This window comes from Triticum aestivum, chromosome 2A, assembly GCF_018294505.1.
Source record: "Triticum aestivum cultivar Chinese Spring chromosome 2A, IWGSC CS RefSeq v2.1, whole genome shotgun sequence".
Classification (NCBI taxonomy): Eukaryota; Viridiplantae; Streptophyta; class Magnoliopsida; order Poales; family Poaceae; genus Triticum; species Triticum aestivum.
The window spans coordinates 525,790,244-525,862,332 of NC_057797.1; the positions used below are offsets into that span (position 1 = coordinate 525,790,244).

Sequence of the window (72,089 nt, forward strand, 5' to 3'; positions counted from 1 at the left end):
TGACTATCCATTCTTGCGCACTCGAGCTCCAGCGCCCAAGTCCGCACTCAAACCTCAACCTTCTCCAGCCATGTCCGGAGCAGGAGGCAAGTGGATGGTCTCCTCTGTCATGGAGGGACATATCAAAAAGCTGAGGAAGGCTGGATACCTATCTAACGACATCGCGTATCGGCTTCCCAAAAAGGGGCAGCTCATCCCCACCCCTAGGCCCCATAAGAGGGTGGTGTTCCTCCCCCATTTCCTTTGCGGACTGGGCTTCCCTCTCCACCCATTTGTCCGGGGGCTCATGTTCTACTACGGCCTGGATTTCCACGATCTGGCCCCGAACTTCGTCCTCAACATCTCAGCATTTATCGTCGTGTGCGAGGCCTTCCTCCACATCCGCCCCATTTCGGGCTCTGGCTCAAGACTTTCAATGTCAAGCCGAAGGTGGTGCGCGGAAGCCAGGCGGAGTGCGGAGGCGCCATGGTGGGCAAGATGGCCAACGTCCTCTGGCTCGAGGGCTCCTTTGTGGAGACCCTGAAGGGGTGGCAATCGGGGTGGTTTTACATCACCGAGCCGCGCGACACCGAATGGGTCGCACCCCCTGAGTTCCGGTCCGGACCCCCAACGCATCTCACGTCCTGGAAAGAGACGGGCCTATAGTGGGGTAAAAAAGGAGAGCTAACCGGACTCCAAACATGCGTCAAAACCCTGGTGGAAAAGAAGCTCAAACTTGTCAACGTAGTCCAGGTTATGCTCATCCGCTTGATCCTCCCGTGCCAACAACGGGCTTTCAACCTGTGGGAGTTCGACCCGGCGCGGCACCAAACTCTGAGCAGGCTCTTCGACACGACATACGAAGATGCCTGGAAGGTGCTTTTCAAGGGCGCCGAGGCTCCCGCATCCGCTACTGAGGATCGCGGATTCAGTGCGCAGCGTCATGCTCTCGCGGTAAGCTGTTTTTTTTCCTTTTACAGGGTATCAGTTTTTCATAGTTTGACTCCATGCGGGATCTAAACTCCCTTTACCTTTGACAGGATTGGCAGGTGACCTCCGGATAGATCAACTGTCCGGCTCCTTTGCCCGAAGGCCCAGCGGATGCTCGCTTGGTGAAGCTGCTGGTTCCGGCACCCTATGTGGTGCCGGAGAAGAAGGTCAAGAAGAAGGCCACGGGGACTCAAAAGAGTGCCTCATGCCCGGAGGTGTCGGATTCATCATCCGACGAATCCAAGACGCACTCCTCCCGCGAAGACGAGGAGGAGGAAGAAGAGACCCCTCCCCCTCCAGCGGGGGAAGGGAAGAAAAGGAAGGCCGCCCCAACTGGGGAGGCCGAAGCGTCCAAGAAGGGGAAAACCCTTCCTCCGGACTACTCCACCGACGCCGACGACGGCGGAGAGGAGTGGGCGCCTAGGGCCAAGCCCCTGGCCAAATCGTAAGTATCCGGATACCAGAGTAATTCGTAGTATTCGTTTATTGCACAGCTTTTCCATCATGTCGAATATGTTTATGCAGCCCACCCAAAGACCGGCTCGACGCGTCGTCGAGCGGCTCACTGGACTCGTCGGATGTGAACTCGCTTCTGACAGCTTCCTCCCCCCGCCCTACGAACGACACCGAAGTGTTGTCCCAACAGGTTCCAAGCCGGGAGGAGGTGGTCCTGGAGGCGCCGCAAGGCGACCTCCTGGACTCCAGGAGCAAAGGGGATGAAACCCCCCAGGGCTCCAAGTCTGGCTCTAGGCCGGACACCGCTCCGGAACCTTCAGAGGTTCCAGAGTCCGACGGTGGACCTCCTTCCAAGAGGAGTAAGTCCGCTGTGCCGGTGGCCCCCGTCCAACCGGAGGTGCCGGACAATATGTTGGAGACGCTCCAAGGCGCCTCCATCGACGAGGAGCACCGTGCTATTATGAGTGCAGTGGTCCAGAAGGTTCAGTCCGCCAAGAGCGGGCTGACTGAAGCTTGTACTAGCCTTTTGACAGGCTTTGAGGTAAGTAAAGAATGTGAAAATAGTTATTACCGCATAGATAGTAGCCCCTGATGCTCTGTTGGGCATTCGCGAAGAAAAGCCGAATAGAGGATCAAAAATTCACAGGAGTCTAACAAAGGAGTCAATATGCGTATGCAGGCTTCTCTTCTGGCGTCCGCCGCACTGACTGTGGAAGTGGACATGCTGAAGCAGAGCCTCGAGAAGTCCGAGCAAGAGCTCGGGCGTGCCAAGAAGCGGCTCGAGGAGAAGGAAGGCAAGAAATACCTTGTTTGAATATGTATGAAAAGGGTGCAATTGCAAAAAATAACAGGATCAACATGGCTATTGTAGGGGCCACCTGAGGTGGCGACCCTTAAGCAAGCGCTGCTCGAGGCCGAGAAGAGTGCGGCTGCGGAGCGCACCGAGCGGGAGAAGTATGAGACCGAGGTTGGCAAGGTGCGGCAAGAGCTCCAGGTTCTCATGAAGAAACATGAGAGTTTGGAGCTTGACTCGAAGACGCGAGCGTCCGAGCTCGCGGTGGCTATTGAAAATGCCAAGTCTGCCAAGACCGAATCCCAGAAGACCCTCCGGGAGTTGGATGAGGTGAAGAAGATAGCGGCGGGTAAGGCATTCTTTATGCAAAGCAAACATATAAACTTGAGTTACTTGTTACTTACCCGAATCTGGAGTTCTCCAGGAGCGTTCGCAGATCTTCCCCGGAGTGTGTCCGATGCCGCCGCATTCTATCGAGCCGAGGAGGGCAGCTCGACGGAGAAGGTGTTCTGGTCTCAGTATGCTGAGGCCGGACATCCTGTCCCCCTGAGTGACCAGCTGAAGCAACTGGTCGAGCTCCACAAGGCGGCCGAACAGGCCATGAAGGTCCTCCTAGTTCAGCTGTGGCCTGGGGAGGCCCTGCCTGGGAGCTATTTCGGGCTGGTGCGGCGGCTGGTGGAGGCCTGTCCAAGGCTCGAAGTCATCAAGCGCTCCGTCTGCATTGAAGGTGCCCGTAGGGCCCTTGCCCGTGCTAAGGTGCACTAGGGCAAGCTGGATGCTGAGAAGCTTGTGAAGGACGGGCCACCACCGGGGAAAGAGCATTGCAAGCCCGAAAATTATTACAAGGATGTTCTGAAGGGTGCCCGCCTTGTGGCGGATGAATGTTCTAGGGATGTAATTTTTGAGTAAAACTCGCTCGTTTTTGTCCTGTGCATTGAAACTTGTTCATATGCGCTGAGCAATGCTGTTGGAATTTAAAATATTACCTTCTATGCGGCTGTTTATCAATTCTGAGAGATGGCGAGTCATCGGCTTCTGCCCCCGTGCCGCTAGTGCTGGGGTGTTTGGGGATAAACCTGAGCGCTCTTTTTCCCATGTTTGGGTCCTTCGAGGGAGGCGCTCAGCCCAACGAACAAGGCAATCGGACTATAACGCATGAACACTCTCACTTAGCCATAGAATTCTATAATTTTAAATTTCGGCGAAGCCCCTAGTATTTGGAAGACCGAGTTCGGGGCGCTATCCACGCCTTGGCCGGACAGAGCCGACTCCTCGCCCTAAGCGGCATAAGTCTTTAGGGACTCGAAAAAACCTCTCGAACAGCGACCAGCTCTCGCTTCATCATAACAGTCAGTTTTAGCTTTCTCCACTGAGGTGCTCGACCCAGCTCAACTGGGGCACAATCGCAGTGGTTCTCCTAGTGCTACCTTAGCCGATATAGCAGAACGTAAGGCACCAAAACATAGGAGCTGGGCAAACCCAACTATTGACCCAAGACATGATTCGGAGCTGATGCATATAATGCTATAAGTTCGGGGTGCCGCACTTGTGAAAGTGTTCGGACTTCTCACACCATATTGAGGGGTACTGAAGCCCCTGGCGTATTTTGGCCGTACCAAATTGTACGGGTGCAACATGTCGTTAAGGAACATATATTTATAAAATGATAATGAAAAAATAGACAAAAGCTATGCATTGTTTATTAAAAATAGCTGCGATCACAGCAGAACGATACAAATAATGCGACAAAAAGTTGGACTATGTAACATGTCTGATCCAGGGGCAAGCTGCGGAATAGTATGCGAAACAGGTATACTGCTTGTGATAGAGACCACCTGTGAGTTCCGTAATGTGGCATGGCTTGTCTGCCTCCCTGGTTCTTGCATCGTTTATGCAGTAATTCAACTGCCGAACGGGCCTTCCAAAGGATGAAGTCCTGAAAGTAAGAGAAAACTAAAAAATCGGCAGCCCCTGGTATGGTTTAAGCCATGTTTTGGGCGTGCCGTGATGGTGCCCCTCCCCCTGTGCCCATGGTATCTCTAGAGCGTAGTTATGTACGCGAAGTACTGGCGTCGCCTTGTTGCGAGGGTTGGGGTTGGGGCCGCATTGCTACGCCTGCTCGGATCGTGCCAGGCGGTCTTGTTGTAGGTTACTCCGGGCGCGCTTGACGGTGTCCGGTTGTTTAGTGGCCGGACTGGAGAACTGCCTGGAGAGGCTGCTTTGGACTTCCGCTGCAAGGGTCGCCGTGTGCTCCTCCATTCGGAGGGAGCATTCGGTGTTTCCATTGACCATAATTACTCCTCGAGGGCCTAGCATCTTGAGCTTAAGGTATGCGTAGTGCGGTACCGCGTTGAACTTAGCGAATGTGGTTCGCCCGAGCAGTGCGTGATAGCCACTGCGAAACGGGACTATGTCGAAGATTAACTCCTCGCTTCGGAAATTATCCGGAGATCCGAAGACCACTTCAAGTGTGACTGAGCCTGTGCAGTTGGCCTCTACACCTGGTATTACGCCTTTAAAGGTCGTTTTGGTGGGCTTAATCCTCGAGGGATCTATGCCCATTTTCCGCACTGTATCCTGGTAAAGCAGGTTCAGGCTGCTACCGCCGTCCATAAGGACTCTAGTAAGATGAAATCCGTCAATAATTGGGTCTAGAACCAATACAACGAATCCGCCATGACGGATGCTAGTGGGATGGTCCCTTCGGTCAAAGGTGATTGGGCAGGAGGACCATGGGTTGAACTTTGGGGCGACTGGCTCTACCGCGTATACGTCCCTTAATGCGCGCTTCCGCTCCCTTTTGGGGACGTGGGTTGCGTATATCATGTTCACCGTCCGCACTTGTGGGGGAAAACCCTTATGTCCACTGTTATTCGGCGGCCGGGGCTCCTCGTCGTCATTGCTATGTAGCCGCTTGTCTTCATTTTCAGCATTTAACTTGCCTGCCTGCTTGAACACCCAACAATCCCTGTTGGTGTGATTGGCCGGCTTTTCGGGGGTGCCATGTATCTGGCACAAGCAGTCGAGTATTCGGTCCAAACTGGACGGGCCCCTAGGATTCCTTTTGAATGGCTTTTTTCGTTGACCGGTTTTAGAGCCTCTGAATCCGACATTAACTGCCGTATCCTCAGCATTGTCGCCGTTAATGTGGCGTTTCTACTTGTTGCGACGCGACCTGCCACTACTGTCCCTGGTATCCGAATTACCCGGGTTCTTGGCCATATTGTTGCTACGAGCAAGCCATCTGTCTTCTCCCGCGCAAAAGTGGGTCATGAGTGTCGTGAGTGCTGCCATAGATTTCGGCTTTTCCTGTCCTAGGTGCCGGGCAAGCCACTCGTCACGGATATTGTGCTTGAAGGCTGCTAGGGCCTCTGCGTCCGAACAGTCGATTATTTGATTTTTCTTTGTTAGGAACCGTGTCCAGAATTACCTGGCCGATTCGCCTGGCTGCTGAATTATGTGGCTTAGGTCATCGGCGTCTGGGGGTCGCACATAAGTGCCCTGGAAATTGTCGAGGAATGCGGCTTCCAGGTCCTCCCAACAACTGATTGACCCTGTTGGCAGACTGTTAAGCCACTGCCGAGCTGGTCCTTTAAGTTTGAGTGGGAGGTATTTGATGGCGTGGAAATCATCACCGCGGGCCATGTGGATATGAAGGAGATAATCCTCGATCCATACCGCGGGATCTGTTGTGCGATCATATGATTCGATGTTTACGGGTTTGAAGCCCTCAGGGATTTTATGATCCATTATTTCGTCTGTGAAGCATAGTGGGTGTGCGGCGCCTCTGTACTGGGCTATATCACGACGTAGCTCCAATGAGCTTTGTCTACTATGTTCGGCCCTGCCGAATTTGTGGCGGGCGTGACGGTTATCATCTCGAGCCGTGGGGTGCCCGCATGATCCGTAGATCGATCTTGTTTGCCTTGCCTTGCCCTCCAACATATCTCGTAAGTCCGGCGCATATTCCCGTGCCTTGGTACGGAGTGCGGCTTGAGTGGAGGGCCGAGAGGCCTCTCTGTCACGGCCATGAGGTGGTCGGTCGGCCGCGTCAAGTGCTTCCTCCTCTAATCGAGGTAGCAACCTGTGCTTTGGGTAGCTCTTGGAGGGGCGTTCGAGTTTGTGCTCTTCGGCCGCAAGGACTTCAGTCCATCTGTCGACTAGCAAATCTTGATCAGCTTTAAGCTGTTGCTGTTTTTTCTTGAGGCTTCTTGCCTTGGCCATAAGCCTGCGTTGAAAACGCTCTTGTTCGACGGGATCCTCTGGCCCGACGAATTCGTCGTCGTCGAGGCTTGCCTCATCTTCGTAGGGAGGCATATAATTATCGTCCTCGACCTCTCTGTCAGCCGCTCTCTCATGAGGGATGGTTTCCTCATCCTCCCGTGCTAAATCTTGCTCGAGGGGATTTTCTTCGGCGCTTTCCGGAGTATTATTATCTCCCGTGCTGGAATCGCCGTGTTTGTTTTGGCAGGATTTTGAGCGGCGCCGCTGACGCCGGCGCTTAGGCTGTTTCTTGGAGGGGTCATCCTCCGTTGTTCCATCGCCATCTCCCTCTTTTGGGGTGTCCACCATGTATATGTCATATGACGAGGTGGCTTTCCAGGGCCTAGTGGGCGCTAGTTCTTCATCATCTCCTTCATCGGCATCCATACCGTCGATATCTTCGAAGTCGAAGTCGAGCATGTAGGTTAAGTCGTCGACAGTGGCTACAAAGTGGATGGTGGGTGGGCCTTGAATTTCTTCATCGTCTGTACCCCAACCTTGCTGACCGTAGTCCGGCCAGGGCTCTCCTGATAAAGAGAGAGACTTCAGTGACTTCAGGATATCGCCAAAAGGCGAGTGCTGAAAGATGTCCGCGGCAGTGAACTCCATGATCGGCGCCCAATCGGATTCGATCGGTAGGGGCGCGGGGGGCTCGGAGTCCGGAGAGGAGTCCGGCTCCTTGGAGTCACGGGTCTCGCAGAGTACGGGGCTGGTGCTTGGCTCAATCGCCGTTGGGGTTGCAGCCCCCGAGGTGGCGTCCAACCGCCCATCCTCGATCGGCGCAGTTGGCTCCGAATTAAGGGTCGGAGCCGATGTGGATGCGGCCTCCAGGGCACCTTTCGGCGGCAGAGCTAGATCATGCTCGTCGTGACAGTGCAGTGCGCTCAGCAGTGGCTCGAATCCGTCGAAGATCAAGTCCCCGCGGATGTCAGCCGTGTAGTTTAAATTTCCGAATCTGACCTGATGGCCAGGGGCATAGCTTTCGATCTGCTCCAGACGGCCAAGCGAATTGGCCCGCAGTGCGAAGCCGCCGAAGACGAAGATCTGTCCGGGGAGGAAAGTCTCACCCTGGACTGCATCGCTATCGATGATCGTAGGAGCCATCGAGCCTGACAGCGACGACATAGAGGAACTCTCAATGAAAGCACCAATGTCGATGTCAAAACCGGCGGATCTCGGGTAGGGGGTCCCGAACTGTGCGTCTAGGCCGGATGGTAACAGGAGACAAGGGACACGAAGTTTTACCCAGGTTCGGGCCCTCTCGATGGAGGTAAAACCCTACGTCCTGCTTGATTAATATTGATGATATGGGTAGTACAAGAGTAGATCTACCACGAGATCAGGAGGCTAAACCCTAGAAGCTAGTCTATGGTATGATTGTTGATGTGTATGTTGTCCTACGGACTAAAACCCTTCGGTTTATATAGACACCGGGTAGGGTTAGGGTTACATAGAGTCGGTTACAACGGTAGGAGATCTGCATATCCGTATCGCCAAGCTTGCCTTCCACGCCAAGGAAAGTCCCTTCCGGACGCGGGACGGAGTCGTCAATCTTGTATCTTCATAGTCCAGGAGTCCGGCTGAAGGTATAGTCCGGCCATCCGGACACCCCCTAATCCAGGACTCCCTCAGTGCCCAAACACCCAAGAGTAATAAGCTTCTCAAACTTTACTTCCACGTATCACCGTGGAGAACTCAAACCGATGCACCAAATGCAATGGCAAGGGCACACGAAGTGCCCAAGTCCTTCTCTCTCAAATCCCACCGAAGCAACTAATGCTAGGGAGGAAAATGAGAGGAAGAACAAGAAGGAGAACACCAAGAACTCCAAGATCTAGATACAAGGAGCTCCCCTCACCTAGAGGAGAAAGTGATTGGTGGAAACGTGGATCTAGATCTCCTCTCTCTTTTCCCTCAAAAACTAGCAAGAATCCATGGAGGGATTGAGAGTTAGCAAGCTCGAAGAAGGTCAACAATGGGGGAAGAACACGAGCTCAAAGGATAAGGTTCATTGGGGAAGAAGACCCCCTTTTATAGGTGGGGAAAAATCCAACCGTTATGCTCACAGCCCGCACAGAGCGATACTACCGCTCCAAGGAGCGGTACTACCGCTAGGGCGGAAGTACCCCTTTGAAAAACAACAGCGAGGAGGCAAAAGGCCAGAAGAACCGCCGTAGCGGTACTACTGCTCGTCCTCACGGTACTACCGCTCGACCTCACGGTACTACCGCAAATGGTAGCGGTACTATTGCTTGCGAGCGGTACTACTAAAAAAAATACATCCGGGCCTACCACCGCAAGACTTGGGACGAGTTTTTGGTCCGGAGCGGTACTACCGCTGTAGGAGCCGCGGTAGTACTGCTCTGGAGCGGTAGTAAAAAATTACATCCGCTCCAATTCGCGGTAGTACCTCTGCAGCCTTTTCAGAACACCAAAACTGCCACAACTTTTGCAAACGGACTCCGAATTCGATGAAACCAAGTTTGTTGGAAAGCTAGCGACAAGGGCTAACACAATCTTGAAAGAAATATCAATAAGAAGCAAATTAGAAAAGGCCCATAAGAAAATGGTGAGGACCCTTCCTCGGATAAGACCGGTAAAACCTACAACACCGAAAACATAATAGAAGACGCATGCGAACTCCGTTTTCGATGAAACCAAGTTTGTCATCAAGATGACCATAAGCTCTAAGACTCACAAAGAAAACCAAACAAGAACCAAGAAACATGATGCAAGTATGCAATGGTTTGAGCTCTCGACGAATGATACGATCAAGCTACTCACTTGAGAGCCCCCTTGATAGTACGGCTATCGATCCTATAACCCGGTCTCCCAACTACCACCATGAGACCGGTAAAATAGAAAACCTATCAAGGGCAAACATTTGCCTTGCACATGATCCACTTGAGTTAGATGATGACGATCTTGTCCTCCTCAAGATGGACCACCTTTCTTGATTGCGTTGGGTTGATGAAGACTAGATGATTGCTCCCCCATACTCTACTATGGGTGAGCCACTCTTCGGCACATCTTCACAAGTCCATTGACACCAGAATGGATGGCAAGCTTCAAGCACTTGATCTCTTCGTGATTCTCCACTTGAAATTGCACACGGCAATCTTGATGACGATCACCACTTGATGTCATCCTTCCCATGGGTTGTATGATATCATCCTCTTGACGCAAGCCCATGGACACGTACCTAAACCCACATAGACTCTCACATAGACCATGGGTTAGTACATAAAGTGCAATGGACAATGCTTACCATACCATGGGATCACTTGATCCCTCTCGGTACATCTTCTACTCTTTGTGAGTTGATCAACTTGATTCACTCTTGACTTAGTCTTGATCAACCTTGAATCTTTCCCAACTCTCTTCATTTGGATGATGTCTTGAAGGTAAACATGAATGATCACACAATCTTCTTCTTCAAGACATGCTTGCAATAAGCTCAACTCTCAAATGACCAATCTTTGGATAATTCCTTGAATAGCACCTTGGTCGACACAAACTCTCCTTGAAACCAACACATGTACTCCAAGAAAAGCCTTTGGACAAAACCTTCATATATAACTCAAGGAAACCATTAGTCCATAGAGATTGTCATCAATTACCAAAACCAAACATGGGGGCACCGCATGTTCTTTCAATCTCCCCATTTTGGTAATTGAGGACAATCACTTTCTCGAGAGTTTATACAAGGAATTATGCATCACCAAGCAATGCAACAACCAATAATGCATGTGTATGAGATGCAAATGCTTAGGAACAAAACCAAAGCAAGGAGAAAACTCTGAAGACTTCTCCACAAAACTCTCTGAAACCTCTCCCCCATTGGCATCGATTGCCAAAATGGGCGAAAAGCATAGAAGGCCAATATAAATTGTGTTCCTCCATAAATTGTGTATTTCTCAACAAGAGAGTGGAATGGAATACACATATCCAACGGTAATACTTGGAGGAAGACCAACTATATTGAGGCACCAAGATTGCTAAAGGAATGATATGCCACAAGGACATAACAAAGAGAGAAACAAGCAATCAAGCAATCAAAAGATACCAATTGAAGCAAGCTATCAAAAGATACCAATTGAACCAACTAGGCCAAAGATCCTACGAGCTACATGAATAAAGGATATTATGATAAGAACAAAGGAGTGTTCTAAAGAAACTAGAGAAGCTCCCCATGATTTGTGCACACATAAGAATTTTTGTATTTGGATACAAAGTGCACAAAATAGGATCATAGCTCCCCCAAAAGCAATAGAAACTTACAACAAGTGCAAGTGAGCATATAGGAAACTAAGCCTAGTACATGTAACAAACACATGGTTGAGCAATAAGTGAAAAAGGAAACTTAAGAATGGGATCAACCAAAATGATGTGTGTGAGTCAAGGCAATGCACTTGAGAAGACTAATGTACGGATGAGCATTAAGCATCAATAAAGTCTTGAAAAAATGAGGCAACACAGTGCAAGGCCTATTATTCCCACATACAACTAGAAAATGGGTTCACAAGCTAACTAATAAGCATATAAAGAACCTATGCTTGTGACAACCCGTGGCAAAGATAGAAGATGAAAGCCTCATCAAGACAAGGGATACCAATTAAGATGAAAAAAGCCTCGTAGAGATAAGCATGAGGAAAATAATCTTCACCACACAAGAGATGCATCAAGATGCAACGAGATACGATACGCACTCAAGGCAAAAACTTTCACAGAGCCACCAAAGAAATAACATAAGAAAGGCAAGGTGGGCGTGAAAGAAAGGATAACATCTAGAGATGTAATTTCTCTCAAGTGTATAAGGTTCTAGGTAGACAAAATCATGATGATATATATCTACAAAGAAGGATGTACACCCGAAATAGTTACAACATGAAGGAACAAGATATCCAAACAGAAGTCATACATATACCAATAAGATATTTGCTTGAGAGCATAGCACAAGGCTAGATATGGTCTTATTGCATATAAATGAATTCCAACCACACGAACATCAAAGACATCACAACTAGCAACAAGACATCATTGTTGGGATGCTTTGAGAAAGGAAACAAGTATCACAACAGAGAATGGATAACATGCCATGATACAACCTACGAAAGGTTAATGCAAGAAATGTGTGCATGAAGTAGATGATGATACTTGTTACCGAGATACCATTGGATGGATGTAGTAGATGCCAATTAAAGGTAGATAGTAGTTCATTAATCATCCTAGCTTGACTCCAATAAGCACATGGTGACACCACCTTCCTTGTGAGTGAGCCGAGCATCCAATGCATCTCCACTTGTTCCTAGAACAACAACACAAACAAAATGGTACCCAAACTCATTGGGACCAAAGAGTTAGAGAACCAACAACACATAGGACAAACTCCACATAAATATGTGCATATAGATATGAAAATGAATTTCATGCACATCTCATCCAATTTGAGACTTGGTAGAGTTCCCCCTATATATTGGGTCAAAGAAAGAAAACATGCCAAAGAAACTACAAGAAGTAAATATGCATGCTCAAGACTTTCAAGAACCGAGACCAAAAGACAAAGAAATACCAAGCGAAGAAAAGATACGAAATGAATAAATCATCACTTGGAGGATATCCATAAAAGATACATCAAGGAATGAGATATCCATTGATACACTCAAAAAGAAAGATGTCAAACTCCCAAAAGAGATAATGGTTCCAAACAAACCAAGCCCTCTACAGAGTTTCATGATGGCACAAAGCACCAAAAAAGAAACGGCTTGCCTTCCACAAACACACACTTGATAAGGATCACAAGATGAGTGTTTTATAGAGAATAGGATGGCTCCCCCAAGACTAGTGCATTATAGAGAATTTGCATTTGAATACAAAAAGCACAAGATGGGATCACCACTTTCACTATATCTATACAAACACTAGACAAGCTCAAGTAAATAACAAGATCCACAAGTGGTATGGAATACAATGGGAGTTTACACAATCCTAGGCAAGAGATAAAGCAAATAAAAGCAAAGGCCAATGTAAAGATGATCAATAATTTCTACCACACATAAGTGAGTACCAATTGTCAAAAGACAAGAAGTATTTGGAAATAATTCCCGGTGGTAGATAGCAAGGATATCCGACATCATCTTCACACCAAACAAAAAGCAAAATGCAACTTGTAGAGCTAACATGCCACCTAGGAACAAGATAATTTACAGTATCAATTCTAGGTGATAATATCTCAAATGTACACATTTTCTAGGCTAGTAATATACACATAGCATATTACTCCCCCATAATGTGATACCAATTAAAGATAAACAAGAGGCAAAAAAGGATCCAACAAGAGATAATTAATGGATAATTTAGAATTTGAATTTCTCATGAGAAGACATACCACATGGCGACCAGATAATCTTGAAATATCAATACTAGATGGTATTACTCATGTACACACATATATAGGATTGTGAGGTGCACAAAGCACATCACTTCCCCATAATGGGATATTCCATTAATCTCTCACAAGAGCCAACTAAGAAATGAACAAGATGCAAAAGGCTCAACGCATGACACACACGTACATGATGTGCAAACCAACACAAACATACTTGATTTCTCAAGATAATCAAGTTGGAAGCACAACATATACAAACACATGCAAGGAACAAAGCCAAACATGCAAAGGGGCAAGTAACTTTAAATGTAAAAAAATTTAAGCACGAGTTACCGCAAGGAGGAACATTGGATATAAGATAGAAACTTGATAATCCGAATGACTTGGCTTGAGACAATAAGAATGATGAAGTCCCCTTAATTCTTCATAATGTAGCCAAGTCTTCTAATGACCTCCAACATCACCTATTGATCAAGTTTGAGCTTGTTGGTCCCCAACCAAGTTGGGTCCTAAGAGGTTAGTCACAATAGGCTTGGCTACCCAAATGGTTCTTTGCTTCAAACCACTTTGAGTACCAACAAACTTGGAAACCACATTGCCAACCTTATCCTTCCCAAGAGAATAGACATCATCAATAATAATTGGGTTGGATAAGTTACCACTAGTGCATGAAGAAGCGAGGTGACCTTTCTCGCGACATAGGTAGCAACGTCTACTCTTCACTTTCTTCTCACTTGATTTCTCAGCTTGAGAAGCATAAGCTTGAGTCTTCTTGGGAAGAGGCTTTTCTTCAACTTGAGGTTGAGAATGAGAGTGAACTTGTGGCCGCTTCCCTTGTTGCTTGTCACTAATGGGCTTCTTCTTCAGTGGGCAAGATCTAACATGATGCCCTTCTACTTTGCACTTGAAGCAAACAATCTTGGCCGAATTCTTGACTTGTTCTTGGCCCTTCTTTTTGTTCACCTTGGACTTCTTATTCTTGTTGGAGTTGAATCCAAGTCCACCTTTGTCATTGGGGGATTTTTGCACACTCAAGATATTGTTGAATGTGAATTTCCCTTCATGACTCTTTTCCAAGTCTTTCTTCAAAGAAGTGACTTGGGCCTTGAGCTCTTTGATTTCCTCTACATGGTTAGTCTCAACACAAGTACTAGAGGAAGTATAAGCTTCATCGTTAGAGCAACAAGGCAAGGAAAGCAATTCATCACAAGATGTACCAACATTGTGAGTAGATGAATTACTAGGACTAGCACATGGCAACATAGCATTTTGACTAGAAGTAGTGCTAGTATCCACATGAGGCTCGCTAGATGTTACCTTAGCAATCATGGCCTCATGAGCTAACTTTAGCACATTATGGGATACTAGAAGATCATCATAAGAGCTTGTGAGCTTTACATGATTTTCTTCCAACATCCCATAATTTCTAGATAGCAAATCAAGTTGAGCCCTCAGCTCAACATTCTCCTTCAATATGGATGCTTCACAAGAGATAGAGTTAGTAGCACAAGCATCATCATTAACAACAAGAGGAGAAGACAACTTGGCAAGCTCTTTTGAATACGAAGCTTTAAGTTGAGCATGAGACTCGATGAGTTTGATGAGCTCACTCTTAATGACCCTTGAGCCATTTTCGAGGTGCTCAAAGTCCTCAAGGAGTTTAGCATGCACAACTTCAAGCTCCTCATTTTTAGTTTCAAAATCATTGGCCACCTCAAGACTCTATCACGAGATTCCCTCACTCTATATAATTCTAGAGCAAAAGTCTCCTCAAGATATTCCTTGGTGGTTTGTTCAAGTTCAAGAGCTTGAGAGAGGTCCGCAATCTCATTAGCGTAATCACGCTCATGACCTTCCATTTTATCAATGCTGACCTCATGCTCCTCAAGACGAGATTCCAACTCATCAATATATTTCTTGCCTTCAATGGCAATAGACATGATTTCCATGAAGTTGGAACGAGCAAGTTTATTTTTGTGAAGAGCTTTAAAAATCATTTCCCCCTTAGTTTTTAAGGAGGCAACATTATCATTCTCTTCATCATTATCCTCATCATCATTAGCATCAACATCATCATCAAGAGACATATTGGGGTACAAAGTAGGAGATACCTTTGATGCCTTAGCCATAAGGCAAAAAGAAGTAGATGATGATGTAGGATCCCTTGAGGCACCATTAAACACCACATCTTGTTCCATGGAGTGTTGGGTTTCCTCTACATTGTTAGCACAACAATTCGAGGAAATATATGCATTTTTATCATGGCAACAAGACATAGTACAACATATCATCATGAGATTTAGTCAAGCAATTTCTACATGATATGCAAGGACTATCAACACAAGCATGTGAAATATTTGGAGTGCTCGAAGTGTTAAAGCCCAAAGAAGGATCATTGCAATAAGATAGTGATGAAGGATCATCCACAATAAGCATACTATCATCATTGCAATGACCAACACTACTCACCATATCATTACCTTGTGGCAAACCACATGTAGGTGAAGTAGAAGAAGTTGAGAAGACTATACGGCCGGATGTGGAGGGAGAACAATCATCCCCACAAATCTTGGACACACCATATTTATCTTGAAGCTTTGTCCACAACTCATGAGCATCCCGGAACGGCATGAGTTGAAATAAAACTACATTGCTCAAAGCATCGAAAAGCACATTAGAAGCTTGAGCATTGAGATAAGAGTTTTTCTCATCCTCTAAAGATAATCTTAGGGGATCCTTTGGAGGAGAAAAACCCATATCTACAATTCGCTCTAAATTTGGGTCCATGACCCTAAAGAGATTAAGCATGCGAATTACCCAAACATCAAAATTTGTGCCATCGAAACTAAGAGTGTCAGAGAATCCTAATCCCCTAGTCGACATCTTTACTCTCTAGGCGGTAAAGCCTAAAAAGAGAGACGAGGCTCTGATACCAATTGAAAGATCGTGGATGTCGCCTAGAGGGGGGGTGAATAGGCGTTTTAAAATAATTACGGTTTAGGCTTGAACAAATGCGGAATAAACCTAGCGGTTAATTTGTCAAGCACAAAACCTACAACAACTAGGCTCACCTATGTGCACCAACAACTTATGCTAAGCAAGATAAACTACTAGGTGATAGCAAGATATATGATAAGAAACAATATGGCTATCACAAAGTAAAGTGCGTAAGTAAAGAGCTCGGGTAAGAGATAACCGAGGCACGCGGAGACGACGATGTATCTCGAAGTTCACACCCTTTCGGATGCTAATCTCCGTTTGGAGCGGTGTGGAGGCACAATGCTCCCCAAGAAGCCACTAGGGCCACCGTAATCTCCTCACGCCCTCGCACAATGCAAGATGCCGTGATTCCACTAAGGGACCCTTGAGGGCGGTCACCGAACCCGTACAAATGGCAACCCTTGGGGGCGGTCACCGAACCCGTACACTTTGGCAACCCTTGGGGGCGGTCACCGGTACCCGTCAAATTGCTCGGGGCGATCTCCACAACCTAATTGGAGACCCCGATGCTTGCCCGGAGCTTTACACCACAATGATTGAGCTCCGAACACCACCAACCGTCTAGGGCGCCAAGGCACCCAAGAGGAACAAGCTCTAGGGTGCCCAAACACCCAAGAGTAATAAGCTTCTCAAACTTTACTTCCACGTATCACCGTGGAGAACTCAAACCGATGCACCAAATGCAATGGCAAGGGCACACGGAGTGCCCAAGTCCTTCTCTCTCAAATCCCACCGAAGCAACTAATGCTAGGGAGGAAAATGAGAGGAAGAACAAGAAGGAGAACACCAAGAACTCCAAGATCTAGATCCAAGGGGCTCCCCTCACCTAGAGGTGAAAGTGATTGGTGGAAACGTGGATCTAGATCTCCTCTCTCTTTTCCCTCAAAAACTAGCAAGAATCCATGGAGGGATTGAGAGTTAGCAAGCTCGAAGAAGGTCAACAATAGAGGAAGAACACGAGCTCAAAGGATAAGGTTCATTGGGGAAGAAGACCCCCTTTTATAGGTGGGAAAAAATCCAACCGTTATGCTCACAGCCCGCACCGAGCGGTACTACCGCTCCAAGGAGCGGTACTACCGCTAGGGCGGAAGTACCCCTTTGAAAAACAACAGCGAGGAGGCAAAAGGCCAGAAGAACCGCCAGAGCGGTACTACCGCTCGTCCTCACGGTACTACCGCTCGACCTCACGGTACTACCGCAAATGGTAGCGGTACTACTACTTGCGAGCGGTACTACTAAAAAAATACATCCGGGCCTACCACCGCAAGACTTGGGACAAGTTTTTGGTCCGGAGCGGTACTACCGCTGTAGGAGCCGCGGTAGTACTGCTCTGAAGTGATAGTAAAAAATTACATCCGCTCCAATTCGCGGTAGTACCACTGCAGCCTTTTCAGAACACCAAAACTGCCACAACTTTTGCAAACGGACTCCGAATTCGATGAAACCAAGTTTGTTGGGAAGCTAGCGACAAGGGATAACACAATCTTGAAAGAAATATCAATAAGAAGCAAATTAGAAAAGGCCCATAAGAAAATGGTGAGGACCCTTCCTCGGATAAGATCGGTAAAACCTACAACACCGAAAACATCATAGAAGACGCATGCAAACTCCGTTTTCGATGAAACCAAGTTTGTCATCAAGATGATCATAAGCTCTAAGACTCACAAAGAGAACCAAACAAGAACCAAGAAACATGATGCAAGGATGCAATGGCTTGAGCTCTCGACGAACGATACGATCAAGCTACTCACTTGAGAGCCCCCCTTGATAGTACGACTATCGATCCTATAACCCGGTCTCCCAACTACCACCATGAGACCGGTAAAATAGAAAACCTATCAAGGGCAAACCTTTGCCTTGCACATGATCCACTTGAGCTAGATGATGACGATCTTGTCCTCCTCAAGATGGACCACCTTTCTTGATTGCGTTGGGTCGATGAAGACTAGATGATTGCTCCCCCATACTCCACTATGGGTGAGCCACTCTTCGGCACATCTTCACAAGTCCATTGATCACCACAATGGATGGCAAGCTTCAAGCACTTGATCTCTTCGTGATTCTCCACTTGAAACTTGCACACGACAATCTTGATGACGATCACCACTTGATGTCATCCTTCCCATGGGTTGTATGATATCTTCCTCTTGACGCAAGCCCATGGAACACGTACCTAACCCCACATAGACTCTCACATAGACCATGGGTTAGTACACAAAGTGCAATGGACAATGCTTACCATACCATGGGATCACTTGATCCCTCTCGGTACATCTTCTACTCTTTGTGAGTTGATCAACTTGATTCACTCTTGACTTAGTCTTGATCAACCTTGAATCTTTCCAACTCTCTTCGTTTGGATGATGTCTTGAAGGTAAACATGAATGATCACACAATCTTCTTCTTCAAGACATGCTTGCAATAAGCTCAACTCTCAAATGACCAATCTTTGGATAATTCCTTGAATAGCACCTTGGTCGACACAAACTCTCCTTGAAACCAACACATGTACTCCAAGAAAAGCCTATGGACAAAACCTTCAAATATAACTCAAGGAAACCATTAGTCCATAGAGATTGTCATCAATTACCAAAACCAAACATGGGGGCACCATATGTTCTTTCAGAAAGTATTGGGAACTACTTGATCGTTTTCGTTGACAGGAAAAGCATGCCACCCAAAATGTTTTATCTCTATCTTTTTCGCTTTGAGCTCTAGCACCTCTACAACTCCCTACTTCCCTCCGTGAAGGGCCTTTCTATTTACTTTATGCAATTTTTATTTTTACTTGAGTCTCCATCTTCTCTTATAAAGCACCAACTAAGGGGCACTATGATCGTACTTGAGCATTGGGTGTAGCTAATATGCGAGTGTGTTTCATGAATGGATCAGTGATTGAGCATAATGGGCTAGGGATAACTTGCTTTAGTGTTGATATTTTGAAAGACATGGTTGCTTGTTGATATGCTTGGGTATTAAAGTCCTAATGTCAAAACTAGACTATTGCTTTGAACCATATAAAAGTCCAATTGTCCATGCTATAAAAGAAAGAATATGTGATGAACATGTTAGGCAACATTCCACATCAAAAATTCTGTTCTTATCATTTACCTACTCGAGGATGAGCAGGAATTAAGCTTGGGATGCTGATACATCTCCAATGTATCTATAATTTTTGATTGTTCCATCTTGTTATATTATCATTCTTGGATGTTTTACAATCATTCTATATCATTTTTTTGGGACTAAACTATTGACATAGTGTCCAGTGCCAGTTGTTGTTTTTTGCTTGTTTTTTACATCGCAGAAAATCAATATCAAACGAAGTCCAAATGTAGCGAAACTTTTTGTGGAATTTTTATGGACCAGAAGACACCCAATGGGCCAGAGAAGCACCTGGGGGTGCCCCGAGGGGGGCACAACCCACCAGGGTTCGCTTGGGCCCCCAGGCGTGCCCAGGTGGGTTTTGCCCACCTCGATGGCCTCCCACACCGCCTTTTTGCTCTATAAATACCTCAATATTCCAGAAACCCTAGGGGAGTCGACGAAAATCAATTCCAGCCGCCGCAAGTTCCAGAAACCACAGATCCAATCTAAACACCATCACAGAGGGGTTCATCATCCTCATTGGTGCCTCTTCGATGATGCGTGATTAGTATTTTGTAGACCTTCGGGTCCGTAGTTAGTAGCTAGATGGCTTCCTCTCTCTCTCTCTCTCTCTCTCTCTCTTGATTCTCAATACAATGGTCTCTTGGAGATCTATTTGATGTAACTCTTTTTGCGGTGTGTTTGTTGGGATCCGATGAACTTTGAGTTTATGATCAGATCTATGTTTTTATCCATGAAAGTTATTTGAGTCTTTTGATCTCTTATATGCATGATTACTTATAGCCTCATATTTCTTCTTTGAATATTTGGTTAGGTTAGGCCAACTAGATCAATGTTTCTTGCCATGAGAAGAGGTGCTTTGTGATGGGTTCGATCTTACGGTGCTTGATCCCAGTGACAGAAGGGGAACCGACACATATGTATCATTGCTATTAAGGATAACAAGATGGGGTCTATTTCTACATAAATAGATCTTGTATATATCATGTCATCGTTCTTATTGCATTACTCTGTTTCTCCTGAACTTAATACACTAGATGCATGATGGATAGCAGTCGATGTGGTGGAGTAATAGTAGTAGATGCAGGCAGGAGTCAGTCTACTAATCTTAGATGTGATGCCTATATAATGATCATTTCCTGGATATCGTCATGATTACTTGAAGTTCTATCAATTGCCCAACAGTAATTTGTTCACCCACCGTTGCTATTTTTCTCGAGAGAAGCCACTAGTGAAATCTATGGCCCCCGGGTCTCTTCTTTATTATATTTGCCTTCGTGGTCTATTTTTATTTGCTTTTATTTTTACATCTATTAATCCAAAAATACATAAATACCTTGCTGCAATTTTTATTTATTTTATCTCGCGTTCCCACGAGATCTATTTATCCAATCTACTACAATTTTACCTATCTTTTTACCCGTGAGGATTGACAACCCCTCTCTTACGTTGGGTTGCAAGTATTTGTTCTTTATGTGCAGGAGTTGTTTACGTGGTATTGCGTGGTTCTCCTACTGATTCGATAACCTTGGTCTCATCACTGAGAGAAATACCTACTGTAGCTATGCTGCATCATCCCTTCCTCTTTGGGGAAATACCGAGTAGTTCAAACCGCATCATTCCCCCTCTGGCCGAGTACCGAAAAAGGCCTCCAGATGGGATCTCGCAAGAACAGAGGCTTGCAGCATCGGAACAAGTATTTTGGGTGGCTCTTTGTTGGTTTCCCGATTTTATAGAATTTATAGAGTTGGAATTAGGTCAAATGGAGGAACGAGGGGGCCACAAGGCACATGGGCGCACCTACCCCCTAGGCGTGCCCATGTGGCTTGTGGCCTACTCCTTCGTCTTCTGACCTCCCCCCGAAGCTTCTAGGGTCTCTTATGTCTAGGAAAAAATCGTCAAAAAGTTTCGTGGCATTTGGACTTCGTTTGGAACCGATTTTCTGGAAAACCAAAAACAGGCAAAAAAACAACAACTGGCACTTGGCACTAAGTTAATAGGTTAGTCCCAAAAATTATATAGTATTGCATATAATTGCATATAAAGCATCCAAGATTGATACTATAATAGCATGGAACGATAAAAAGTTATAGATACGTTGGAGACGTATCATAATGCATGAAGTATGATGACATAATGTAGACAGAATAAAACCGAGCAATATGATTAAACCCCGTTGTTTTATCCTTCGTAGAAACAATACAATACGTGCCTCGCGACCCCTTCTGTCACGAGGTGAGGACACCACAAGTTTGAACCCACTACAAAGCACCTCACCTACCGAAGATAAATCAATCTAGTTGGACAAACCAAACGGGTAGACTGGAGAGAAATACAAAGCTATAATATCATGCATAATAAAGTTAAGAAAAGTCTCAGTTACTTTGAATGAATAATCTAATCATAAACCCACAATTCATCGGATCCCAACAGACACAACGCAAAAGAAGATTACATCGATATAACTCCGAGGAGAACATTGTATTGAAGATCAAAGAGAGAAAAGAAGCCATCTAGCTCATCACTATGGACCTGTAGATCTGTGGTAAACTACTCCCACATCATCGGAGGTGCAACAAGGTTAATGTAGAGGCCCTCCGTGATCGATTCCCCTTCGACCGAGGAAGTGAAAAGAAGATATGTGGTGAGTGGTGGGATCCAGTTAATGATATTTTCGGTAGTCAAACCAACCTGCACTGGTTGTAAGGGCACTCACAGTGCTTGTATCTTAGCATAATTTCATGATAAAAAATCTATTGTAGCGCCACATTTGACGAGGAAAGAGGGAAAAATCATATATTAATCTAGAATTCTATATATAGGTCCTAGCAATAAAACTAAGACATATCATAACTTTTTCTGCCACAAAAACACATTAATCATAGTTGTTTTAGATACAACATTAGGATATAATGCATTGGAATTGCTATATCTAAACATCCATTTAATGTCATTAGATACAACTTACGATATAGTGCATTGGGACTTCCCTAACACACCCCACATAATTCCCCTACAATAGGTAGTAAAAAAAAGATCCAGAAAAGGAGAAAAAGATAAACCATACATAGTATTATTTATGTATGTACGTATATGTAGATGTAGATGTGTATTTATTCCATGTGCGATAGGGTGGAGAAGAGGGTTCACCCAAACCCTTCATGGATCTAAGGGCAACTCCAAAGCGGATGACCAACACAAATACACCAAATGTCCATGAATATTTCCGAATCTTTTCGTGGAAATGGATAGGGGAACCAGCCATCCAACCAAAGTCACCAAATGTCCGCCCCTTGACCTAAAAATGGAATAAAACTAAATGTCCTCCTATGGTCACTTTGACAAATGCATCAAGATCAATAGCAATTCAACCATACATTTAAGTCCAAAACTACGAGATGTTCAATAAGTTTCTAAAATTCATCGAACCACAGAAGAACTGGTTGTCCAAACCAAAGACCACGATTTTTGAACCCCTTGAAGGCGACCTTCATCCGACGGTTCCTCTTCTTGAGTTTGAACTTCTTCATAGGCACATGTTGTTGATCCAATTTCTATGCCCATTGAGCTTCAACCAGCAATGCGTCAATGTGAATGGCTTTCCCTCATTCATGTGGTAAACCTCACATTCTGGGCTAGACAATGATGTGATCAATGAGTTTCAACATTGAGAAAATTTAATGAAAATAACCAAGACATAGAGCAACAAGGAGCAAAACTTACGAGCTCTTCGAGTGACGTGCCCCTTTGCCAACTTATATGCAGTTGTGCATATGCACCACAACATGTTGATGGTCTTTTGTGGTGTGTCATCAATAGAGTAGCGACTTTGCATTGTGAACATGGATCACTTCCATGTTGCAGGGCGCGTAGTGCTTGTGCTCATGGAATCAAACATGCACACATTGCCAAAACGACCCGACATTTACTTCATACCTTGAAACTCCACACTTATGTCCAACCACACCCCACACAACAATTCATTGTCCTTCACTGAGTACATTGTCATTGTGTTTGCTTCAAAGTAAATAACAAGAACATCAAATTTTATGACAATGGCATTGGGACGAATACTTGTCGAGCATGGTGTCCACCATATATGGTGTTTGTAGTGAGTGAAGGATACATGGGCTGCAACAGGATCCGGGGTGGAATTGTGGCGTAGTCCAAGGAGAGTAGGAGCATGGGTGGGACGCCGGTGGTCCAGCAAGACATGGGCTACGGTGGGGGTAGTAAAATAGCGGCGTTCGGTCTCCGAGGGTGTGGATACAAAGCATAGCGAGAGGGAGAGTGAGTAAAAGGGCTTCTAGTAGGGGCATTTTGATGGGCCGAGGGTGTTGGAGTTCGACGTGATAGACGTCTGAACGCCCCAATACTTCCCTGGTCCGGTTTCGATTTGGGTTGGATGAAAAAAAACTTCCACATCATTTGATTCAAACATTTAGAGGCAATATTCATGATCCACGTCGGAGTTGTCCTACTCCCTATAACTGAACATAGCTTCATGTCGATACAAGCATGGTGTAAGAGTATCTACAATCGGACGGCCCATATCCGCCCAAAGGCCCGGGCAGCCTGCCCGAACACTGCCCAGACAGAAACAAGCCACCCAACCGACTGCCCCAAACGCAGCCCAAGCATTCAAGCTGACATGCAAACCCAATACCCATCCCATACGTGGGCGGATATGGGACACCCAGACGCGTCTGCCATGTCAGATCCGGCCCACTATGGTCCACCCGACCCCACATATATTCATCCTTATCTGCACTATGGACCAAACCCTAGCCACTCCACTCCCTCCATTAGCAAACTTTTCTCCTTTAAACTCCGGCCTGCTCGGGCATGATGGGCAGCGCATCCGACTACGAGATCTCCTGATCCGTTGACTGAGAACTTGCCCCACGCGGGGGTGAGGAAGAGATGGTTGTGTGCATTGCTCTGCGCCGCTCCCGAGAGGAGTGCGCCCAACTGCGGTCAGACTCGACCTGGTGGGAATCCATTGTGTCTGCTCAAATGGCACTTGGATTCATTGGGGCTAGTGGCTTGAGGCGCGTAATTGTGGCCTCGCCGGAAGCGGTTACCACCGTTTGGCGGTGCAACCCCTTTGTTGGCGCATCGTCCCCAGGCCGCCGGGCTCTGAGTCAAAGGTCAATGCCGACATGCCTCACAAACTATCCACGTCTATCATGAGGCATGCCCTCCGCGTGAGGCACGGGGCACGGAAGGCCATGGAGGCGGAGTCGAACGCCGCCGCCGCCTAGCGCCGTAACCTTAGGGTGGCGGCGTCGGGCTCAGACCATGAGGTTGGCCCGTCCACGTCTATCATGGACCTCACCTCCACCGACGATGTCCAAGCCGTGGGTTTCGATGAGGAAGAGTATGACATGCTAGACGGCGGCGCCTCATGTCCAATGTGGGATAGTCCATGTCCTTTGTCCTACTATATCTCGCCGGCGATCGGACCTTCACTTCGCGGTCTCACGGCCGCCGGATAGGAACACGAACACGGCCAAAGATTTAGACTAGGTTTTACGTTACTTGTAATTGTATGAATTTGAGGATTTACAATGAGAGATAGTACCTGGTTGTGGCATCCAATATTTAAGATGTGATCTGTCACCATCCATGGACACAGATCGTGTTGGGTGCTGGATTTAGGGACTGTTTGGTTTCCAGCCTAAGGTTGCCATGCCTAACCTTAGTCATGCCACAACACCTTAGGCATGTGTTTGGTTTATTGCCACACTTGTGGCTTGCCACACTTTTCTAGTTATACGGCCCACATGTCATAGGCTCAATTTTTTGCCAAATCTTGCCACACTTGTGGTGGCCATTTTGTTAGCCACACTTTTTGTGGCAGCCACACTTTGCCTAAGATTAATTGTGGCAAAGTTAGTTATGAACCAAACAGGCCCTTAGCCCGCCAGCGTACTCTGCACCCGTGTTGAAATCCAAGTACTTGTACGCCGCACCCACGGGACGCGCCCATGTGCCCACCGCCGCAAGGCCCCCAGCCTCCGTTCCGCTCGCCGATCCGCCATCGGTAGGTTCACTGATGATTTCGCAGTTCCACCCACCCGCGGGACGTACAAGCCATCCCGGCCCCATGACGCCGATGGTCAGACGGTAGAAGAAGACGGATACATCGCACGTGCCGCAGATCCTTTTCTTGAAAGAAAGAGAAAATCATTCTCTTCCCCTTCCACATCATCATCATCATAATCAGCGATGAAAGTTTTCAGTCCGAGAGAAGGGAAACGTGAAGAATGACGTCCGTTTTCCACAGTCCGAGCACGTTGTTTCCGCCTGTTGCTGCTTGCTACCGCCGAGTGAGCAATTCATTTCAGTAACAGTTGGGTATTGTGTTCCGCGTGACAACCAGATCTTGCCTGTCTGCCTGTAGGGCCAGTGCTTTGACTCTCGTCAGTTACTACTTACTCTCCTCGTAAAATAGACAGATTTAATTTACTTATTTTGCGGGTAGTAGTTTATTATTTGACCGCAACCGTTTCTAGTGCTTCAAAAGCAAGCAGGGCTCCCTTCAAAATCAAAAAATAAAAGAGCAAGCAAGGCACAACGGGAGCCAGACTGTACTCGGTTCAGTAACCGCCAAATCAAGCAACACGGCGAGAAAGGAAGCTCCCAATGCACACAAGGACCTCACCGTCAATCATAACAAACCAAAGGTCCAAACGACAATTAGCTCCCGGCGAAAACAAATCATGAGCACGCCATATCATGGCACATCATCATCATAATCTAATCACCAAATAAAACTAGTACTACTCCTCGGAGCAGCAGCACTGCAGCAGTGGTATTAATTAATCGAACCCACCCCAGCGGGGAAGAAGAAGAAGAAGAAGAAGCCTCTCCTTCTCCTTTAAGCTTCGAATCATCCTTCCTTCCCCCTCCCCCCTCCCTCCCTCCCACTTCATCTCGCCGCGACGAAGCTTCCAAAACCCCCAAAAGGATCCCCCAATCTTCGCCTCTGCCTCCGGCCCGATCAATCTCTCAGCAGCGGCTGCCGCGCGGCTCGGCCCGGGATCCATGGAGAGGTACGAGCTGCTCAAGGACATCGGCGCCGGCAACTTCGGCGTCGCCCGGCTGATGCGGAACAAGGAGACCAAGGAGCTCGTCGCCATGAAGTACATCCCACGGGGCCTCAAGGTGCGCCCGCGGCCCGCCGCCACCGGCCGGAGTCGGGCTCCCCTGTGATTCGTCCCGTGCCGGGACGGCCCGGTTGAGTTTTTCCTTCCTGCTGCGAATTCAGTGACGGAGTTGTCCTTTTGGGCGTTTCTTGATGTTTGCAGATTGACGAGAATGTGGCGAGGGAGATCATAAACCACCGGTCGCTGCGGCATCCCAACATAATCCGATTCAAGGAGGTGGGCGAGGGAACGGGCAAGGCGCCGGGATCAATCCTTTCCGCCTTCTCTGCCCGAAGAAGAGTATAACGGATTGATTCTTTTGCAGGTGGTGGTCACGCCGACGCACCTGGCGATTGTGATGGAGTACGCGGCCGGCGGCGAGCTCTTCGACCGGATCTGCAACGCCGGGAGGTTCAGCGAGGACGAGGTGAGGATCGGTCCATTGCCCGTGTCCATTTTCGGTGCCGATTCGTGCAACTGATGGTCGCCTTGTCCCCGCAGGCCAGGTACTTCTTCCAGCAGCTCATCTGCGGCGTGAGCTACTGCCACTTCATGGTAAGAACAAGCAAACCGGTGCAATCGCTGATAAAAAAATCCTAGATCATCAGATGGTATAAAACAGTCGTTGATCTGCAGCAAATTTGCCACCGGGACCTGAAGCTGGAGAACACTCTGCTCGACGGTAGCCCGGCGCCCCGCCTCAAGATCTGCGACTTCGGTTACTCAAAGGTAATACTAATAAAAATAGTAACAGCAATTATAAAGGGAGGCATTTTCTGCGGGGGTCAAAAGCTGCACTTTGCTTGGCTTTGCGGCCGGAAAGATCGGAGGATTCATCTCGCCCTCCCGAAATGCAATTGGTTTCCTCTTCCTGCGCGAAGCTGCTCGCGAAAGCAACGTTCCCCTGCCATTGTTGACCCGAACAAGTTCGGCGCCACGCCAACGCCTTTTTTCCCTCTGCGGTGCACTGAACATGCTTCCCTTTTCTTCCTTTTGCAGTCGTCGTTGCTGCACTCGAAGCCCAAGTCGACGGTCGGCACGCCGGCGTACATCGCCCCGGAGGTGCTCTCCCGCCGGGAATACGACGGCAAGGTCAGTCAGTCTCCGGCTCTCTCTCTCTCTGCCGTTTTCTCTATTCTTCTGCCTCGTGACTCTGCGCATGGGCCCGCCGTGCGGTGGGTCCCGGCGGCAGTGGCGGTAGCGACCCGCTTGTCCTAGCCCGTGAGCACGTGCCGCCTGCCGCTGCAGTACACGTACACGTAGCGTGACTCTCGCTTCCCGAGGCCGCCAACCAGCAGCCCTTGTGGACTGGGTCCATGGGTCGCACCACGCATTCAGCGAGTGGGCCCGCGGGTTCATTCTGGCGTGGGTCTATAGGCTGGGTCCTTTGGGGCCAGCTATCTCTGACTGGTGGATTCGGAATTTGTCCCTAGTTACAGATCTGCCTGCCTGTTACCGGGCAGACGCGCGCACTCCCACTGGGCGGTGGGCCCAACGCCACGCTGGCTCTGAGATAGTGTCTCTCGCTTGCTGCTGCTGCTGCTGCTCCTGTGGCAGGTGATTAGATTCCCGGTTAAATGTGGACAGTCCTTGTCGTGGCAGTCCTCCGAATTTATTTTTATTTTTGGAAGGCAGTGGATTTTGTTGAAAAACTCGGTCGAAAAAGCGAAAAGGTGAGAGATTATGCAAAGATATGTTGTTCGTTCTGTGTCTCATGACGTCGATTTGGACATTCACATTCTCATGATCGAAATTCACACATCATGCTCGATCGATGGCGATGCTTGCTCCAACCAGCGATGTCTGCTTTTGATGCACGCCATCCAAATGCGAAAAGAGGGGAGGAAAGGTTTAGGTTGATCGGATTCAGACCGGATTTAGTGGTCACGAGTTCTTTTTGTTTCTTCGCGAGAACATCAAGAGTTTGCGAGCTCGTGTGCGCCCTCTTGGTTTAATTTATTGTGGCCTGGAGTAAAGTTAGATTTCCTGGAGAAAGCATATGATTCTGTGGATACAGATATTAGAATTAGATACCCTATTTTTGCACTTGATACTAGGAAAGCTTGGAGCTGGGGACCGGGGTAGGGTTGTTTGTAATTTCAGTTGCGAAATGCAACTTCAGTGGGTGAAGAGACGGGAGCGTGATTATGTCTATAGGAGCATGCGTCAAAAGGAGTGATTTTACATCACTAGGTAATTAAAATGCCCAGACGGAGATAGGCCAGTTGAATGCATGTTTGTGACAAGCAAAAGCTCCATGAGGCAGACACACCCATGGGCACATCAGCTTGACAAATCGTTTAGTTTTTGTTGGACGTGTCATTTTTTTAGGCTCACTTCATACTTTATGTCCTTGTCTAAAACATTTTACCATCATGGTCCTAGTGCTACAGATACAGATTAGCCTTTTTTTTTTGTGAAACAAACTGATTAGCTAATTGATGTTGTCACAAAGGTCTATCTGACCCAATCATTTTCAAGTAGCCTTGTTAGACTGAACTTCTCGTTGGCACTTTGTGGTCCTTTATAAATATTTCATTATCTATCTCTTTTTCTCTCGTTGTCCGATACTGCTATGATATCTTGTGAAGAATTTTCTGTACGACGGTTACTGTTTTTTTCTTCCCTCACTGTCCAACAAATCATATCAGTCTGGTTACATCTTGGCTTTCCAGCGCTGCAAAATTGGTCGTGTTTGCTTGTCGAAGAGAAACAGTATGATGCGCTGGAGATCAGCATAGATAGTCTATGGATAGCATAGCAACTAGTACTACTTTATTGTTCATTTCTAGGCCAACCCTTTTAAGACTGCAAAGTGTCATTGATTTCCCTAAACATATGGCGTCCACTTTTTCTGCAATAAAATATGTGCATTTTGTCTGCTTCCACATTAAATTATGCTGTTGTGTTTGTCTCGACCTACCTGATCTTCGGTTAGATTGTTTTGAAATTCTCTGATTGCCTTTGTGGAACCAAAGTTGCATGTAAATCTTTTTGTTTGAAGTTCGTAAATATAATAGTTTTGTGTTACTTCCCAAAATAACAACTGCATAGAACACAACAGGTGTGATTATTATATGTAGCTCATATCATTTCCCGCAGGGAAAAGATTTAAGTTCAATACAATTTTACAAACATGTAAACACAACTGAATTTTGGGCACTTGAAGCTTTACTAGTAATAATGTACGTGCAATGCACGTTTATATTAGGTAGGATATTACTTGCACGTTATATTAGGTAAGATATATCTGTTGCACGTTGGTATTTAGTAAGATATCAATTACTTTTTCACGGGAATGGTAAGATATTAATTACATGGCAGATTTCAAGGAATAGCGTTGAGTCAAAATATGTTTATAACCAATGGCAGTGGTGGGTAATTAGAGCGTTAAACATGTTTGGTGCTCAACATTGGAGCGATTTGAACCGCTAGATAACATAATTTGATGGTCGAGATGGTTTGAATCTGCCCATTTGGGTCTTCTTATATTGGTATAGATATATATATAGATGTACTATTTCCGCATTTATGATCGTACATCTTAAATTGGTTATGTTCCAAATGTGCTTTCCTGCAAGCTGTTCTTGCCTTCTTGCCTTTTCATTTATCTATATTTGTCTGTTAGTTTGTTATGTGTTCTAACATATTTGCATCTATTGATGGTTCAGACAGCAGATGTGTGGTCTTGTGGAGTGACCCTTTATGTGATGCTAGTCGGCGGTTACCCTTTTGAGGATCCTGATGACCCCAAGAACTTCAGAAAGACCATTGGGGTAGCAATTTCAAACCATTTTTTTGTGTGTGTGCTAAGCAGCGTCGATTTCAACTTTCTTATGGTTGGTCCATTTGTTCTTGTCGCAGAGAATAATGTCAATCCAATACAAAATACCGGAGTACGTCCACGTATCCCAAGACTGCAAGCAACTCCTTGCCAGTATTTTTGTCGCAAACCCTGCAAAGGTACTTTTCGGATTAAACTCAGGTCAGCTCACTAGAGCGATTCATCGTCGGCTTATTCTTTTCCCAACCATCATTTCAGAGAATAACAATGAGGGAGATCAGGAACCACCCCTGGTTCTTGAAGAACTTGCCAAGAGAGCTCACGGAAGCTGCCCAAGCAATGTACTACAAGAGAGACAACAGCGCCCCGACCTACTCGGTCCAGTCCGTGGAGGAGATCATGAAGATCGTGGAGGAGGCGCAGAAACCGCCTCCTTCCACCACTCCGGTGGCGGGTTTCGGGTGGGCGGAGGAGGACGAGCAGGAGGATGGCAAGAAGCCAGAGGAGGAAGCGGAGGAGGAAGACGAGGAAGATGAGTATGAGAAGCAGTTGAATGAGGTCCGTGCCAGCGGTGAGTTCCACATCAGCTAGCTGATGGGGGTGCTTCACTGGCGTGAGAAGGCCACAGACCGGGGATAAAATTTGTCATATAGTTTGTAGTGTGTGGTTTTGTTCTCGAGTTTTTCTCTTCATTATTGTCTCGATTCTGCAACAGTGTAAATTACCAAAGTGGTTCCGTCGCTGTCTTTACAATGACTGATTAAGCTAGCATTGCGGAAACATAATGTATGGAATAAATCATCTTATTGAGCATGTTCTTGCACCTCTCTTTCCTGTTCTGAAGATCACGGCTGCACCCTGAGCTGTTTATTAATCTGGTCTACTAAATCGTGCTGGTACAATTATCAATATGATCAGAGTGGTGCTACTGGCAGCTCCTTGTTAATGTCCATGTACTACTCCCTCCATTCCAAAATAGATGACTCAACTTTGTAAAAGTTAGTATAATGTTGGGTCATCTATTTTGAAACAGAGGGAGTACTTCTGAATCCTGATGTGCAACTTCCCTCTCTAGCTTCAGAGATGACCCTGCAGATGTCTGCAGATATTTCCAAATGTATCATGTGGTGCTTTCACTGCAGATATTTGCAGATGCACACATGTGCTTGTGCAGTTTTGCGATTGTGACAAAGAAACTTATTTCAGAAAGAAAGAAGTACATCGATCAAGAACAGATATCAACAACAAAATGAAAATGACGCTGTTATTAAACCACTGATGATTTTGCTAACTATAAAATTGCTTAGACCAACAGTTCTCTCAGTAATCTGTTTAATATATGATCAACTTATCCCGCAAATCATCGCAGACAATCTAATCCTGCAAAAGGAAAATTTCCACCAGTAAAATGATTTTTTCTTGTGTGGGTCATATTACCCTTCACTCTAGCCATGGTATTCTCCAGCGGAAATAATAAGCAATTCAAGCAAGAAAGATCGGAGGGCTGATGTTAATGGCAAGAAATGCACATTTGCTGCCTTGCCGCGGAAAAACTGACGTGAATTAGCACGCTCTTAAAACAAGCATACAATAAGTATGGAAGACAACGATATGAGAGAAGGTTACTATTAAATTAAATCCTATCTTAGGGCTTAGCCATACAACACGTCCAATCATAAAATGGAATGTGACTCGCATCTCACAAAATAGTCGCAAGTCAAGATACCACACGCCCATGCCGTGCTGTAGCTAATTGAGCACTTTGTTTCCATTTTATCTCAACAACTAGTAGCCTACAAGCTACTGTTGTCTAATCAGACGGAGAAAGTACCTACCTGCCTTGGAAAGATTGGAAGACGTCTGCAATTATAACTGTATGCCCATACGATCGACATTGATGGCGTTGTCAGTTAGGACGGAGAAAGTTTTTCCTCTGTCATAGTGCTCACCCAGAGAGTGTGCAGTTAGACATCCATACCTACACTTGGCTAAAAGAATAAATTCCAAATTTCACCCCCTAAGATTCGTGTTTGGTAAAAATCCATACCTACACTTGGCTAAAAGAATAAATTCCAAATTTCACCCCCTAAGATTCGTGTGTGGTAATTTTTTTTACCCTATTTAGCAGGAATTGCTCAAAAATACCCCCATTTAGGCAAGTTTCTTCCAGGTTTTACCATCTTTACCCGTCTCTGCCGGCAGGTCCGTTCTTTTTAAAACAAAGACGTCAGGAGCGTCTGGCTTTAACTGGATAAATCCCACAACATGCATAGTGCACATAACGAACCGAACCAGTACGAAAAAAGGTTTTAGAAATCCAACCATAATTTATGGGGCAATCTGCCCAAACTGAGCACGTAGGCTCGAAAACATGCAAAAGGTGCAACTACCTTAAGAAGCAACAGGAGGGGACCTACCGATGTTGTTGATATGTCGAACTCTGACCATCACCACCTGCGGGCAATCAGTGTCCTGCCGTCTCCCCAACGGAGCCGGCTGCTACAAAAATAGGGTACATTCGAAGATGTTGTCAGCTTGGTGCGACGAGAATACACCCTCGATGGTAATCTTGTTACGAATGTGCCAAAGCGACCAAAGCAATGCCCCGACACATCTCCGCATTACGTGTTTTGAAGAGCCACACAATGAAGATACTTGTAGGATCGAAAGTAGGTCTAGAGGGGAGGGTGATTAGACTACTTGACCAATAAAAACCTAGCATTTTTTCAATTTTTGTTCTTCACAGATTTTAATAATTCTAGCAAGTCTACTAGCACCCTATACATGCAAGTCTAATATAGTGGCAACGGAAAGTAAAGACTTTGCACATGAAAGTAGAGAAAGGGTTTGGAGATAATCAAACGCAATGAAGACACGATGATTTTTGGCGTGGTTCCGATAGGTGATGCTATTGTACGTCCACATTGATGGAGATTTCAACCCACAAAGGATAACGGTTGAGCGAGTTCACGGAGGGCTCCACCCTCGAAGGGTCCACGAAGAAGCAACCTTGTCTATACCATCATGGCTTACTACACGATGGACTAGCCTCACTTGGGGTAGACCTTCACGAAGTAGGCGATCTTCTTGCCCTCACAAACTCCTTGGTTCAACTCCACAAGCTTGGAGACTCCCAAGTGACATAACCTAGGAGACACCACTCTCCAAAAGGTAATAGATATTGTTGTTGACTATGAACTCCTTGCTCTTATGCTTCAAAAGATAGTCTCCTTGACACTCAAACACTCTCTCACAGATTTGGGCTATGTGGTAGGAAAGGGACTGGAGTGGAGAGCAACTTGGGGAGGCTAGAGATCAGGGAAGTGGAATCATCTTGATCTCAACACAAGGGTAGGTGGTTCACTCCCAGAAAATAGACATGAGAAGTGGTAGCTTCGAACTAGTCTCTCTCTCTGAGAGTTAGTGGAATGGGTGGGGTTATATATAGGAAGCACAAAAAATCCAACCGTTACACACCTTTATGCACTACTCGATGGGACCGGGTGAGAATGCTGGTGAGACTAATTAGTACAAAAGGTCTGAACTTTAGGATTTTTGGTGAGACCGGATGAAACCTCTCGGTGGGACCAAGATGAGATGACCTAAGCGCTTTCCACACTTTGATGTCACCGATTGAAACCATTCAAAAATTCTGAGATGTATGCAATTGGTAACAGAAGGTTGGCAAGTGCTCTTCGGTGGGACCAAAGGGCCAGCTTGGTGAGACCAATATGCTAGGGTTTAGGCAGTGGCTATGCCAAGTGTATCTTGGAGAGTCCGGCTAGATGAATATCGGTGGGACCAATATTGACTTTAGGGTGAGCAATATCTCTAAGCACTTGAGATCTAGATCATGGTCAAAACCTCATCCCCTTTTAATAGTATTGGCTTTTCTATGGACTCAGTGTGATCTTGGATCACTAAACCAAAAATTTGAACTTTTCTGAAATATTCTTTGAGTAGTCATTAGTTCAATGATGTATATGTTGTTTTGAATTACCAAAACCACCTGGGATTAGTTGCACTTTCAATCTTCCCCTTTTTGGTAATTGATGATAACATATAGTTCAAAGCTTCGACATAAGATATAATCATGAATAACATCATTGCTTTGAGAAATATGTGATAAGCAAGAGGTCCTCCTAAATTTGTGCATTATTTAAAATTTGCTTTGAATGCAAATGCACAGTCGAGGATCGTGCGACAACTCTTTTATGCCACATACATCTTGGTGGAGCGCACAAAAGAATATGAATGGAATACAACAAGAACTCATCACCAAGACACACATGTGGATGACCATGTGCTACTTGTGAGCTATGTTGGGATATTCCCTGAAGAGGAAGGGTGAAGCAATATAGTAGCATAGAAATATTTCCCTCAGTGAGAACCAAGGTTATCAAACCAATAGGAGAACCACGCAAATCGTCCTAGCACCTACACACACAAAAGCAAATACTTGCACCCAACATGGGCAAGAGGGTTGTCAATCCCCTTGAGCTCGTTACTTGCAAGTATTAAATCTGGTAGTGGTACATAGATAGAAGAAAAGTAAAATAAAAGGTATAAAATTGCAGCAAGGTATTTTTTGTTTTAGTAATATAATTAAAGTAGACCCGGTGGCTTCTCTTTCGAAACAGTAGCATACGGTGGGTGAACAAATTACTTTTGGGTAATTAATAGAAAAGCGCATAGTTATGATGTTATTCATGGAAATAATCACATATATAGGCATCACATCCATGATAAGTAGGCCGACTCTTACCTGCATCTACTACTATTACTCCACCAATCGACCGCTATCCAGCATGTATCTATGGTATTAAGTTCATAACAAACAGATTGACACTTTAAGCAAGATGATATAATATAGACAAAGTAAACTCAAGCAATATGAATAAACCATATCGTTTTATCCTTAATGACAACAATACAAATACATCCTCGCTACCCCTTCTGTCAAAGGTGAGGAGACCGCAAGATGAACCCATTATAAAGCACCTCTCCCACTGAAGATAAATCAATCTAGTTGGCCAAACCAAATGAATAGATAGGAGAGAAATACAAAGCTATCATAATCATGCATAATAAAGTTCGGAAAAGACTCAACTACTTTCAATGAGTAATCTGATCATAAACACACAATTCATCTGATCCCAACAAACACACTGCAAGAGAAGATTACATCGGATAGAACTCCAAGAAGATCAAGGAGAACATTGTATTGAAGATCAAAGAGAGAGAAGAAGCCATCTAGCTACCAACTGTGGACCTGTAGGTCTATGGTGAACAACTCACACATTATAGGAAGGGCGGCAAGGTTGATGTAGAGTCCCTCCGTGATCGATTCACCCTCCAGCAGAGTACCGGGAAGGCCTCTAGATGGGATCGTGGAAGAACAGAAGCTTGCGGCGGTGGAAAAATTGTTTCGGGTGGGTCTCTGGGGGTTTCTCAACATTTGAGAATTTATAGAAGTGGAATTAGGTCAGAAGGAGCCACATGGGGCTCATAAGGTAACAGGGCGCGCCCTGTTGCCTTGTTGTCTCCACGTTTGCCGTCTGGTCTCCTCCTGAAGCTTCTGGGGTCTCTTTTGTCTAAAAAAATTGTCAAAAAATTTCGTAGCGTTTCGACTCTGTTTGGTACTAATTTTCTGGAAAACCAAAAACAAGTAGAAAACAGCAACGGGCACTAGGCACTGGGTTAACAGGTTAGTTCCAAAAAATGATATAAAATTGCATAATAAAGCATATAAAGTATCCAAGATTGATAATATAATAGCATGAAACAATAAAAAATTATAGATACATTGGAGACGTATCACCATGATAACATACATAAGCAAATGATGGGTAGCATGTAGGAACAAAGTATGTCTACCAAAGGGGGTGAATGGGAGATTTAAAATTTCTTTAGAAAACTTCAAATCTCTCAGATACAATAGCGGAATAACTAACAAAATATAAACACGAAAGGAAACTACTGAAGCAGAACTAGAGCATGCTTCGAAGAATAACTACATAGTCGACAGATAACTCACGATGAAGAACTAAAAGTAAATGAGGTACGGAGTTATCCAGTGATGCTCAATGACGACACGGTATTTGTGAGACCAGTTCACTCTTCTGCAAAAGATTCACTTCTGGTTTGAGGGACTTGTGATTAAACACAGAATATAAACTCGCTTTGTCCTATTCTCCTCAACAACTGATGCTTCAACCAATGCCAATTACTCATGGTAGATGCTTGAGGAGATCTCCAAAGCTTCATAGACTTCTTCTTCGTGAACCATGGTTACTCTTAGTCACTGAAGAACTTGACACCTAACCGTCTAGAGAGTTCGCAACTCTCAAGAGTAACAGGCGGAGCGTACTTGACATAAAGTCTAGTGATGCTAAACTACTATCTAGTTTTTTGGCTCTCGAGTTTTCTCTTGGTGGATTTTAAACTCAAATCACTCGGGAGAGGGGTTGCTCACACAGTCTTCTCGAGATCAAACATAGCAGCCAACTATGCACGCTGGAAGGGGGTGGCTATTTATAGCCGCGGTCTTCCCATGGGGGAAAAGACCATTTTGGACATAAGGACTAGCCAATGTTCAACAAACACATCTCCAACGGTCGGATTTTGAGCAATGGTAACATTGCTTGAGGAACAAGTAATGCTAATTCCTTGGTCCAAATTAAATATCTTGTTGCAAAGAAGAACTGTGTCTCTTGCTGGCAAGTATTTATTGGGAAGACAAAGAGATTTCTCTCAACTCTCATAGGATTCGCTTTAGCATCAAAGAGTCATAAGTTTCGTACACTATACCCCTCTTAGGAGTACGGTGGTCCTATGACTCAAGAAAGAGAAAAATAATACCGAAATAAAATGCTACGTCTTTTTTTAGTCTTCAAACTTCTTGGTTGTAGTCAATTTCTTCGGACAGGAACCGAACCAATTGCTTCTCATCGGCAATTTTTGGGGGTTACTTTTGATAAGCATAATATTAGGTGATAATCCTTGCTGCTTCGCAGGAGATTATCTTAGGAGTATGTTCCAAACTCCATATGACTTTAGGGACTTGTCACTCTATGTGCACTAGCAAACACATTAGTCCCACACTGTTTATGACAACAATCTCCAAAGCACAACGAGGCAAATTATTCCACCAATAATCTCCCCCCTTTTGAATGATTGTTATAAAACAGATAATCGTCGAAGTATGGATAGAAATGTAAATGGTTGCAATAGAAAGTTACAAGTGCTACTTGTCTCGGAGAAAAAATGGACCCCCCCGGAATGTATGCATGGGTAGACACAGTGATAATCAACTTCCTGCATATATTGTGATAAACTCTATGGGGAGGCATTTCATATCTTCGAGAATAATGGATTGCACTTAATGATAATTGCCAATGTGAAGATATAGTACAACCATCTGTAACTTCTGATAAAAATTCCACCTGCAAAACAGATTCTTGAGAGATGTATAATGTAGCAAGAAGGGTTAATGATATTACATACCAGAAGTTCAGAAAAGAATTTTGCAACACGATAAGAATCAATCGAAAGGCAAGTGTTGTAAACTCAAGATAAAACATAGCCAACAAAAGTCAAGCAAGTCTATCAGTACTCGATGTAATTCTCCCCCTTTTGTCAACAAGTGGCAAAAAGGTGTTGAAAGTAGGAGCCACTTAGGAGGTGAAGACGAATCTGAAGAGTTTCCTGAAGTGTCTTCACCGGAGTCACTGGAATCAGACGTTTGTTCTTCAGAGGTGACAGGTGCTTCGAGATTTTCTTCACCGCCTGAGGCAGATGCTTTTGCTTTGCGAGGGAGAACTTGAGGCTAGGCAGATGGCCAGGGCACATCAGTGATAGTGTTTGGATCGACTGGAGGCACATGATTTCCTTCAACAGTTTTAACTGTAGGAGAGGTTGCTTTAGATTCTTCAAGCTATTTCTTAAGCTTGACTGAAGTAAATTGGTTAATGGAGCAAGAGGTGATAGTGGAGGTGTGCATCGCTGCTGAAGATCTTCAACGTTGAAATCCAAGTGAATGTAGTCATAGATTTGCTTGATGTCAGTCTTGGTGAGTTTCTTTTCAGAGAAAAACTTTTGGAGCAGTTTCCAGAGGCGCTTCTTGTTTTCATCAGCAATGAGATGAAGCAAGCGAGTTGATTGTGAAGGGCATTGAGTTTAGTGGCCAAGTGCTCTTTTAATTGCCAATCTTTGGTGATATGCTGCAGAAGAAGTTGATGCATGCGCATGCTGACTTCTCACTGAGTAGGAGGCAAAGGCTTGAACATCCTTTCACGTTGAGGAATATGAGGGTCATCAAATGGTCAGACATTCTGAGGGATGGCAGCCGGTAATTTTCCCGAGGAATAATCTTGGATGACTTGCATGGTATCACGAACAGTAGGTATGAAGCATTTGTGGCTCTCCTTGTCCAGATAGGTGGTACGCATGTTGTGAGCAATAACTTTCTTGATCTAGGGCGCGAGCACCTTCAGGCTGAATGGAAATTGCACCAAGTCCTTGAGAATGTTGAGAAACATATCTTCAACATTGAATATATATTTCCCTGCAATAGCATAGAGCATATTCCGAATGACATCGCTTATTGTTAGCGACTCGATCGGCTGGGGATTAGAGATTAATCAAAAATCATATGATTAATTGATTTTACTGGTTGACTATTAGTCGGTATTTTTTTTACAAATCCCAGGTTTCTAGCACTAAAATATGTTATATTCAACAACAACTAAAATATTGGACAGAAGTGTTACCTTGATTCCTTGCCATTGAATCATTGTACAATGACAAAAAAAATAGGACATATGTACATACTATATAACAAGGTCCACAAAACACAAATAAACATAGTTCTTGCACACATAGTGGTAGAAATAGGCCCGATTTATCGGTATATTCCCGATAAATCGCTTGTAAGAGCAATAAATCGATCCAAATGATAAATGGGCATGATATGGAATAATCTTATCGGTCACCCACCGATTAGCGGTAAATCTGACGATAAATCATTGAATCAATTGATTTTTTTAATAGAGACGCCAGGAATAGTGCAATCAGTATTGATGCCCACAAAAGGGAAATGGTGTAGGTGAGCATGTGATAGATAGACTGATTCTCGAATGTCAAATGCTCGGGATGGGGAGGTCCAAAGTAATCACAAATTTTCTCAGGGTCAATGGTGAAACAAAATTCATCATCAACAAGTGCATCAATTCAATGGACACTAATTTCCTTCCGATTGTTCTCGAACCGAGGGAATTGAAAGTGATACATGAAGTCCATCATGGTGCACTTGATATGCTGACCTTCAGTCATCCACTCCATTACCCAAGTGGTGCTATCCGATTCATCGCTAGAGATGTAAAGTGTGGCATAGAACTGGAAAATGTATTCGCGATTCCATGGATGTTGAAATTCGAAGAGCCTAGTCAGGTGAAAACCATCGAGGTCTTGAAGGATTTGTTGGAAGCATCCAAGACTACGCATGGTTGGGACATCGAGATATGCATGAGGAAGTATCCGACGACTATTGTACAATGATATGTCTCCAACGTATCTACTTTTCCTAACACGTTTTCTCTTGTTTTGGACTCTAGTTTGCATGATTTGAATGAAACTAACCCTGGACTAACGTTGTTTTCAGCAGAACTACCATGCTGTTGTTTTTGTGCAGAAATAAAAGTTCTTGGAATGGAACGAAACTTTGCGAGGATTTTCTACATCAATAATAAGAATTTTTGGAGCCAAGACCCACCAGAGGGGGGCACCTGAGCACAACCCACCAGGGTGCGCCCCCCTCACCTGGCGCACCCAGGTGGGTTGTGCCCACCTGGTGGCCCTGCAGACCCTGAAACCAACGCTATAAAATCCTATTTTTCCACAAAAAAATCAGGGAGAAAGAATTATCATGATACACGAGACAGAGGCATCGTCACCTACTGTTCTTCATCGGGAGGCCAGATCTAGAGCCCGCTCGGGGCTCCAGAGAGGGGGATCTTCGTTCTTCGTCATCACCAACCCTTCTCCATCGCCAATTCCATGATGCTCCCCACCGAGAGTGAGTAATTCCTTCGTAGGCTCGCTGGTCGGTGAGGAGTTGGATCAGATTCATCATGTAATCGAGTTAGTTTTGTTAGGTCTTGATCCCTAGTATCCACTATATTCTTATATTGATGTTGCTATGACTTTGCCATGCTTAATGCTTGTCACTTTGGGCCCGGGTGCCATGATTTCAGATCTAAACCATTTATGTTATCACCATTATATCCATGTTCTAGATCCGATCTTGCAAGTTATATTCACCTACTACGTGTTATGATCCGGCAACCCCAGAGTGACAATAGCCGGGACCACTCCCGGTGATGGCCGTAGTTTGAGGAGTTCATGTATTCATCGTGTGTTAATGCTTTGTTTCGGTTCTTTATTAAAATGAGGCTTTAATATCCCTTAGTTTCCAATATGGACCCCATTGCCACGGGAGGGTAGGACAAAAGATGTCATGCAAGTTTTTCGAGAAGCACGTATGGCTATTTATGGAATACATGCCTACATTATATTGATGAACTGGACCTAGTGTCGTATCGCCCTAGGTTATAACTGTCTCATGATTAATATCATCCAACAAGTCACCGATCCAATTGTTGGAAATATGCCCTAGAGGCAATAATAAAATGGTTATTATTATATTTCCTTCTTCATGATAATTGTCTACTGTTCATGCTATAATTGTGTTATCCGGAAATCGTAATACATGTGTGAATACATAGACCACAACACGTCCCTAGTGAGCCTCTAGTTGACTAGCTCGTTGATCAAAACATAGTCATGGTTTCCTGACTATGGACATTAGATGTCATTGATAACGGGATCACATCATTAGGAGAATGATGTGATGGACAAGACCCAATCCTAAGCATAGCTCAAAGATCCTGTAGTTCGTTTGCTAGAGCTTTTCCGAATGTCAAGTATCATTTCCTTAGACCATGAGATTGTGCAACTCCCGGATACCGTAGGAGTGCTTTGGGTGTGCCAAACATCACAGCGTAACTGGGTGACTATAAAGGTGCACTACGGGCATCTCCGAAAGTGTCTGTTGGGTTGGCATGAATCGAGACTGGGATTTGTCACTCCGTATGACGGAGAGGTATCTCTGGGCCCACTCGGTAATGCATCATCATAATGAGCTCAATGTGACCAAGTGGTTGATCATGGGATCATGCATTACGGTACGAGTAAAGTGACTTGCCGGTAACGAGATTGAACGAGGTATTGGGATACCGACGATCGAGTCTCGGGCTATTGGTTATTGACCGGAGAGTCGTCTCGGTCATGTCTGCGTGTCTACCGAACCCGTAGGGTCTACACACTTAAGGTTCGGTGACGCTAGGGTTGTTGAGATATTAGTATGCGGTAACCCAAAATTTGTTCGGAGTCCTGGATGAGATCCCGGACGTCACGAGGAGTTCCGGAATGGTCCGTAGGTGAAGAATTGTATATAGGAAGTCCAGTTTCGGCCACCGGGAAAGTTTCGGGGGTCACCGGTATTGTACCGGGACCACCGGAAGGGTCCCGGGGGTCCATCGGGTGGGGCCACCTATCCCGAAGGGCCCCATGGGCTGAAGTGGGAGGGGAACCAGCCCCTGATGGGCTGGTGCGCCCCCCTTGGGCCTCCCCCTGCGCCTAGGGTTGGAAACCCTAGGGGTGGGGGCGCCCCACTTGGCTTGGGGGGCAAGCCACCCCCTTGGCCGCCGCCCCCCATCTAGATGGGATCTAGAGGGGCCGGCGCCCCCCTGGACCCCTATATAAAGAGGGGGGAGGGAGGGCTGCGCACCCAAGCCCCTGGCGCCTCCCTCTCCCTCCCGTGACACCTCTCCCTCTCGCTGAGCTTGGTGAAGCTCTGCCGAGATCACCGTTGCTTCCACCACCACGCCGTCGTGCTACTGGATCTCCATCAACCTCTCCTTCCCCCTTGCTGGATCAAGAAGGAGGAGACGTCTTCCCAACCGTATGTGTGTTGAACGCGGAGGTGCCGTCCGTTCGACGCTCGGTCATCGGTGATTTGGATCACGACGAGTACGACTCCATCAACCCCGTTCTCTTGAACGCTTCCGCTCGCGATCTACAAGGGTATGTAGATGCACTCCCCTTTCCCTCGTTGCTAGATAACTTGGTGATGCGTAGAAAATTTTAAATTCTGCTACGTTCCCCAACAGTGGCATCATGAGCTAGGTCTATGCATTGTTTCTATGCACGAGTAGAACACAAAGCAGTTGTGGGCGTCGATATTGTCAATTTACTTGCCGTTACTAGTCTTATCTTGATTCGGCGGCCGGACCGACCTTACACGTACACTTACGTGAGATTGGTTCCACCGACTGACATGCACTAGTTGCATAAGGTGGCTAGCGGGTGTCTGTCTCTCCCACTTTAGTCGGATCGGATTCGATGAAAAGGGTCCTTATGAAGGGTAAATAGAAATTGGCATATCACGTTGTGGTTTTGGCGTAGGTAAGAAACGTTCTTGCTAGAAACCTATAGCAGCCACGTAAAAACTTGCAACAATAATTAGAGGATGTCTAACTTGTTTTTGTAGCATGTGTCGTGTGATGTGATATGGCCAAAAGGATGCGATGAATGGTATATGTGATGTATGAGATTGATCATGTTCTTGTAATAGGAATCACGACTTGCATGTCGATGAGTATGACAACCGGCAGGAGCCATAGGAGTTGTCTTAATTTATTTATGACCTGCGTGTCAATATATAACGTCATGTAATTACTTTACTTTATTGCTAAACCGTTAGCCATAGTAGTAGAAGTAATAGATGATGAGACAACTTCATGAATACACGATGATGGATATCATGGTGTCATGCCAGTGACGACGATGATCATGGCGCCCCGAAGATGGAGATCATAAGGAGCAAAATGATATCGGCCATATCATGTCACTATTTGATTGCATGTGATGTTTATCATGTTTTACATCTTATTTGCTTAGAACGATGGTAGCTTAAATAAGATGATCCCTCTCAATAATTTCAAGAAGGTGTCCCCCCTAACTGTGTACCATTGCGAAGGTTCGTTGTTTCGAAGCACCACGTGATGATCGGGTGTGATGGATTCTAACGTTCGAATACAACGAGTGTAAGCCAGATTTACACACGCAATACACTTAGGTTGACTTGACAAGCCTAGGATGTACAGACATGGCCTCGGAACACGGAAGACCGAAAGGTCGAGCATGAGTCGTATAGAAGATACGATCAACATGAAGATGTTCATCGATGTTGACTAGTCCGTCTCACATGATGATCGGACACGGCCTAGTTGACTCGGATCATGTTTCACTTAGATGACTAGAGGGATGTCTATCTGAGTGGGAGTTCATTGAATAATTTGATTAGATGAACTTAATTATCATGAACTTAGTCTAAAATCTTTACAATATGTCTTGTAGATCAAATGGCCCACGCTAATGTTGCCCTCAACTTCAACGCGTTCCTAGAGAAAACCAAGCTAAAAGATGATGGCATCAACTATACGGACTGGGTCCGGAACCTGAGGATCATCCTCATAGCTGCCAAGAAAGATTATGCCCTAGAAGCACCGCTAGGTGACGCACCCATCCCAGAGAACCAAGACGTTATGATTGCTTGGCAGCAGCGTGCTGATGATTACTCCCTCTTTCAGTGCGGCATGCTTTACAGCTTAGAACTGGGGCTCCAAAAGCGTTTTGAGAAACATGGAGCATATGAGATGTTCAAAGAGCTGAAAATGGTTTTCCAAGCTCATGCCCGGGTCGAGAGATATGAAGTCTCTGACAAGTTCTTCAGTTGTAAGATGGAGGAAAATAGTTCTGTCAGTGAGCACATACTCAAAATGTCTGGGTTGCACAACCGCTTGACTCAGCTGGGAGTTAATCTCCCGGATGACACGGTCATTGATAGAATCCTTCAGTCGCTTCCATCGAGCTACAAGAGCTTTGTGATGAACTTCAATATGCAGGGGATGGAAAAGACCATTCCTGAGGTATATTCAATGCTGAAATCAGCAGAGGTGGAGATCAAAAAGGAACATCAAGTGTTGATGGTGAATAAAACCACTAAGTTTAAGAAAGGCAAGGGTAAGAAGAACTTCAAGAAGAACGGCAAGGGGGTTTCCGTGCCCGGTGAGCAAGCTGCCGGGAAGAAGCCAAAGAATGGACCCAAGCCCGAGACTAAGTGTTTTTTTTGCAAGGGAAGTGGTCACTGGAAGCGGAACTGCCCCAAATACTTAGCGGACAAGAAGGCCGACAACACTAAAGGTATATGTGATATACATGTAATTGATGTGTACCTTACCAGTACTCGTAGTAGCTCCTGGGTATTTGATACCGGTGCCGTTGCTCACATTTGTAACTCAAAGCAGGAGCTGCGGAATAAGCGGAGACTGGCGAAGGACGAGGTGACGATGCGCGTCGGGAATGGTTCCAAGGTCGAAGTGATCGCCGTCGGCACGCTACCACTATATTTACCTACATGATTGGTTTTAAACCTCAATAATTGTTATTTAGTGCCAGCTTTGAGCATGAACATTGTATCAGGATCTCATTTAATTCGAGATGGCTACTCATTTAAATCCGAGAATAATGGTTGTTCTATTTATATGAGAGATATGTTTTATGGTCATGCCTCGCTGGTGAATGGTTTATTCTTAATGAATCTCGAGCGTAATGTTACACATATTCATAATGTGAATACCAAAAGATGTAAGGTTGATAATGATAGTCCCACATACTTGTGGCACTACCGCCTTGGTCACATAGGTGTCAAACGCATGAAGAAGCTCCATGCAGATGGACTTTTGGAGTCTCTTGATTGCGAATCATTTGACACGTGCGAACCATGCCTCATGGGTAAAATGACCAAGACTCCATTCTCAGGAACAATGGAGCGAGCAACCAACTTATTGGAAATCATACATACTGATGTGTGCGGTCCAATGAGTGTTGAGGCTCGTGGTGGCTATCATTATGTTCTCACCCTCACTGATGACTTGAGTAGATATGGGTATGTCTAATGAAACACAAGTCTGAGACCTTTGAAAGGTTCAAGGAATTTCAGAGTGAGGTTGAGAATCAACGTGACAGGAAAATCAAGTTCTTGCGATTAGATCGTGGGGGAGAATACTTGAGTCACGAATTTGGCACGCACTTAAGGAAATGTGGAATAGTTTCACAACTCACGCCACCTGGAACACCTCAGCGTAATGGTGTGTCCGAACGTCGTAATCGCACTCTATTGGATATGGTGCGATCTATGATGTCTCTTACCGATCTACCACTGTCATTTTGGGGCTATGCTTTAGAGACTGCCGCATTCACTTTAAATAGGGCTCCGTCGAAATCCGTTGAGACAACACCGTATGAATTATGGTTTGGGAAGAAACCTAAGCTGTCGTTTCTAAAAGTTTGGGGATGCGATGCTTATGTGAAGAAACTTCAACCTGAAAAGCTCAAACCCAAATCGGAAAAATGCGTCTTCATAGGATACCCTAAAGAAACTATTGGGTATACCTTCTACCTCAGATCTGAAGGCAAGATCTTTGTTGCCAAGAATGGATCCTTTCTAGAGAAAGAGTTTCTCTCGAAAGAAGTAAGTGGGAGGAAAGTAGAACTTGATGAAGTATCACCTCTTGAACCGGAAAGTGGCGCAACTCAGGAAAATGTTCCTGAGGTGCCTGCACCGACTAGAGAGGAAGTTAATGATGATGATCATGAAACTTCAGATCAAGTTGCTACTGAACTTCGTAGGTCCACAAGGACACGTTCCGCACCAGAGTGGTACGGCAACCTTGTCTTGGAAATCATGTTGTTAGACAACGGTGAACCTTCGAACTATGAGGAAGCGATGGCGGGCCCAGATTCCGACAAATGGCTGGAAGCCATGAAATCCGAGATAGGATCCATGTATGCAAATGAAGTATGGACTTTTGACTGACTTGCCCGATGATTGGCGAGCCCTAGAAAATAAATTGATCTTTTAAAAGAAGACAAACGCAGATGGTAATGTGACCATCTACAAGGCTCGACTCATCGCTAAGGGTTATCGACAAGTTGAAGGGGTTGACTACGATAAGACTTTCTCACCCGTAGCGAAGCTGAAGTCCGTCTGAATCATGTTAGCAATTGCCGCATTCTATGATTATGAGATATGGCAAATGGACGTCAAAACGGCATTCCTTAACGGCTTTCTTAAGGAAGAATTGTATATGATGCAGCCAACAGGTTTTGTCGATCCTAAGAATGCTAACAAGGTGTGCAAGCTCCAACGCTCAATCTATGGGCTGGTGCAAGCATCTCGGAGTTGGAACATTCGATTTGATGAGATGATCAAAGCGTTTGGGTTTACACAGACTTATGGAGAAGCCTGTGTTTACAAGAAAGTGAGTGGGAGCTCCGTAGCATTTCTCATATTATATGTGGATGACATACTGTTGATGGGAAATGATATGGAATTCTTGGAAAGCATAAAGGCCTACTTGAACAAGTGTATTTCTATGAAGGACCTTGGAGAATCTGCTTATATATTAGGCATCAAAATCTATAGAGATAGATCGAGACGCCTCATTGGTCTTTCACAAAGTACGTACCTTGACAAGATATTGAAGAAGTTCAATATGGATCAGTCCAAGATGGGGTTCTTGCGTGTATTGCAAGGTATGCAATTGAGCACGGCTCAATGCCCGACCACAGCAGAAGATAGAGAAAAGATGAGTGTCGTCCCCTATGCCTCGGCCATAGGGTCTATTATGTATGTCATGCTGTGTACCAGACCTGATGTAAACCTTGCCGTAAGTTTGGTAGGAAGGTACCAAAGTAATCCCAGCATGGAACACTGGACATCGGTCAAGAATATCCTGAAGTACCTGAAGAGGACTAAGGATATGTTTCTCGTTTATGGAGGTGACAAAGAGCTCGTCGTAAAGGGTTACGTCGATGCTAGCTTCGACACAGATCTGGATGACTCTAAGTCACAAACCGGATACGTGTATATTTTGAATGGTGGGGCAGTAAGCTGGTGCAGTTGCAAGCAAAGCTTTATGGCGGGATCTACATGTGAAGCGGAGTACATGGCAGCCTCGGAGGCAGCATAATAAGCAATCTGGGTGAAGGAGTTCATTACCGACCTAGGAGTCATTCCCAATGCATCGGGCCCGATGACTCTCTTCTGTGACAACACTGGAGCTATTGCCCTTGCCAAGGAGCCCAGGTTTCACAGGAAGACCAGGCATATCAAGCGTCGCTTCAACTCCATTCGTGAAAGTGTTCAAAATGGAGACATAGATATTTGTAAAGTACATACGGACCTGAATGTAGCAGATTCGTTGACTAAACCTCTCCCTAGAGCAAAACATGATCAACACCAGAACTCTATGGGTGTTCGATTCATCACAATGTAACTAGATTATTGACTCTAGTGCAAGTGGGAGACTGTTGGAAATATGCCCTAGAGGCAATAATAAAATGGTTATTATTATATTTCCTTGTTCATGATAATTGTCTATTGTTCATGCTATAATTGTGTTATCCGGAAATCGTAATACATGTGTGAATACATAGACCACAACACGTCCCTAGTGAGCCTCTAGTTGACTAGCTCGTTGATCAAAAGATAGTCATGGTTTCCTGACTATGGACATTAGATGTCATTGATAACGGGATCACATCATTAGGAGAATGATGTGATGGACAAGACCCAATCCTAAGCATAGCTCAAAGATCGTGTAGTTCGTTTGCTAGAGCTTTTCCGAATGTCAAGTATCATTTCCTTAGACCATGAGATTGTGCAACTCCCGGATACCGTAGGAGTGCTTTGGGTGTGCCAAACGTCACAACGTAACTGGGTGACTATAAAGGTGCACTATGGGTATATCCGAAAGTGTCTGTTGGGTTGGCACGAATCGAGACTGGGATTTGTCACTCCGTATGACGGAGAGGTATCTCTGGGCCCACTCGGTAATGCATCATCATAATGAGCTCAATGTGACCAAGTGGTTGATCATGGGATCATGCATTACGGTACGAGTAAAGTGACTTGCCGGTAACGAGATTGAACGAGGTATTGGGATACCGACGATCGAGTCTCGGGCGAGTAACGTACCGATTGACAAAGGGAATTGTATACGGGATTGATTGAATCCTCGACATCGTGGTTCATCCGATGAGATCATCGAGGAGCATGTGGGAGCCAACATGGGTATCCAGATCCCGTTGTTGGTTATTGACCGGAGAGTCGTCTCGGTCATGTCTGCGTGTCTCCCGAACCCGTAGGGTCTACACACTTAAGGTTCGGTGACGCTAGGGTTGTTGAGATATTAGTATGCGGTAACCCGAAAGTTGTTCGGAGTCCCGGATGAGATCCCGGATGTCACGAGGAGTTCCAAAATGGTCCGGAGGTGAAGAATTGTATATAGGAAGTCCAGTTTCGGCCACCGGGAAAGTTTCGGGGGTCACCGGTATTGTACCGGGACCATCGGAAGGGTCCCGGGGGTCCACCGGGTGGGGCCACCTATCCCGAAGGGCCCCATGGGCTGAAGTGGGAGGGGAACCAGCCCCTGATGGGCTGGTGAGCCCCCCTTGGGCCTCCCCCTGCGCCTAGGGTTGGAAACCCTAGGGGTGGGGGCGCCCCACTTGGCTTGGGGGGCAAGCCACCCCCCTTGGACGCCGCCCCCCATCTAGATGGGATGTAGAGGGGCCGGCGCCCCCCTAGACCCCTATATAAAGAGGGGGAGGGAGGGCTGTGCACCCAAGCCCCTGGCGTCTCCCTCTCCCTCCCGTGACACCTCTCCCTCTCGCTGAGCTTGGCGAAGCCCTACTGAGATCACCGTTGCTTCCACCACCACGCCGTCGTGCTGCTGGATCTCCATCAACCTATCCTTCCCCCTTGCTGGATCAAGAAGGAGGAGACGTCTTCCCAACCGTACGTGTGTTGAATGCGGAGGTGCCGTCCGTTCGGCGCTCGGTCATCGGTGATTTGGATTACGACGAGTACGACTCCATCAAACCCGTTCTCTTGAATGCTTCCGCTCGCGATCTACAAGGGTATGTAGATGCACTCCCCTTTCCCTCGTTGCTAGATAACTCCATAGATTGATCTTGGTGATGCGTAGAAAATTTTAAATTCTGCTACGTTCCCCAACAACAATGCCTATGAATATATCTTATATTGTTCTTGCTAAGTTACTACTGCTATCATCACTGTTGCACTTGCTACAAAACTATTGCTATCACTGTTACCACTACCGTTATTGTTCCTACTATTATCAAAACTATCATACTACTTTGCTACTGATCACTTTGATGCAGATAATTAATCTCCAGGTGTGATTGAATTCACAACTCAGCTGCTAATACATTCAAATATTATTTGGCTCCCCTTGTGTCGAATCTATAAATTTGGGTTGAATACTCTACCCTCAAAAACTGTTGCGATCCCCTATACTTGTGGGTTATCATACAACACACGAGAGTAATATATGGCTTGCTCCCGAGTCCAAAAGCTGCCAGATTCAGAAGTTCGTGGTCCATCATAGGGACTCATCTTGAAGAAAGAATATATGTCGGGGTATTCATTCCGGTTGATGAGAGGGCCTTTGGCACCAGTGCCATCCGAAAAGATTGGCATTTTCCCTCTTGGATTGTGATACTGCAATTCTTCTTCGATAGAAAGAACTTCATCACTATAAACTACTGAGCCCGTGTTTCGCTCATATGGAGGTGGATGAGATGGATTTCTCTTAGAGGGTCCATCTTCAGTATTCGATGCTGGAGTAGTGACAACATTCAAATTGAGAGCATCATTTTCTTTCGAAACTGAAGGTGGCACATCCCCAGTTGACTTGATAGATTCTTCTTTGTCAGCCTCTTTTTCTTCTGGCACTTGGGTTGTGACATGAGCATAATCTTAGGGATCAGATGGTTTCTCTTCAGGCACTGGAACCTAGAGTTCTTGCTTGTCAAGATCACTAGCTTTCGGAGATTCTTGCTCGACTGGCATAGGAGGAGGAGATGCACGGATCTCATCATTGTCAGTAGTAGCCTGTTCGATCACTAGAGGATCCCCTAAGTGTGGTTTTAGTAATTAATGTAGCCCCTAAGTGTGGTTTTGGTAATTAATGATAATCTCTATGGACTAATGTTTTGGGTGAGATATATTTGAAGGTATTGTCCATAGATGGTGCATCAAGGATATTAGATGGAATCAAGGATGCACTACAATCATGATGTGCCACTTGGTGACTTTCTTGATTAACAAATTGCTAGAGTTATACAACATGATGTTGTTGAATCTGATGATGAGCTTGAACCTGAAACTCCTGAAACACCTGCTAGAACTAGACCTCCTAGATATGAATTGCCTAAGGTACCGGAAGGTTATGTTATGGGTGAAGAAACAACTAGAGATATTCTTGCTTGCAGAGATAGAGATGATCTAGAGAAATTATTATGCAAGTATAAAGAAAAATCTCTGAATGCTAGAATGAAATGTGATCCTAAGTTTGCTACTTCACCTATCTTTATTGATGATAAGGATTATGAATTTTCTGTCGACCCAGAATTGATTACTTTGGTTGAATCTGATCCTTTCCATGGTTATGAAACTGAAACTGTTGTGGCACATCTTACTAAGTTGAATGACATAGCCACCCTTTTTACTCATGATGAGAAAACTCGCTATTACTATATTCTCAAATTATATCCTTTCTCTTTAAAGGGTGATGCTAAAGCTTGGTACAATACTCTTGCTCCTGGTTGTGTGCGTAGTCCCTAGGATATGATTTATTACTTCCCTGAAAAATATTTCCCTGCTCATAAGGAACAAGCTGCCTTGTAGGAAATATTTAACTTTGTTCAAATTAAAGAAGAGAGTCTCTCACAAGCTTGGGGGAGGCTTTGCCAATTACTTAATGCCTTGCCATACCATCCTCTTAATAAAAATGAAATATTGGATATCTTCTATAATGGACTAACCGATGCTTCTAGGGATTTCCTAGATAGTTGTGCTGGTTGTGTTTTCAGGGAATGAACTGTTGGACAAGCTGAAGAATTATTGAATAAAAAATTATGATGATTGGACTCTTCCTGAACCACCGCCTAAACCCACTCCAAAGAAGAGGGGTATATTATATCTCAGTCCTGAAGATATGCAAGAGGCAAAGAAATATATGAAGGAAAAAGGTATTAAAGCCGAGGATGTTAAAAATTTACCTCCTATTGAAGAAATACATGGGCTTAATACACAACCACTGCCTAAGGTGGCAGAGGTAAATTCTCTTATGACATTTAATTATAATGATAATCCTCACAATATGCATCCTAGCCAATGCCTTTATGAGTTTGAAAACTACATTAGAAAACAAGATCACTTCAATGCAAATGTTATGAAACAATTGAAATACAATTCTGATATGATTGCTCGCTTGAGTGACTTGTTATTTAGAATATCAAATGATGTTAGAGGTGTTGAAAAGCATGCTTCTATGGTTCAAACTCAGTTAGAACAAGTTGCTAAATCTCAAAGAGAATTGCTTGATGAAATGAATAATAATATGCATGACTTTGCTGTTAGAGTTGCAACTAGAGGAGGTAAAATGACTCAGGAACCACTTTATCCTGAGGGACACCCAAAAAGAATTGAACAAGTTTCACAAAGAGCCAACACTAGTGCACCTTGTTCTTCAAAAAAGAAAAATAAGAAGAAGAATGATAGGACTTTGCATGCTCCTAGTGAACCTGAAATAGAGAAACCTCTTGATAATGATAATGAAGTTTCTATCTCTGATGCTGAAACTCGGTCTGGTAATGAACACTCACCTAGTGATAATGAAAAATACAATGTTGATGTTCATGGAGACACTCAACCAAATAATAAAGAACCAGACAATGATGTTGAGATAGAACCATCTTTTGATCTTGATAACCCACAACCTAAGAATAAAAGGTATGATAAAAGAGGCTTCATTGCTAGAAAACATGGAAAATAAAGAGAACCGTGGGTTCAAAAACCTATGCCTTTTCCACCTAAGTCAACTAAAAAGAATGATGATGAAGGATTTGAACGCTTTGCTGAAATGCTGAGGCCAGTCTTTTTACGTACTCGCTTGACTGATATCTTGAAAATGCCTCCTTATGCAAAGTATATGAAAGACATCATCAGAAATAAGAGAAAAATACCGGAAGTTGAAATCTCCACTATGCTTGCTAATTATACTTTTAAAGGTGGAGTACCTAAAAAACTTGGAGATCCGGGAATTCCAACTATACCTTGCTCTATCAAAAAGAATTATGTGAAAACTGCTTTGTGTGATTTAGGAGCCGGTGTTAGTGTTATGCCTTTATATTTATATAAAAGACTTGATTTGAATAAACTCACACCTACTGAAATATCTTTGCAAATGGCTGATAAATCAACAGCCATACCTATTGGTATCTGTGAGGATGTGCCCGCTGTTGTTGCAAATGTTACTATTTTGACTGACTTCATTATACTTGAGATGCCCGAGGACGACAACATGTCTATTATCCTTGGTAGACCCTTCTTGAATACTGCATGGGCTGTTATTAATTGTAATAAAAGCAAGGTCACTTTTCATATCAATGGTAATGAGCATACAGTGCACTTACCGAAGAAACAATTCTAAGTGAATGGTATTAATGTTATTGAAAAATCTCCGACAATCACTATTGGAAGTTTTAAAATACCTCTACCTACATTCAAAAAGAAATGTGAAATGCTTATTGTTGGGGACATGCATATCCCCATTGAGGTAACTTAGTGATTTACGAAAGTTCTTCGGTTTCATGCTAATCGAAAGTGGTTGTTAATAAGACCTGATCAACCTTATTAATGGATCATTTTTGAACGATACGAAGTTGATGAATTTAATAAGCACTACCTTTTGTTCCTACTTTTTATTCTCTGTTTTTATTAGTTAAATAAAATAAAATGCCATATTCTGTCTGTTTTCTGAATTTCCCGTGCAATAAAAAATGACCCAAAAATAAAAGTTCTCAGAATGCCCTGAAAATTTAATATGATTTTTTTCTGAATATTTAAGAATTTTTGGTGCAAATAACATCAGAGGGAGGTGCACCAGGTGGGCACAACCCACCTGGGTGCGCCAGGACCCCCAGGCGCGCCCTGGTGAGTTGTGGTCTCCACGTGGGCCCCCTCACTTATCTCTTCATACCACATCATCACCTACCTCCAGAAAAAAAATCTCCCTTGCTCTCTCTCTCTCTCGTGTTCTTGCTTTCAAGCCCGCATATTTCGATCTCTTTACTCGAAGCTCCATTTTCGAAACAGTTTCGGGGGATTGTTGCTTGGTATGTGACTCCACCATTTGTCCAATTAGTTTTTATTTTAGTGGTTTATATTTTGAATAATTAGCTACCCTTGTTGCTGCTGTAGATGTGCTTGCATGTTGAATTCTTAGTGTTCTAAGTAGTTTGAATGCTTGCTATGGCCTCTATGTATCCCTATGAGTAGGTGATATCAATCTTATAAAGTTTTGTTGATAAATTTTTGTCACCCAATTTTTTTTAGAAAATTGTACGCGAACATGATGAACTTGTTTGAAAGGAGTTCTTCCTCGGGGGCATCTTCTAGTGACAGCTCCGTTCGCCAGTCATATGTTGAACCAAGTGAAAGTTCCACTCGAGATGCCGCCACCAAAACATGCTTATGGCCGTGCGATGAGTATATGATGTGTGTGGGTATTAAATAAGAATTTGAGCAATATATTCACAATGCCGGTCTCGGTCCCTACAATTCAGATAAGTGTGAACAACACCACCTTCTCACTAAATCATTTGTCAAAGTATTTAAATTCCTTTCCCGTGAGTCTAGGGTGTCGTTTATGCTTTATGATAACCCATTTACCATATCACTAGAGAGTTTTGCTTACCACTGCAAACTCCCGTTATGGGGTTCGCTTAACGAACCGCCAAGGGCTGAGTATCAAACATTCTTGTATAATCTTTGTTACAGTGAGACGAGGGGAGTGACATAAGGTAGAATAAAGAGCATTCATTTTCCCACAATTCAGTACTTTGCATTATTTAATGGGAAATGTATAGTAGGCAAGAAAGACTATAGTACACTTTGTGCTCTAGACTTAAGCCTCATCCACACCGCTCTCACCAGTGAAAGGAATTATAACCTTGGAGCGATTGTTGCACGCAGACTTCAGCACAACACTAACAGTGGCTATTTCTATGGTGGAATATATGCCACGCGTTTAGCATGAGGGCTGGGTGTTGCACCTTTGACCTTTGATCCTATCCTACCCACGCAGTATTTAGATTTTGACACTTTAAAGGAACATAAGATTCTTAAGGGAAAGGTTGACAACTTCACTTATAATCTATTGTTTAACCAAAAATCTGTTGTGCACACATATTTGCCTGCGCCTGCTCTTTTTGATTACCACAGCAAAGGAAGATATTTTGTTCTTGAGAGCGAGGCCCAAGCTCACAACGCAGCAGTGGAGGCAGCACGGCAGGGCGAGGCATCCGCACCGAGAGCCTCCGTGAGCTACCATGCCAACTATTATCCAGACTACTGATCGAGTACCAAGTTAGGCTAAAATCCTAAGCTTGGGGGAGTACGTGTTTCCCACCGACATTACATTCATGTTCACTTATTCATCTTGTCGGTGTTCACACTTTTTCATTGTATCATCCATGTTTAAATTTTATTTTTCTTACTTTCTTCTTGTGTGTTTGCAAAACTTTAGAAAAACCAAAAAATTAGTTATAGCTAGTTTACTTTCCATGCATGCTTAGTTGTAATATTAATATTAAAAAGAAAACCCAAAAAGATTTCCTTGTTCTTCTTTTGCTTGTTGGGAGTTTTCCCGTGTAAATACTTTTTCTCGTTTTTTCTTTTCCCTTTTATTTGCTTGTTCAAGAAAACCAAAAACTTCAAAAATATTTCAATGTGTTTCTCTGAATTTCTTTTACTTTTATTCGAGTTGTGCCAAGGAGAAGACCACGATGAAAATGTTGAGTGGCTCTCATATGAATAATTGTTGAACTAATAAAGAGCCCATTTTACCTTGTCTTCTCCTGTCGAATAAAATGTTTTGCAGATTCGAAAATAGTCCATGGCATTCTTGCACTATTATCATTTTCACATTGTTCGGTCATGCAAGTGAAAGGCAATAATGACGATATTTGATGAAGTGGCCATGGCAGAGAGAAACTGGTATGAACTCGACTTGTTCTGTTTGTGTAAATATGTTTAACCTAGTATCCATGATTCAACCCATTATGATTAAACATGTTTTCAATGACAATTAGAGATTATAGTTTCTCATGCCATGCATAAGTAGCTGGGAGTGGATAATGATTTATCTTGGATATCAACATTGCCTTAAAATGATTGTGATGTAGTATGATGATATGGTATCCTCCTCTGAATGTTTGAGTGGCTTGACTTGGCACATGTTCATGCATGTAGCTGAATCAAAACCAACATAGCCTCTATGATATTTATGTTCATGGTGTTCATATCCTACTCATGCTAGTGTCCAATGTTACTTACGCATAATGCATGATCATGATCGTTGTTGCTCTCTAGCTAGCCGCTTCTCAATCTAATTGCTAGCCTTCGCCTGTACTAAGTGGGGATTCTGCTTGTACATCAAAAACCCTGAACCCAAAGTTATTCCAGATGAGTCCACCATACCTACCTATATGCGGTATTACCCTGCTGTTCAAAGTAAATTTGCATGTACCACCTTTAAAAATTTCTAAAAAAATATCTGTTTTGTGTGCCTGGATCATTCATGGAACGATAAAAGGTAGTCGGTATCTTCCATGCTAAGCTGGTTATTCTCAGGTCGAGTGTTTATTCACTCGCCATCGCACGAGAAAAGGGCGGTAATAGGGATGCCCAGTCCCAAACTACAAAATACAAAAAAGATTTAATCGGTCGAATAATCAAACAAAAACTCCCAATGGAGTCAAAACCTTTACTTTTTATCGCTTGGGAACTGCCATTAGCTTTTTTAATATGGGAGATATTGATAACTGATAGTCTTGAAGTAAATGAGAAGGGTGCATGTCTCAAAATACAATTTATCTCTGTTTTAAAACTTGAGCTCTAGCACCTCTGCAAATCACCGCTTCCCTCTGCGAAGGGACTATCTATTTACTTTTATGTTGTGTCATCACCTTCTAAAACAAGCGCTAGAACCTGAGAGCACAGCTGTCATGACTTATGCATTGTGTGTAGCTAATGTTGGGTGCATCATGACTGGATCTTTTCTACCATGAATTACAATGTTTAGTCACTGCTTGGACTTTGGAGGTCCTCTGCATTTATGTTTTGCGGTCTCAGAAAGGGCTAACGATATACCACTATTGTCATATTATATCATGGTTGTTTTGACAACGTGTTGCCGTTTGAGATGTCTTATTATTGCTCACGAGCTGATTATGTCACTGATATGAGGTAATATAATCTTTAAGAGTTATTGTCGGCATGGTTAGTTATAATGTTGGCTGAAAACCTGGGTGTTGTTTAAGCTTATTTATGCAAACAAGAGCAAAAGAGTTGGTAAAACCTTTTCTTTTTCACTTTCAGTTTATCAATTGAATTGCTTGAGGACAAGCAAAGGTTTAAGCTTGGGGGAGTTGATACGTCTCCAACGTATCTACTTTCCTAACACTTTTTCTCTTGTTTTAGACTCTAATTTGCATGATTTAAATGAAACTAACCCCGGACTTACGCTGTTTTCAGCAGAACTACCATGGTGTTGTTTTTGTGCAAAAATAAAAGTTCTCAGAATGGAACGAAACTTTGCGAGGATTTGTACATCAATAATAAGAATTTTTGGAGCCAAGACCCACCAGAGGGGGGCATCTGGGTGAGCACAACCCACCAGGGCGCGCCCCCTCACCCGGCGCACCCAGGTGGGTTGTGCCCACCTGGTCGCCCCGCAGACCCTGAAGCCGACGCTATAAAATCCTATTTTTCCAAAAAAAATCAGGGAGAAAGAATTATCACGATCCACAAGACGGATCCGCCGTCACCTTCTGTTCTTCATCAGGAGGCTAGATCTGTCCGTTTGGGGCTCCGGAGAGGGGGATCTTCATTCTTCGTCATCACCAACCCTTCTCCATCGCCAATTGATACGTCCATTTTGCATCATGCTTTTATATCAATATTTATTGCATTATGGGCTGTTATTACACATTATGTCACAATACTTATGCCTATTCTCTCTTATTTTACAAGGTTTCCATAAAGAGGGAGAATGCCGACAGCTGGGATTCTGGGCTGGAAAAGGAGCAAATATTAGAGACCTATTCTTCACAGCTCCAAAAGTTCTGAAACTTCATGGAAGTCAATTTCAGAATATATAATAAATATTGAGCGCAAGAAGTTCACCAGGGGGGCCACACCCTGCCCACGAGGGTGGGGGCGCGCCCTACCCCCCTGACGCCCCCCTACCTCGTGGGCCCCCTGGTGGCACTCTGATGACCATCTTCTGCTATATGAGTTCTTTCGATGAGGAAAAAATGAGAAGCCATCTTCTCGGACGAAACTCCGCCGCCACGAGGCGGAACCTTGGCGGAACCAATCTAGGGCTCTAGCGGAGCTGTTCTGCCGGGGAAACTTCCCTCCGGGAGGAGGAAATCATCGCCATCATCATCACCAACGCTCCTCCCATCGGGAGAGGGAAATCTCCATCAACATCTTCACCAGCACCATCTCCTCTCAAAATCCTAGTTCATCTCTTGTATCCAATTCTTGTCTCCAAGTCCGGGATTGGTACCTGTGGGTTGCTAGTAGTGTTAATTACTCCTTGTAGTTGATGCTAGTTGGTTTAATTGGTGGAAGATCATGTGTTCAGATCCTATATGCATATTAATACCCCTCTGATTATGAACATGAATATGCTTTGTGAGTAGTTACATTTGTTCCTGAGGACATGGGAGAAGTCTTGCTATTAGTGGTCATGTGAATTTGGTCTTCGTTCGATATTTTGATGAGATGTATGTTGTCTCTCCTCTAGTTGTGTCATGTGAACGTCGACTACATGACACTTCACCATTGTTTGGGCCTAGAGGAAGGCATTGGGGAGTAATAAGTAGATGTTGGGTTGCTAGAGTGACAGAAGCTTAAACCCTAGTTTATGCGTTGCTTCGTAAGGGGCTGATTTGGATCCATATGTTTCATGCTATGGTTAGGTTTACCTTAATATTTTTGTTGTAGTTGCGGATGCTTTGCAATAGAGGTTAATCATAAGTGGGATGCTTGTTCAAGTAAGGACAATACGCAAGCACCGGTCCACCCACATATCAGATTATCAATGTACCGAACACAAATCATATGAGCGTGATGAAAACTAGCTTGACGATATTCCCATGTGTCCTCGGGAGCGCTTTTGTCTATATAAGAGTTTGTCCAGGCTTGTCCTTTGCTACAAAAAGGATTGGGCCACCTTGCTGCACTTTTTACTTTTGTTACTTGTTGCTCGTTACAAATTATCCTATCACAAAACTATATGTTACCACTTATTTCAGTACTTGCAGAGAATACCTTGCTGGAAACCGCTTATCATTTCCTTCTACTCCTCGTTGGGTTCGACACTCTTACTTATCGAAAGGACTACGATAGATCCCCTATACCTGTGGGTCATCAAGACTCTTTTCTGGCACCGTTGCTGGGGAGTGAAGCGCCTTTGGTAGGTGGAATTTGGTAAGGAAAATTTTTATATAGTGCGCTGAAATTTACTGTCACTTGTTACTATGGAAGGTAATCCTCTGAGGGGCTTGTTCGGGGTATCTTCACCCCGACCAGTAGAGCAAAGATTTGCTCCTCAACCAACTGAACCTACTGAAAATGAAAATAAAAATGAAAGTGTCTGCTTTGAATTTCCTTCGGGTATGTTAGAAAAACTGCTAGCTAATCCTTTTGCAAGAGATGGAACAATGCATCCTGATGAGCACCTAATATATGTTGATGAAGTTTGTGGATTATTTATGCTTGCAGGTGTACCCGGAGATGTTGTTAAGAAGAAAGTCTTCCCTTTATCTTTGTGGGAAGATGCATTGACATGGTATAGGCTATGTGATGATACGGGGCCATGGAACTACAAACGATTGAAATTGGAATTTCATCAGAAGTTTTATCCTATGCATCTTGTTCATCGTGATCACAATTATATATATATTTTTTGGCCTCGCGAAGGAGAAAGCATCGCTCAAGCTTGGGGGAGGCTTAAATCAATGTTATATTCATGCCCCAATCATGAGCTCTCAAGAGAAATGATTATTCAAAATTTATATGCTCGGCTTTCTGATAACAATCGCACCATGCTCGATACTTCTTGTGCTATCTCTTTTATGATGAATACTATTGAATTCAAATGGGAATTATTGGAAAGAATTAAACGCAATTCTGAATATTGGGACCTCGACGAAGGTAAGAAGTCAGGTATGACACCTAAGTTTGATTGTGTTAAATCTTTTATGGATACCGATGTTTTCCGTAAATTTAGCACTAAACATGGACTTGACTCTGAAATAGTAGCTTCTTTCTGTGAATCTTTTGCTACTTATGTTGATCTCCCCAAGGAGAAGTGGTTTAAATATCATCCTCCCATAGAAGTAAAAGTAGCTGCACCTATTAAAGTTGAAGAAAAGATTGTCACTTATAATGATCCTATTGTTCCTACTTCTTATGTGAGAAACCACCTTTCCCTGTTCGGATAAAGGATCATGCTAAAGCTTCAACTGTGGTTCGTAAAAGCAATATTAAAACATATACACCTCCTGAGCAAGTTAAAGTTGAACCTAATATTGCTATTGTTAAAGATCTTTTGTCTGACAATGTTGATGGGCATGTTATTTATTTCTGTGATGAAACTGCTAGAATTGCTAAACCTTGTGCTAAAGATAAACCTAGACCTGTGGTAGGCATGCCTATTATTTCTGTTAAAATAGGAGATCATTGTTATCATGGCTTATGTGATATGGGTGACAGTGCTAGTGGAATACCTATTAGCCTATATAGAGAAATTATGCATGATATTGCACCTGTTGAGTTAGAAGATATTGATGTCACAATTAAACTTGCCAATAGAGATACTATATCACCAATGGGAATTGTTAGAGATGTTGAAGTCTTGTGTGGGAAAACTAAATATCCTGTTGATTTTCTTGTTCTTGATTCCCCACAAGATAGCTTTTGTCCCATTATATTTGGTAGACCCTTCTTAAACACTGTTAATGCCAAGATAGATTGCAAAAAGGATGTTGTTACTATCAGTTTAGATGATATGGCTCATGAATTTAATTTCTCTAAATTTAGTAGACAACACCGTGAAGAAGAATTACCTAGTAAGGATGAAATTATTGGTCTTGCTTCTATTGCCGTACCTCCTAGTGATCCTTTAGAACAATATTTGCTAGACCATGAAAATGATATGTTTATGAATGAAAGAAGGGAAATAGATGAAGTATTCTTTAAACAGGAACCTATTTTGAAAAACAATTTACCTGTTGATATCCTAGGGGATCCTCCTCCACCCAAGGGTGATCCCGTCTTTGAGCTTAAACCATTGCCTGATACTCTTAAATATGCTTATCTTGATGAGAAAAAGATATATCCTGTTATTATTAGTGCTAACATTTCAGAGCATGAGGAAGAGAGATTATTGAAAACTCTGAAGAAGCACCGTGCTGCTATTGGGTATACTCTTGATGATCTTAAGGGCATTAGTCTATGTCAACATAAAATAAATTTGGAAGAAGATGCTAAACCAGTTCGTGATCATCAACGACGGCTGAATCCTAAAATGAAAGAAGTGGCAAGAAAGGAAATATTAAAGCTCCTTGAGGCAGGTATAATCTATCACGTTGCTGATAGTCAGTGGGTAAGTCCTGTCCATTGTGTCCTTAAGAAGGGAGGTATTACTGTCATTCCTAATGATAAAGTTGAATTGATTTCTCAAAGAATTATTACAGGTTATAGGATGGTAATTGATTTCTACAAATTAAATAAGGCCACTAAAAAGGATCATTACCCCTTACCTTTTATCGATCAAATGCTAGAAAGATTATTCAAACATACACATTTTTGCTTTCTAGATGGTTATTCTGGTTTCTCTCAAATACCTGTCGGAGTAATTGGACACGGATACCCCGAAGACGGTGAGACGATATTTCAAAACATCGGGGCTAGCAAACCCCCTTAGTCCGACTGCCCGGCTGCTCCCGCCGGCTCCCCGTCCGACTGCTCTACCCGGCCGGCTGCCGACTACGCCAACCAGCCGGCTGCCGACTGCAGTGTTGGGGAACGTAGCAGAAATTCAAAATTTTCCTACGCGTATCACCAAGATCTATCTATGGAGAGACCAGCAACGAGTAGAAAGGAGAGTGCATCTACATACCCTTGTAGATCGCTAAGCGGAAGCGTTCAAGTGAACGGGGTTGATGGAGTCGTACTCGTCGTGATTCAGATCACCGATGATCCTAGTGCCGAACGGACGGCACCTCCGCGTTCAACACACGTACAGCTCGACGATGTCTCCCACGCCTTGATCCAGCAAGGAGAGAGGGAGAGGTTGAGGAAGACTCCATCCAGTAGCAGCACAACGGCGTGGTGGTGGTGGAGGAGCGTGGCAATCCCGCAGGGCTTCGCCAAGCACCTACGGGAGAGGAGGAGGTGTCACGGGAGGGAGGGAGGCGCCAAGGGCTCAGGTATGGATGCCCTCCCTCCCCTCCACTATATATAGGGGCAGGGGAGAGGGGGGAGGCGCAGCCTTGCCCCCTCCTCCAAGGAAGGGGTGCGGCTAAGGAGGGGGGGAGGAGTCCATCCTCCCCAAGGCACCTCGGAGGTGCCTTCCCCCTTTAGGACTCTCCCCTTTTTCCTTTATCTTGGTGCATGGGCCTCTAGGGGCTGGTGCCCTTGGCCCATGTAGGCCAAGGCGCACCCCCTACAGCCCATGTGGCCCCCCGGGACAGGTGGCCCCACCCGGTGGGCCCCCGGGACCCTTTCGGTGGTCCCGGTACAATACCGATGACCCCGAAACTTGTCCCGATGGCCGAAACAGGACTTCCTATATATAAATCTTTACCTCCGGACCATTCCGGAACTCCTCGTGATGTCCGGGATCTCATCCGGGACTCCGAACAACATTCGATAACCACATACAAACTTCCTTTATAACCCTAGCGTCATCGAACCTTAAGTGTGTAGACCCTACGGGTTCGGGAGACATGCAGACATGACCGAGACGTTCTCCGGTCAATAACCAACAGCGGGATCTGGATACCCATGTTGGCTCCCACATGTTCCACGATGATCTCATCGGATGAACCACGATGTCAAGGACTCAATCAATCCCGTATACAATTCCCTTTGTCTAGCGGTATGGTACTTGCCCGAGATTCGATCGTCGGTATACCGATACCTTGTTCAATCTCGTTACCGGCAAGTCTCTTTACTCGTTCCGTAACACATCATCCCGTGATCAACCCCTTGGTCACATTGTGCACATTATGATGATGTCCTACCGAGTGGGCCCAGAGATACCTCTCCGTTTACACGGAGTGACAAAATCCCAATCTCGATTCGTGCCAACCCAACAGACACTTTCAGAGATACCCGTAGTGTACCTTTATAGCCACCCAGTTACGTTGTGACGTTTGGCACACCCAAAGCATTCCTACGGTATCCGGGAGTTGCACAATCTCATGGTCTAAGGAAATGATACTTGACATTAGAAAAGCTTTAGCATACGAACTACATGATCTTGTGCTAGGCTTAGGATTGGGTCTTGTCCATCACATCATTCTCCTAATGATGTGATCCCGTTATCAACGACATCCAATGTCCATGGTCAGGAAACCGTAACCATCTATTGATTAACGAGCTAGTCAACTAGAGGCTTACTAGGGACATGGTGTTGTCTATGTATCCACACATGTATCTGAGTTTCCTATCAATACAATTCTAGCATGGATAATAAACGATTATCATGAACAAGGAAATATAATAATAATCAATTTATTATTGCCTCTAGGGCATATTTCCAACAGTCTCCCACTTGCACTAGAGTCAATAATCTAGTTCACATCGATATGTGATTAACACTCAAGGTCACATCCCCATGTGACTAACACCCAAAGAGTTTACTAGAGTCAATAATCTAGTTCACATTTACCATGTGATTAACACTCGATGAGTTCTGGGTTTGATCATGTTATGCTTGTGAGAGAGGTTATAGTCAACGGGTCTGAACCTTTCAGATCCGTGTGTGCTTTACAAATCTCTATGTCATCTCCTAGATGCAGCTACCACGTTCTATTTGGAGCTATTCCAAATAACTGTTCTACTTGGAGCTATTCTAAATTGTTGCTCCATTATACGTATCCGGTATCTCTACTCAGAGCTATCCGGATAGGTGTTAAGCTTGCATCGACGTAACCCTTTACGACGAACTCTTTTACCACCTCCATAATCGAGAAAATTCCTTAGCCCACTAGTTACCAAGGATAACTTTGACCGCTGTCCTGTGATCCATTCTTGGATCACTCTTGTACCCCTTGACTGACTCATGGTAAAGCACACTTCAGGTGCGGTACACAGCATAGCATACTGTAGAGCCTATGTCTTAAGCATAGGGGACGACCTTCGTTCCTTTCTCTCTATTCTGCCATGGTCGAGCTTTAAGTCTTAACTTCATACCTTACAACTCAGGCAAGAACTCCTTCTTTGACTGATCCATCTTGAACACCTTCAAGATCACGTCAAGGCATGTGCTCATTTGAAAGTACTATTAAGCGTTTTGATCTATCCTTATAGATCTTGATGCTCAATGTTCAAGTAGCTTAATCCAGGCTTTCCATTGAAAAATACTTTCCAAATAACCCTATATGCTTTCCAGAAATTCTACGTCATTTCTGATCATTAATATGTCAACAACATATACTCATCAAAAATTCTATAGTGCTCCCACTCACTTCTTTGGAAATACAAGTTTCTCATAAACTTTGTATACACCCAAAATCTTTGATCATCATCAAAGCATACATTCCAACTCCGAGATGCTCACTCCAGTCCTCAGAAGGATTGCTGGAGCTTTGCATACTTATTAGCATATTTCAGGATAGACAAAACCTTCCGGTTGTATCACATACAACCTTTCCTCAAAAATCGTCGAGGAAACAACGTTTTGACATCCTATCTGCAAGATTTCATAAATAATGCAGTAATTGCTAATATAATTCCAACAGACTCTTAGCATCGCTACGAGTGAGAAAGTCTCATCGTAGTCAACTCCTTGAACTTGTCGAAAAACATCTTAACGACAAGTCGAGCTTTCTCAATGGTGACACTTACCATCATTGTCTGTCTTCCTTTCAAAATCCATATGTACCTAACAGCCTTACGACCATCAAGTAGTTCTTCCAAAGTCTACACTTTGTTTTCATACATGGATCCTCTCTCGGGTTTTATGGCCTAGAGCCATTTATCGGAATCCGGGCCCACCATCGCTTCTCCATAGCTCGTAGGTTCATTGTTGTCTAGCAACATGAGTTCCAAGACAGGATTACCGTACCACTCTGAAGTAGTACGTATCCTTGTCACCCTACGAGGTTTGGTAGTGACTCGATCCGAAGTTTCATGATCACTATCATAAGCTTCCACTTCAGTTGGTGTACGTGCCACAGGAACAACTTCCTGTGCCCTGCTACACACTTGTTGAAGTGACGGTTCAATAACCTCATCAAGTCTCCACCATCCTCCCACTCAATTCTTTCAAGAGAAACCTTTCCTCGAGAAAGGACCCGATTCTAGAAACAATTCATATTGCTTTCGGATCTGAATTAGGAGGTATACCCAACTGTTTTGGGTGTCCTATGAAGATGTATTTTATCCGCTTTGGGTTCGAGCTTATCAATCCTGAAACTTTTTCACATAAGGGTCACAGCCCCAAACCTTTAAGAAACGACAACTTAGGTTTCTCTAAACCATAATTCATATGGTGTCATCTCAACGGAATTACATGGTGCCCTATTTAAAGTGAATGTGGTTGTCTCTAATGCTTAACCCATGAACGATAGTGATAACTCGATAAGAGACATCATGGTATGCACCATATCCAATAGGGTGCAACTATGACGTTCGGACACACCATCACACTATGGTGTTCCAGGCGGTATTAATTGCGAAACAATTTCCACAATGTCTTAATTGTGTGCCAAAACTCGTAACTCAGATATTCATCTCTATGATCATATCATAGACATTTTATCCTCTTGTCACGACGATCTTTCAACTTCACCCTGAAATTACTTGAACCTTTCAATAATTCAGACTCATGATTCATCAAGCAAATGTACTCAACATCCACTCAAATTATCTGTGAAGTAAGAACATAACAATATCCACTACATGCCTCAGCACTCATTGGACTGTACACATCAAAATGTATTACTTCCAACAAGTTGCTATCTTGTTCCATCTTACTGAAAACGAGGCTTTTCAGTCATCTTGCCTGTGTGGTATGATTTGCATGTCCCAAGTGATTCAAATCAAGTGAGTCAAAACGGTCCATTTGCATGGAGTTTCTTCATGCATATACACCAATAGACATGGTTCGCATGTCTCAAACTTTTCAAAAACGAGTGAGCCCAAAGATCCATCAATATGGAGCTTCTTCATGCGTTTTATACCGATATGACTTACGTGGCAGTGCCACAAGTAGGTGGTGCTATCATTACTATCTTTTGGCCTGAACATGTGTATCACTACGATCGAGATTTAATAAACCATTCATTTTAGGTGTAAGACCATTGAAGGTATTATTCAAATAAACAGAGTAACCATTATTCTCCTTAAATGAATAACCGTATTGCGATAGACGTAATCCAATCATGTCTATGCTCAACGCAAACACCAAATAACAATTATTTAGGTTTAACACCAATCTCTTTGGTAGAGGGAGCGTGCGATGCTTGATCATATCAAGCTTGGAAAAACTTCCAACACATATCGTCAGCTCACCTTTAGCTAGTCTCCGTTTATTCCGTAGCCTTTTGTTTCGAGTTACTAACACTTAGCAACCGAACCGGTATCTAATACCCTGGTGCTACTAGGAGTACTAGCAAAGTACACATTAACACAATGTATATCCAATATACTTCTATCGACCTTGCCAGCCTTCTTATCTACCAAGTATCTAGGGTAATTCTGCTCTAGTGGTTGTTCCCCTTATTACAGAAGCACTTAGTCTCGGGTTTGGGTTTTACCTTGGGTTTCTTCACTAGAGCAGCAGCTGATTTGCCGTTTCATGAAGTATCCCTTCTTGCCCTTGCCCTTCTTGAAACTAGTGGTTTCACCAACCATCAACAATTGATGCTCCTTCTTGATTTCTACTTTCGCGGTGTCAAACATCGCGAATACCTCAAGGATCATCATATCTATCCCTGATATGTTATAGTTCATCACGAAGCTCTAACAGCTTGGTGGCAATGACTTTGGAGAACCATCACTGTCTTATCTGGAAGATCAACTCCCACTCGATTCAAATGATTGTTGTACTCAGACAATCTGAGCACAAGCTCAACAATTGAGCTTTTCTCCTTAGTTTGCAGGTTAAGAAAGTCATCGGAGGTCTTATACCTCTTGACATGGGCACGAGCCTGAAATCCCAATTTCAGCCCTCAAAACATCTCATATGTTTCGCGATGTTTCAAAAACGTCTTTGGTGCCTCAACTCTAAACCGTTTAACTGAACTATCACGTAGTTATCAAAACGTGTATGTCAGATGTTCGCAACAACCACAGACAACGTTCGAGGTTCAGCACACTGAGCGGTGCATTAAGGACATAAGCCTTCTATGAAGCAATGAGGACAATCCTCAGTTTACGGACCTAGTCCGCATAATTGCTACTATCAACTTTCAACTAATTTTTCTCTAGGAACATATCTAAACAGTAGAACTATAGCGTGAGCTACGACATAATTTGCAAAAACCTTTTGACTATGTTCAGGATAATTAAGTTCATCTTATGAACTCCCACTCAGATAGACATCCCTCTAGTCATCTAAGTGATTACATGATCCGAGTCAAACTAGGCCGTGTCCGATCATCACGTGAGACGGACTAGTCATCATCGGTGAACATCTTCATGTTGATCGTATCTTCTATACGACTCATGCTCGACCTTTCGGTCTCCGTGTTCCGAGGCCATGTCTGTACATGCTAGGCTCGTCAAGTTAACCCTAAGTGTTTCGCGTGTGTTCCGAGGCCATGTCTGTACATGCTAGGCTCGTCAACACCCGTTGTATTTGAACGTCTGAATAAAACACCCGATCATCACGTGATGTTTTGAAACAGCGAACTGTCGCAACGGTGCACAGTTAGGGGAGAACACTTCTTGAAATTGTTGTAAGGGATCATCTTATTTACTACCGTCGTTCTAAGCAAATAAGATGTATAAACATGATAAACATCACATGCAATCAAATAGTGACATGATATGGCCATCATCACTTTGCTCCTTTTGATCTCCATCTTCGGGGCTCCATGATCATCATCGTCACCGGCATGACACCATGATCTCCATCATCATGATCTCCATCATCGTGTCTTCATGAAGTTGCCTCGCCAACTATTACTTCTACTACTATGGCTAACGGTTAGCAATAAAGTAAAGTAATTACATGACGTTTAAGTTGACACGCAGGTCACAAATAAATAAAGACAACTCCTATGGCTCCTGCCGGTTGTCATACTCATCGACATGCAAGTCGTGATTCCTATTACAAGAACATGATCAATCTCATACATCACATATATCATTCATCACATCCTTTTTGGCCATATCACATCACATAGCATACCCTGCAAAAACAAGTTAGACGTCCTCTAATTGTTGTTTGCATGTTTTACGTGGCTGCTATGGGTTTCTAGCAAGAACGTTTCTTACCTACGCATGAACCACAACGTGATATGCCAATTGCTATTTACCCTTCATAAGGACCCTTTTCATCGAATCCGATCCGACTAAAGTGGGAGAGACAGACACCCGCCAGCCACCTTATGCAACTAGTGCATGTTTGTCGGTGGAACCGGTCTCACGTAAGCGTACGTGTAAGGTTGGTCCGGGCCGCTTCATCCCACGATGCCGCCGAATCAAGATAAGACTAGTAACGGCAAGCATATTGAACAATATCGACGCCCACAACTACTTTGTGTTCTACTCGTGCAAAGAATCTACGCAATAGACCTAGCTCATGATGCCACTGTTGGGGAACGTAGCAGAAATTCAAAAATTTTCCTACGTATCACCAAGATCTATCTATGGAGAGACCAGCAACGAGTAGAAAGGAGAGTGCATCTACATACCCTTGTAGATCGCTAAGCGGAAGCGTTCAAGTGAACGGGGTTGATGGAGTCGTACTCGTCGTGATTCAGATCACCGATGATCCTAGTGCCGAACGGACGGCACCTCCGCGTTCAACACACGTACAGCTCGACGATGTCTCCCACGCCTTGATCCAGCAAGGAGAGAGGGAGAGGTTGAGGAAGACTCCATCCAGCAGCAGCACAACGGCGTGGTGGTGATGGAGGAGCGTGGCAATCCTGCAGGGCTTCGCCAAGCACCTACGGGAGAGGAGGAGGTGTCACGGGAGGGAGGGAGGCGCCAAGGGCTCAGGTATGGATGCCCTCCCTCCCCTCCACTATATATAGGGGCAGGGGAGAGGGGGGAGGCGCAGCCTTGCCCCCTCCTCCAAGGAAGGGGTGCGGCTAAGGAGGGGGGGAGGAGTCCATCCTCCCCAAGGCACCTCGGAGGTGCCTTCCCCCTTTAGGACTCTCCCCTTTTTCCTTTATCTTGGCGCATGGGCCTCTAGGGGCTGGTGCCCTTGGCCCATGTAGGCCAAGGCGCACCCCCTACAGCCCATGTGGCCCCCCGGGGCAGGTGGCCCCACCCGGTGGGCCCCCGGGACCCTTCCGGTGGTCCCGGTACAATACCGATGACCCCGAAACTTGTCCCGATGGCCGAAACAGGACTTCCTATATATAAATCTTTACCTCCGGACCATTCCGGAACTCCTCGTGACGTCCGGGATCTCATCCGGGACTCCGAACAACATTCGGTAACCACATACAAACTTCCTTTATAACCCTAGCGTCATCGAACCTTAAGTGTGTAGACCCTACGGGTTCGGGAGACATGCAGACATGACCGAGACGTTCTCCGGTCAATAACCAACAGCGGGATCTGGATACCCATGTTGGCTCCCACATGTTCCACGATGATCTCATCGGATGAACCACGATGTCAAGGACTCAATCAATCCCGTATACAATTCCCTTTGTCTAGCGGTATGGTACTTGCCCGAGATTCGATCGTCGGTATACCGATACCTTGTTCAATCTCGTTACCGGCAAGTCTCTTTACTCGTTCCGTAACACATCATCCCGTGATCAACCCCTTGGTCACATTGTGCACATTATGATGATGTCCTACCGAGTGGGCCCAGAGATACCTCTCCGTTTACACGGAGTGACAAAATCCCAATCTCGATTCGTGCCAACCCAACAGACACTTTCAGAGATACCCGTAGTGTACCTTTATAGCCACCCAGTTACGTTGTGACGTTTGGCACACCCAAAGCACTCCTACGGTATCCGGGAGTTGCACAATCTCATGGTCTAAGGAAATGATACTTGACATTAGAAAAGCTTTAGCATACGAACTACATGATCTTGTGCTAGGCTTAGGATTGGGTCTTGTCCATCACATCATTCTCCTAATGATGTGATCCCGTTATCAACGACATCCAATGTCCATGGTCAGGAAACCGTAACCATCTATTGATTAACGAGCTAGTCAACTAGAGGCTTACTAGGGACATGGTGTTGTCTATGTATCCACACATGTATCTGAGTTTCCTATCAATACAATTCTAGCATGGATAATAAACGATTATCATGAACAAGGAAATATAATAATAATCAATTTATTATTGCCTCTAGGGCATATTTCCAACATGCAGCCCAACCCAACACCGACAAGACACCGACGAGACGACCATACCGCAGACAAGACAACCGTACCGCGACGACATCATGTACAGTGTCACTTGTCCCATGGCACTATTTATGAAGTGACCCAGGGGACAAGCATGACATGCACCATGCCTTATCCATGCCCACTACCAAGCTTACATCCTAAGCTACCCTCTCCTATATAAAGGGGCACACATCCATCCATCCAGGGGATGGACTCTCACGCACACACACAAGCAATTAGCTAGCTAGCTATCCATCCATCCATCCACATGAGCACACATGCTCACGGCCATGAGCATGGCCGGCCACTAGCATGCCTCATATAGGCATATACAAAGCCAGATGCCTGTGGCACTGCTTTCAGATACAACTCCAGGAGCACTCTGTACCAGATATACCAGATATACTCAGACATGCAGGAGTAGGGGTGTTATCTATCCGGAGAGCCCCGAACCTGGGTAAACTAGCGTGTGCTACTCGCATACCCGCTCCCGGTCCTATCAGCAGCAGTCTTACCCTCACACTAAGCCCTTGTGGCATCTGTCGACTCGCAAGCCCCCCGTGAGAATACCACGACAATACCTGTGTCAACCAAGGATCAATCAAAGACTACTTTTACTTGCCCTTTTGGTACTTTTGCTTATAGACGTATGCCTTTTGGTTTATGTAATGCACCTGCTACCTTTCAAAGATGCATGATGGCTATATTCTCTGACTTTTGTGAAAAGATTTGTGAGGTTTTCATGGACGATTTCTCCATCTATGGATCTTCTTTTGATGATTGCTTGAGCAAGCTTGATCGAGTTTTGCAGAGATGTGAAGGAACTAATCTTGTCTTGAATTGGGAAAAGTGCCACTTTATGGTTAACAAAGGTATTGTCTTGGGGCATAAAGTTTCTGAAAGAGGTATTGAAGTTGATAAAGCCAAGGTTGATGCTATTGAAAAGATGCCATGCCCCAAGGATATTAAAGGTATAAGACGTTTCCTTGATCATGCCAGATTTTATAGGAGGTTCATTAAGGACTTCTCAAAAATTTCTCGGCCTCTGACTAATTTATTACAAAAAGATATACCATTTGTCTTTGATGATGATTGTGTAGAAGCATTTGAAATACTTAAGAAAGCATTGATCTCTGCACCTATTGTTCAGCCACCTGATTGGAATTTACCCTTTGAAATTATGTGTGATGCTAGTGATTATGCTATAGGTGTTGTTCTAGGACAAAGAGTTGATAAGAAATTAAACGTTATTCAATATGCTAGTAAAACCCTAGACAATTCTCAAAGAAATTATGCTACTACTAAAAAAGAATTCTTAGCACTTGTATTTGCTTGTGATAAGTTCAAACCTTATGTTGTTGATTCTAAAGTAACTATTCACACTAATCATGCTGCTATTAAATATCTTATGGAAAAGAAAGATGCTAAACCTACACTTATTAGATGGGTTCTCTTGCTACAAGAATTTGATTTACATATTGTTGATATAAAGGGAGCTGAGAACCCCGTTGCAGACAACTTGTCTAGGTTAGAAAATGTGCTTGATGACCCACTACCTATTGATGATAGCTTTCCTGATGAGCAATTAAATATCATAAATGCTTCTCATACTGCTCCATGGTATGCTGATTATGCTAATTACATTGTTGCCAAATTCATACCACCTAGTTTCACATACCAGCAAAAGAAAAAGTTCTGCTATGATTTGAGGCATTACTTTTGGGATGACCCACATCTTTATAAAGAAGGAGTAGATGGCGTTATTAGACGTTGTGTACCTGAGCATGAACAGGAACATATCCTATGCAAGTGTCACTCCGAAGCTTATGGAGGACACCATGCTGGAGATAGAACTGCACATAAGGTATTGCAATCTGGTTTTTATTGGCCTACTCTCTTCAAAGATGTCCGTAAGTTTGTCTTATCTTGTGATGAATGTCAAAGAATTGGTAATATTAGTAGACGTCAGGAAATGCCTATGAATTATTCACTTGTTATTGAACCATTTGATGTTTGGGGCTTTGATTATATGGGACCTTTTCCTTGCTCTAATGGATATACACATA

At 44.4% G+C, this 72,089-nt stretch overlaps 1 protein-coding gene across 1 annotated transcript; it reads left to right on the forward strand.

Moving 5' to 3' along the window:
• The first annotated feature begins 25,790 nt into the window (after window positions 1-25,790).
• On the forward strand, window positions 25,791-30,725 carry LOC123189234 (serine/threonine-protein kinase SAPK7). Its single transcript, XM_044601602.1, has 9 exons — window positions 25,791-26,147; window positions 26,291-26,365; window positions 26,454-26,555; window positions 26,630-26,683; window positions 26,765-26,857; window positions 27,128-27,220; window positions 29,800-29,904; window positions 29,993-30,091; window positions 30,171-30,725. The coding sequence occupies exons 1-9, from the start codon at window positions 26,028-26,030 to the stop codon at window positions 30,501-30,503; spliced, it is 1,074 nt and encodes a 357-aa protein (XP_044457537.1). The 5' UTR covers window positions 25,791-26,027; the 3' UTR covers window positions 30,504-30,725.
• The last annotated feature ends 41,364 nt before the right edge of the window (window positions 30,726-72,089 follow it).

Coding starts and splice junctions, on each gene's coding strand:
- LOC123189234 (XM_044601602.1), top strand. CDS start 26,028: ATGGAGAGGTACGAGCTGCTCAAGGACATCGGCGCCGGCAACTTCGGC. Junction 26,556..26,629: donor GGAGGTTCAGCGAGGACGAG/GTGAGGATCGGT, acceptor TTGTCCCCGCAG/GCCAGGTACTTCTTCCAGCA. Junction 30,092..30,170: donor TTGTCGCAAACCCTGCAAAG/GTACTTTTCGGA, acceptor CCATCATTTCAG/AGAATAACAATGAGGGAGAT.